The sequence below is a fragment of the Oncorhynchus clarkii genome, chromosome 2, assembly GCF_045791955.1.
Source record: "Oncorhynchus clarkii lewisi isolate Uvic-CL-2024 chromosome 2, UVic_Ocla_1.0, whole genome shotgun sequence".
NCBI classification, from domain to species: Eukaryota; Metazoa; Chordata; class Actinopteri; order Salmoniformes; family Salmonidae; genus Oncorhynchus; species Oncorhynchus clarkii.
In genome coordinates, this window is record NC_092148.1 from 6,216,395 (window position 1) to 6,288,483 (window position 72,089).

Here is a 72,089-nt window from a genome sequence, read left to right on the forward strand (position 1 = left end):
GGGTGAGACAGGGATGCAGTTTAAGCCCCACCCTCTTCAACAGATATATCAACGAATTGGCGCGGGCACTAGAAAAGTCTGCAGCACCCGGTCTCACCCAACTAGAATCTGAAGTCAAATGTCTACTGTTTGCTGATGATCTGGTGCTTCTGTCACCAACCAAGGAGGGCCTACAGCAGCACCTAGATATTCTGCACAGATTCTGCCAGTCCTGACAGTAAATCTCAGTAAGACCAAAATAATGGTGTTCCAAAAATGCTCCAGTCACCAGGACCACAAATAAAAATTCCATCTAGACACCGTTGCCCTAGAGCACACAAAAAAACTATACATACCTTGGCCTAAACATCAGCGCCACAGGTAACTTCCACAAAGCTGTGAACGATCTGAGAGACAAGGCAAGAAGGGCATTCTATGCCATCAAAAGGAACATAAAATTCAACATACCAATTATGAACTGGCTAAAAATACTTGAGGGTAGCAAGTTTTAAGTTCCTCGGCGTACACATCACAGACAAACTGAATTGGTCCACCCACACAGACAGCATCGTGAAGAAGGCGCAGCAGCGCCTCTTCAACCTCAGGAGGCTGAAGAAATTTGGCTTGTCACCAAAAGCACTCACAAACTTCTACAGATGCACAATCGAGAGCATCCTGTCGGGCTGTATCACCGCCTGGTACGGCAACTGCTCCGCCCACAACCGTAAGGCTCTCCAGAGGGTAGTGAAGTCTGCACAACGCATCACCGGGGGCAAACTACCTGCCCTCCAGGACACCTACACCACCCGATGTCACAGGAAGGCCATAAAGATCATCAAGGACAACAACCACCCGAGCCACTGCCTGTTCACCCCGCTATCATCCAGAAGGCGAGGTCAGTACAGGTGCATCAAAGCTGGGACCGAGAGACTGACAAACAGCTTATATCTCAAGGCCATCAGACTGTTAAACAGCCACCACTAACATTGAGTTGCCAACACACTGACTCAACTCCAGCCACTTTAATAATGGGAATTGATGGGAAATTATGTAAAATATATCACTAGCCACTTTAAACAATGCTACCTAATATAATGTTTACATACCCTACATTATTAATCTCATATGTATACGTATATACTGTACTCTATATCATCTACTGCATCTTTATGTAATACATGTATCACTAGCCACTTTAAACTATGCCACTTTGTTTACATACTCATCTCATATGTATATACTGTACTCAATACCATCTACTGTATCTTGCCTATGCCGCTCTGTACCATCACTCATTCATATATCTGTATGTACATATTCTTTATCCCCTTACACTTGTGTCTGTCTATAAGGTAGTAGTTTTGGAATTGTTAGCTAGATTACTTGTTGGTTATTACTGCATTGTCGGAACTAGAAGCACAAGCATTTCGCTACACTCGCATTAACATCTGCTAACCATGTGTATGTGACAAATACAATTTGATTTGATTTGATTTGAGGTCCGAGAAGCCGAAGATTCCACAGGAAGTAGTATTCCTGTTTACATCAGTTAGCTAAAGGGTTAGCTAGTTAGCAAAGTAGCTACCGGTAGATATATCTAGCTAACATAAAAGAGGGTGAGTAAACGTGTGCTGACACAACACATTTGGTTTTACACAGTACTAAATTCATTGTTTACTTTCAAATCACTATGTTTTTTCATGCGTGTGGAAAATGTCCGTTACCTAGCTAACGTTATTAAACCAATGTAACTAGCGAGAAAACACGGGGTTAGCTAGTGTTATCTATGTAGCTAACGTTAGCTAGCTAGAGTTCTTTATGCAGAATTTGACTAATAACAATAGGTTTTTGTTCTAGCCCAGTACTAACACATCTGGGCTTGATGATTTGATGAATTAGCTAGCTAACATCTGGGGCAGAAATAAAGCCTGCTGTGTACACATACTTCAGGTCCCTGGATCAGAATGGAATACACCACTAGCTAATATCACATTTTATTGGTCACATACACATGGTTAGCAGATGTTATTGCGAGTGTAGCGAAATGCTTAGCCCAGCTAGCTTTATATTCTAGTGCTACAATGGAAATTCTGAAATACATGTAATTTTTGCATGCCGTTGCACCATCACCCCCCACTTGTTCAGAAGATGAGCAGCTCGGAGGAGGTGTCATGGATCTCCTGGTTCTGTGGCCTGAGGGGGAATGAGTTTTTCTGTGAGGTGAGTAGATAGCTAGTTATGTCAGAGCATCAAAGAATGAGAAGGACAGACAGGGGAAATACTATTGCTCTGACTTAGCCAACTGTTTGTGAAGCTAGTTGATCCTTTGAAATACAGAATGAACTGTTACAACTACCAGCCAAATATACCCAAAACACCGATGGAGAATTCCATGTGAAAGAGGACCAAAATACAGTGTTTAAAGTCGTGGGGTGGTTTTGTATTGGTGCCATAGTGTGTAACCGTGACATAAGCTTGTTATGGCGTGGTGGTAGATTCAGATATTCCAACACAGTGCACCGTGTAGGCTACTTTGCTTAATTCTACCTTTAACTATTCTGCTTGTCTTAATTGCCAATACTGAAGTAATCCCTTTAACCTGTTATGCAATTGACCAACCGTGGCCAATTCATAAAAAGTGGTAGACATTGTTTGGCAGCTGAAAGCTACTAACCATGTTGATCCATTCCACTTTATCAGGTTGATGAGGACTACATTCAGGACAAGTTTAACCTGACAGGGCTCAATGAGCAGGTGCCTCACTACCGCCAGGCCCTTGACATGATCCTGGACCTGGAGCCAGGTGAGCTCATCACTACACCGTCTGGCATGACTTCACACTGACACTTCCTATAGGCTAATTTATCAGTTCTGTTTGTATTTACAAGTGCCTTTCAAAAAGACACAAGGACACAGTACTGTGACTACATACTTTGATTCAGTGCATCTATAGGTTGAAGTCTACCTTGTGTTGATCTGAAAGCCTCACATATGTGTGTATAAAGACAGGAAAGACATGCAGACGCTATAATGCTGCCTCCCAGTGCTTTATTCATGCACCATGTCACTATAGGCTTCTGTGTACCTTGTGTGTTGATCTGAAAGCCTCACGGTCATGTCTGTCTGTCAGATGAGGAGTTGGAAGACAACCCCAACCAGAGTGACCTGATAGAGCAGGCAGCAGAGATGCTGTACGGGCTGATCCACGCACGCTACATCCTCACCAACAGAGGCATCGCTCAGATGGTAATAAACCCTAGATCTGTATATATTGTTCTGGAGTCTGGATAATCTCTTTATCAGTGGTCTCCAACAGGTAGACTGTGAGCTACCAGTAGCTCGCAGCCCACCTAGGAGTAGCTCGCCAATCAATTCTGAAAGTACATTACACTCAAATTAAAATGTGTTCGTTTTTTTCTTAGACCTCAAAAATGGTCTTCTCATGCGATTTAAAGCTTTGACATGGACTCAGAACATCCATTTTCAGTCTTTCTCTATGAAGAATTGTAATATTGAACAAATGTTAAATTAAAATAAAAAAAATCCCAAACCAGGAGAAATAAAACAGTGAAAAGAGAATTCAGGAAAATGTGAAATATAATTTTATGGGGCCCACTTAGTTGTCTATTAACTTATTTTACCAGGTATATTGACAAAATAACTATTTGAAAGCTATAAAATAAAAATGTAGTTCGTGACATGCTTCATTTCTTTTGTTTTAAGTAGCTCGTGCTAGAAAAGGTTGGAGACCCCTGTTCTAAGTTCTACCTGTCCGTTTATGTAGTTAGTTTGGCCTTCTTGGACTAGCTGTGTGACCATGTTACACACTGAAATAGTTTTTGGTTTGCAGCTGGATAAGTACCAACAAGGGGACTTTGGCTATTGCCCAAGAGTGTACTGTGAGAATCAACCCATGCTTCCTATTGGTGAGTTTGACTTCAATGTATTCATACTCCTGTTCACTTACATAACATACCTCTTCTCTTTTCATGGAATTGAACCATTTCTCTCCAGTCACATTTTGAACTATATCACAGATTGTCAGCAGTATTTCACACAGGTCTGAGGGAATCGTCAAAAAGATTACTCTTGCTTGTACAGTAAATATATTTGATCAATATTTAATTGCCAGCTGACACCAGAATAGACGTCTGTGCCCTCAGCGGTGTTACATAGATGTTGATCTCTCCTCTCCCATAGGTCTGTCAGACATCCCAGGTGAGGCGATGGTGAAGCTGTATTGTCCAAAGTGCATGGATGTGTACACCCCCAAGTCCTCCCGGCACCACCACACGGACGGGGCCTACTTCGGGACAGGCTTCCCCCACATGCTATTTATGGTGCACCCAGAGTACCGGCCAAAACGACCTGCCAACCAGTTTGTGCCAAGGTTTATTTCTATAATTATCTTTGCAAATTCATCAAGATGATCTGTTTGCCCCATTTGATTTGTTTGTGTTATTACATAATTCATGTTCAGCTGGGAACTGTAACAAAAACCATTTGCTTGATTTGAAGATAACATTTTTTTCCCTCGGTAAGGAGATTGAGACATGTTAGCATAATGGCAGCCTTCTACAATCCACACTGTTATTGTGTTGTAATATTTAGTTGTTGTTTTTTCTCAGGCTATATGGCTTCAAGATCCACCCCATGGCTTATCAACTCCAACTCCAGGCTGCCTCCAGCTTCAAGAGTCCTGTGAAGGCTATTCGCTAGAACTTACACAACCGGCTGGGAAAGAGACATTTTGACTTGGTTGGATTGAAAGCAGTGGATTATGTAGCTCAATAAAGGCTTGTTAAAAACACATTATGACAGATACAATACATACATGTAGATCAGGGATGGGAAACTCCAGTCATCGTAGGTCGCAGTATTACCCCATTCATAGCAAACACAGCTGACACATTGTATTCTAAACTGAGGATCATGATTAGTTAATTATTGGAGTCAGGTGTGTTAGCTGCAGCAAAAATATGACACCAATCAGGCCCCAGAAGGACAGGAGTTGACCATCCCTGATGTAGTTAGATGTCGACGTCCGGACCAGGCCATCATCTGTTACACAGGATGCTCTTTGGTGATTGGCTCCCTCTGTGCTTTAGCCTATCATAACCCTACTGACTACAATCGTGCAACTCTTCCCCTCTCCTTGACAGGACCCAATCTTTCAAACCTTTTTTTCAGTTTGGCTCGCTAAGGCAGGGTTTTCCAAACTCAGTCCTGAGGCCCCCCCCAGGTGCACCTTTTGTTTTTTGCCCAGTTCTGATCTTTTGCCCACGTATTGTCAAAAGAGCTGATGTGATTGGTCAGAGTTGGGCAGCCTGTGTGAGCACATCCTAATACCTGTTGTCACACTATCATGCTGACCTGCAAAGTATTGGGCTGGCTCAGATACATTCTCTACATGGTTTCCTTTCCCGCATGGCTCCATTACCGAGGGTGGACACGTAACTTAGCAGTGTGAAAAGGCTGATATAAAACGATCTTCAATGATTGTTCATATCCAGATGATTGGCTGAGAATCATATTAACAACCAGTTTGATATGTATGATAGATTCCCTAGAGAATGGATGCTGCACAAATTGAATTTAAGACAGAGTTTATTAGATGTATAAGATGTGTTCTCAGGGTGAAGGGCAACATGGGTTTGCTTTGTGCTGACATAAAACACCAGTGCTGGAACACTCACTGTCCCAAAGTGAAAATGTTCGGGCCACTTAAGCCATCATTAGTTGTGAACATGTCCATGACAGAGCAGAGTTGTCTCTTGACTGGACACTGAGACGCATGGTTTCTCTTGACTGGACACTGAGACACATGGTTTCTCTTGACTGGACACTGAGACACATGGTTTCTCTTGACTGGACACTGACGCATGGTTTCTCTTGACTGGACACTGAGACGCATGGTTTCTCTTGACTGGACACTGAGACGCATGGTTTCTCTTGACTGGAGACTGAGACACATGGTTTCTCTTGACTGGACACTGAGACACATGGTTTCTCTTGACTGGACACTGACGCATGGTTTCTCTTGACTGGACACTGAGACGCATGGTTTCTCTTGACTGGACACTGAGACGCATGGTTTCTCTTGACTGGACACTGAGACGCATGGTTTCTCTTGACTGGACACTGAGACGCATGGTTTCTCTTGACTGGACACTGAGACACATGGTTTCTCTTGACTGGACACTGAGACGCATGGTTTCTCTTGACTGGACACTGAGACGCATGGTTTCTCTTGACTGGACACTGAGACGCATGGTTTCTCTTGACTGGACACTGAGACGCATGGTTTCTCTTGACTGGACACTGAGACGCATGGTTTCTCTTGACTGGACACTGAGACACATGGTTTCTCTTGACTGGACACTGAGACGCATGGTTTCTCTTGACTGGACACTGAGACACATGGTTTCTCTTGACTGGACACTGAGACGCATGGTTTCTCTTGACTGGACACTGAGACGCATGGTTTCTCTTGACTGGACACTGAGACGCATGGTTTCTCTTGACTGGACACTGAGACACATGGTTTCTCTTGACTGGACTCTGAGACGCATGGTTTCTCTTGACTGGACACTGAGACGCATGGTTTCTCTTGACTGGACACTGAGACGCATGGTTTCTCTTGACTGGACACTGAGACACATGGTTTCTCTTGACTGGACACTGAGACGCATGGTTTCTCTTGACTGGACACTGAGACACATGGTTTCTCTTGCATTGGTCTGTTACAATATGAAGTGGTATTGAACACACAGGTCATGTTTCATGTTGATAACCTACAGCTACAACCAGTTTACATTATGGTACTACATTTTACATTAAAGATGTTTTTCTTTCAGTCTACAATTCCAGTGGTAATGCTATTATTGATTTTCTGAAGTCTGTATGCAAGCATCTGGAATTAAGAATTTTTAATAAAATTGTATTTCTTACAATTCTATTGGTCACCTTTTATTAAAAAATGTTCTTATTGTGACTGAAATCCTGCTCAGACAGACACTACACACCACTTGATAATTCATCCTGATTTTATTTAATTTTAAAGACAGGGATATGTCACAAAAGCAATATGTTTACATATCTAAAAACGAAGGGTTCCGCTGAGATTCTAGTTTATGCCCTCAAGATCCTTCTAGCTAATAGTTTGTGCCACCTTCACAAACTTCTTCAGAGGGGAAGAAAGGTCTGCTACCAATTGTCATTCTCTAAAGGGGTTCTCATACAAGTATCTTTATCTGATCTACAAAAGGACAGGGTACACCAACTGGTAGAGGAATCTACTCTAAAACAGGTGGTAAGAAAGATTTACAAACTAGATGATTATGAATGTGACTTTGTGTCTAAAAGCCTGCGAACAGGCTCATGTTTTAAAAAACATCCCAGTACAAAGAATCACATGAAACAGTCTCTACTTTACAAAGAAATGATGGTAGAACATGTACAAAAGGACTAAATATGTTCCCCTGTATGAAAGAAAAGCCACATACACTGGGACAGCTGCCTTTTGATAGTGATAAATACACCTTGCACAGGTACTACTGTGTTTAAGAGCTGAGAATCATTTGGACCCATCTGCAGGGCTAGAATGTACATTAAGACTGAACATTCGTCATACAATCATATACAGAGAGGTTTTGTCCTGCAGTATTGATAAAGACATAAAACCTGAGAAACAGACTAAAGCATTGTTTCATCAAATCAACCACATTTCTATCTAAAATCATTTTAAGGGACAAAACACAGCGGGCCTGTCCATTGCTCTCACATCAGACTGCATGGGGCAGTCCTAGGGGGCAGTCCTAGGGGGCAGTCCTAGGGGGCAGTCCTAGAGGTCAATGGTGTGTTAAAAGAGGAAGAAAAACAATGGTGAATATGTACTGGGAAACATGGGGGCACTCCCAAATTCAAGCTGTAAAAAAAACAAAAGACAATATTGATATGAGAAGCTACCATTGAGTAGGATATGAACTTCAATAACTTAAACACCTCATTTTGTACAAATACTATAAAAGCAGTAATGCTATAAAATAGAGTAAACATTTCAAAACAGATAGTTGTCATCACGTCAAAGTTTATACCGAGGGTCATCGTGGCCTGACCTAGTAGTATTACACATGTTAACTTGGCTGGTTAAGAAAGAGAGAGTTTACCTGAGCAGAGAACAAATCCAAAACAGGCATGGTTGTTGGAGTATGCAATATCTTTGTTCAATACTTTTAAGTGAGGTATGTCATTTCAATTTGAATATTCAATCAAAAAAAAGAATATTCCTCAATTATAAACATAAACAAACTCAAAGAGTTATCCCTTTCCAAAAATATGTCTAGTTTCTGTCCGGCATCTTAATCTGATTGAAAAAGTCTGATAATGTTATTACTTAAAGCCCAGTTGAAAACAGTGCATTTCTGTCAAAATGAGCATGTTAAAGGGAGACTCAGTAAAATGCCGTTGCCTCGACCAGCACCGCAGATACTGAGATGAGCCAGATGTAAGACTTTGCTCTCACACAGTATCTGCGCATGTGCACGGGTTCACTTCACTCTGTTCACAGCGTTGGAACCATGGCACCAAAACAGCGGAGAAGTCGAGCCTCTCGCTTCAACGTTCTTAGTTGTTTGGCTGAAATTGACCCACTACACTGTTTACTTTCTGCATCTCCGTCATATCGCTGAGTCCACACTTAAACTCAATGACACAGTAGTGGCAATACAAACGACAGAAAAATATGTTGTAAATAAACATTTAAACGCAAATGACCTAAATGCTCTTAGAACTGAAAAGGTTAATCTTTCCTACTATCATAATACAAAAAAAAGAGTAATTTGGCGAAATATGAGGTTTGAGTGGAATAGACCAAAATGAAGCCAACATACAGTCAGAACAGCAGTATGGAAAGAGAGGACACAATAGGCTTTCTCCCTGGCCTGCTCATATCCCACTGGGCAGGGAGACACCAGGATGCATCCCAAATGGCACCGTATTCCCTTTATAATGCACTACTTTTAACCAGGGCTCTGGTCAAGAGATGTAACCACAGTGGTTCTGGAGGGGACCAGTCAGGACACAATGTCCGTATGGGTTGAGGAGGTGGGGGTGGCTCTGGGACAGGGAGGTTAGTCTGTACTACAAAGCTCTGGTGTCTTGAGCATCAGATCCATAGGGCTCCCTGACTGTGTGTTGAGCATCAGATCCATAGGGCTCCCTGACTGTGTGTTGAGCATCAGATCCATAGGGCTCCCTGACTGTGTCTTGAGCATCAGATCCATAGGGCTCCCTGACTGTGTCTTGAGCATCAGATCCATAGGGCTCCCTGACTGTGTGTTGAGCTGAATCACATTGCTGTTGCTCCGCCGTCGCTTCCCTGCAGGAGACAAAGCTTCAGTTAACCTCTACCTAGCTGGCTGTACACCTTATGACAAAAATGTGTCACAGAGAAGCATTGTGTTTGACCAGGCCTTGGTGTGTGTAGAAGGAGCCGTCATAGACACCGTACTGTACCTGGTCATCCTCTGAGTCGGCAGTGATGACGATCCTCTTCTCCACTCTGGTCTCTGACGCTCCTCCTTTCACCACCTGGGTCAAGAGAAATAGTCAGAGGCCATGACACAGCTGAGGTGTGTGTGCGGTCTATGGTGTGCCCTTACCTTGGAGATGTGAGTGGTGGTGGTAGTAATGGAGGTGCCACTGGTTTCCCTGCTGCTCTCTGAGGTAATGGACTGAATGCTGCTCAGTGCTGTGGCCTCTTTCCCCCCGTCTGTCCCACCAACTGACACCTGAGAGGAAACAAACAGAAATAATGGCTCCATGGTAACACCTCAGTCATCGGTGCACTGTACTGAACGTTTCAGAAAGAAATGCCATGTATAGATCCCTGAACACGGCCCTGATTGTACCCTGTGGAGGTGGAACCACAAGAGTTCCCCAGCTGTAGCATCATCTATATGATCATGGGGTGGCTACCTCTGCAGACTCGTAGCTGATAGTCTGGGTCTGAACGATAGGGACATCCTTAGTGGAGACGTCAGTAGGGAGGGAGTTGGACACGTCTGTGATGGTGACTGTCTGGGTCTGCACCAGAGGGGGCTGGGGTGGGAGGAGAACACACTCCAGTCAGTTTGACTGAACGTTGCACATCGACATGAGAAGAGCCGACATGGTTCCTTTCTTCTATACATGTCAAACAGAGATATAGGCTCTATATCACATCATTATATCTGAACCTTACATGATGTTGTGTCCAGTGTTTATATACATTATTGGTTGTGCCCATTTGAACATTGCACAGCTGTAACTTTCCAATGTTTCATCAACCACACCCCTCAAACCACACCTCTCTTTTCATTCACAACTGATTGGGTCCCTCGTTCCCACTCCCCTAGTTTTACCAAGATGTCCTTCCCACCACCACGAGGTCAGAGAGAGAAAGATGATTCATCTAGTGTGTCATAGAGAGAAAGACAATTCATCTAGTGTGTGTCAGAGAGAGAAAGACAATACATCTAGTGTGTCAGAGAGAGAAAGACAATACATCTAGTGTGTCAGAGAGAGAAAGACAATACATCTAGTGTGTCAGAGAGAGAAAGACAATACATCTAGTGTGTGTCAGAGAGAGAAAGACAATTCATCTAGTGTGTGTCAGAGAGAGAAAGACAATACATCTAGTGTGTCAGAGAGAGAAAGACAATACATCTAGTGTGTCAGAGAGAGAAAGACAATACATCTAGTGTGTCAGAGAGAGAAAGACAATTCATCTAGTGTGTGTCAGAGAGAGAAAGACAATACATCTAGTGTGTCAGAGAGAGAAAGACAATTCATCTTGTGTCAGAGAGAGAAAGACAATTCATCTTGTGTCAGAGAGAGAAAGACAATTCATCTAGTGTGTGTCAGAGAGAGAAAGACAATTCATCTAGTGTGTGTCAGAGAGAGAAAGACAATTCATCTAGTGTGTCAGAGAGAGAAAGACAATTCATCTAGTGTGTGTCAGAGAGAGAAAGACAATTCATCTAGTGTGTCAGAGAGAGAAAGACAATTCATCTAGTGTGTGTCAGAGAGAGAAAGACAATTCATCTTGTGTCAGAGAGAGAAAGACAATTAATCTTGTGTCAGAGAGAGCGCTTGAAAGAGAAGAATAGCGACACGGTCCTTCCCATCGCCCCCAACACCAGAGAAAACACCAGAGAAAACACCATCACTGTGCACCACCTCTGCAGCCAGCTCTAGCAGAACTCAACCATCCATCCAGTATGACTACAGTACAGATTCAGTGTTTACAGTTTGGATTCCTTGTAGCCATGCTGCAGAAGGGTGAGTGTACACTGTCCCCCATGGAATCACCCAGACAGAGCAGAGGACAGGCAGAGTACAGGTAGAGGACAGGCAGAGGAGTCAATCAACAGGAGCTGGTCAGGGCAGAGGGAGGGCTACCTGGAAACAGCGTATGACATGGGGAACACCGCTCACGAAATAGGAGGTGTGGGAGGCTCCAGTTATCCTCCCAGACTGCTCCCCCCTTGACCCTGGGTCTGCCGGCTCCTCCTCCTCCAGCACTGTACCCTGGAGCTGATAGGAGTGGGGCAGCTGTGCCCTCTCCACCTCAACGACAGGTACGTGGCTAGTGGTGGTCCCAGAGCTAACATGCTCATCATCCTGAACATATGGCCCTGCCACCCCAGGTGCATCATGGGATTTGGAGTCAACCCTATCAGGCCCAGTTTCTGTGCTAGCAGGGCTGGGGCTGGGCCCCCCCGATGGTCTTACAGTGCTGCTGGACTCGTCCTGTTGTAGCGCTGCCTTAGTGTCCAGCTCTTCCCTTATAGGAGTAATACACACACTCTAGAGGAAAGACACAGCACACATATATCCACTGTGTGAACAACAGCAGGGAATGAAACAATGTTTTCCACCATCAAACATGTTCAGCAAGAATTTATTGCATTTTGATTGTCAAAGGGGCATGCAGCAGGACAAAATATATTGCAGTTGACAAGTGTGTTTTACCAAATACCAGTGAACGAAACGTAGGTCATGTATACTATAACATTTGATCAAGCTGCCCCAAAGTCACCTCGTCAGTGTTAGATAAAATAACAGTGAATTGTGATGAGGTATACACTGTATACTCAAAAATACACTGTAGCTGTCCACTAGTGCTGGGTTAATGTGCTTCTATAGAAGACTTCATACATGAAATACCACAACACGCCACTAACTAATCCTACGATGACATATGACAACATTGATGTCTGTCTGGATGTGTACAAAAACACCTTCCATTAGTGGAACCTGCACATATCAAAACTGTTCCTACTGTAAAAAGCCACCTGTCAACTGTCATTGTCAGACGCACCTCGTCTAGTCCAGATAATCAGATATACAAAAACAGAAGTGGGGGCATCGTCAAGTCTAGAAAACTGTTTAGGAAGGAGCAACAGTCTGTAGGAACAGTCAGGAAGAGTTGGGGAGGGGGGGACTGAGCAAGATACACAGGAAGTAAGAGTCACATGACAGGAAGCAGCTTCTGAAGTAGAAGAAGATGATGATGAAGAGCTGTGATGAAGAAGAGAAGAAGGAGCTAGAGGTTGATGGCCTGCCTACACACATCCCTCTCTCTGGTCCTCTCCCTCTGGGCTGGCTCGAGGGGCCCCTAGGATGCCACCTCAGCTGCGTTTAGAGTAGAAGTCTTGCAGGGGGCCACGCGGAAGGCGGATGGCGAACTGAGGGGAGAAGGGTGAGGGTGGAGAGGGGAAGAGAGATGAGAGAGGTAGGGGATGTTGAAATGTCTGATGTAGGGTAATGGATAGGAAGGCTATGCAAAGCTGTGTCATGGTCTAAGAGAGGAAGAATGGAGAATGCATGTCTGAGTTGGACTAGGTGGTTATGGGTAACCTGTGGGCCTTCAGACTTCAGTTGTGGGCTTGGGGACAGGAGTATCAGTACACGGAATAACAGAGCAAAGTGAGAAAAAGGAAGTGTGGGAAAGCAGAGTTAGGGAAAGAGGGGCAGTATTTGGGAGAAGGAGGCAGGATGGAGGACATGAAGCAAAAAACAAGCACATCACTGAGGGAAAGAGGAGACAGGAGGACGAGCACACAGGTCAACTCTTCTACTCCAAGGTCATGATCTTCAAGTCACAGGGTCATGCAGTTTCTCTGTCCAATCAGGTCTGGTTGTCATGCACTGAGGGGAGGGACAGCCAATGAATGAGGAGGTAAAGACAGAGCTGGGCTTAGAAACCTGACCAATAGGCTCAGACACCACATGCCCAAACCATAAGTCCCTTCCCCACAACAAACAGCTGAACATTCAGACAGACTGGGCCACAAGGTGAACAGACTGATCTGTTCCAATCAGTCTGGACAAGGTGTTCTTCAGTTGGCCCATGCAAACAGAAATCGTTCCATTTTAGTAGGGTAGTAATGACAGAAAGCCTTTCATAGACTAGATGGGTCCGGTTGAAGACAAAAGGCCTTGTTCAAAGACATGCAATAAGTGTTTGCATCGCATCAACACAAACCAAGAGGAACAAAAAGTAAAACCACAGGATGGTGTTGTGGTTCTCCACCCCAACACATCAACTCAGAGAACACAACAGACAGCCATACAGAGGGAAACGTGTGGTGGGCTACTTCCATTCAGTCAATTCAGGAATATATTCACACATTTCAATTTCTCCTCATCTCCCAAATTGACTTGCATTGAAATGGAACTGACCCCGACATTGTGTGCTAACATCCATTCCTTCTCTGTGGAATGGGATAGCTGGGAAGCTGGCGTGAACTACAGAGAACTGAGGGGAGGGGTGTGTGGTGGGGTACAGAACAGTGTCTGGTCTGAGATGGTACTCACCCCGTCGGCATCAGGTAAAGGCTGTCCGTTGATGCCCAGGCTGCGGAAGGGGGAGTGAGTGGACAGGCGCTTGTCCCATTCGCTGGGCCCCCGGGACTCTGGGACAGATGCCATGAAGTTCCTCTTCAGCTCACTGATACTAGTATGATGCCTGATGAGATCCTCCTGGGGCTTCTCAAAGTCCTGGAGGGAGAGAAGTGGAGAGGGAGGGAGGAAGGAGAGGGGGAGTGGGAGAGAGGTAGGGAGAGAGGAGAGAGAGGGAGGAAAAGGGAGGGGGGAGAGAGAAGAGAGAGGGAGGGAGAAGGGGGGAGAGAGAGAAGAGAGAGGGAGGGAGAAGAGGGTAGAGAGAGAGTGAGAAAAGGAGAGAGGTAGAGTGAGAGAGAGAGAGGTAGAGTGAGAGAGAGAGAGGTAGAGTGAGAGAGAGAGAGAGAGAGAGAGAGAGAGAGAGAGAGAGAGAGGTAGAGTGAGAGGTATAGAGAGAGAGAGAGGTAGAGTGAGAGGTAGAGAGAGAGAGAGAGAGAGAGAGAGGTAGAGTGAGAGGTAGAGAGAGAGAGAGAGGTGGAGAGAGAGGTAAAGTGGAAAATGACAAACATTTGGTTTGGAAAATAGGTGTGGAGAAGAGGAGTGACAGAGTAGATGTGTAGAAGGTGGAGAGAGAAAGCAGGTGTGTCAGAAACAATGTCACTCATATGAACATGTTTAGATAATAAACAATGTCACTCATATGAACATGTTTAGATCATAAACAATGTCAACCAAGCAGCAGGTGACTTTTGCTGTTCTATTTAACTCAAAGCTACAGCGTTAAAGCAGGCAGGAACTCAGTTCATCAGATCCATTCAAAATCAAATGGATTCTCTGAGCTCTCATTGAACGGGTTGATTTATCAATTAGTGAGCAGCACTATATAGAATCTGATCAGGTTACAAATCACAGCGGATGAGAGTGAGGTGATGTTAGCACACATTACTTTAGGTCACAGACGCAGGTGGTCACTATGCAGCGACAGCAGCATCCTGTATCTGTGGCTGGATGAATCTTATGGTGATGAGAGCAGTGGAACTCTTAGATGTCATCAATATATGACATCAATATATGACTGGGAATACATCATAAACTAGTGGACGAGCTGGTGAGTGGAAAGATATGTGATGGCAGAGTGGTGGAGAGGGAAGGTTGGTGGGGGCCTGCCCTATATGGAGTATGGAGATGGCAGAGTGGTGGAGAGGGGAGGTTGGTGGGGGCCTGCCCTATATGGAGTATGGAGATAGTAGAGAGGGAAGGTTGGTGGTGGTCTGCCCTATATGGAGTATGGAGATGGCAGAGTGGTAGAGAGGGAAGGTTGGTGGGGGCCTGCCCTATATGGAGTATGGAGATGGCAGAGTGGTAGAGAGGGAAGGTTGGTGGGGGCCTGCCCTATATGGAGTATGGAGATGGCAGAGTTGTGGCCTGCCCTATATGGAGTATGGAGATGGCAGAGTGATGGCCTGCCCTATATGGAGTATGGAGATGGCAGAGTAGTGGCCTGCCCTATATGGAGTATGGAGATGGCAGAGTAGTGGCCTGCCCTATATGGAGTATGGAGATGTCAGAGTTGTGGCCTGCCCTATATGGAGTATGGAGATGGCAGAGTGGTGGCCTGCCCTATATGGAGTATGGAGATGGCAGAGTGGTAGAGAGGGAAGGTTGGTGGGGGCCTGCCCTATATGGAGTATGGAGATGGCAGAGTGGTAGAGAGGGAAGGTTGGTGGGGGCCTGCCCTATATGGAGTATGGAGATGGCAGAGTGGTGGAGAGGGAAGGTTGGTGGGGGCCTGCCCTATATGGAGTATGGAGATGGCAGAGTGGTGGCCTGCCCTATATGGAGTATGGAGATGGCAGAGTGGTGGAGAGGGAAGGTTGGTGGTGGCCTGCCCTATATGGAGTATGGAGATGGCAGAGTGGCAAGGTTGGTGGTGGCCTGCCCTATATGGAGTATGGAGATGGCAGAGTGGTGGCCTGCCCTATATGGAGTATGGAGATGGCAGAGTGGTGGAGAGGGAAGGTTGGTGGTGGCCTGCCCTATATGGAGTATGGAGATGAAGCACTTTTCTACTGTATACCGAGGAGAGACGAAGCTGAAACAAGATGTCAGGAATGTAATGGTAATGCTTCTACTAACACTCAAATGGCCGAGCTAGGAGACGGAACAACATCTCAGCTGCATAACGTGGCCGATCAGTAACGGTATCTACAAACACCACAAATGAAACACTCCTGGCTCCCTTTCATGGAACGTGAATGGTGTGATGTCTGGGGAGAAGAGACCACAATCCCAATCATATACTTTGCGAGAAGCAATCAGGAGATATCAAGTACTCAACAACATTCCCCTGAAACAAGTAGCTAGTTGTGTTGAGTTAATATCGCCACACACAAAGCAAATTAGAGGTTACACAGTCAAAATTATCTACTAGCAAAAGCAAAGACGCCTATGTAATACACAAGATGTGAATCAGTAATGTCACATGCAAAGCAGCCTGTTGTATTATAGCAGCCAGTAGCCAAAGAGCAAGAAAACTGTGTACAGAGACAGATCTCCAGAAGACAGGGAAACAAACCTCCAACATTAAAAGACTATGTCTGATATAAATTGAGTCACCCTCAGTTCTCTTAGATCTTTTCTGTGAAGGAACAAAAAAGGAGAAAGGTGTGGGTTACACAGGTTCCACGTGACATCATAGCAGACGTCACAACGTGGACATGCATTGTTGCATGGGGAGGGGTCTGCATGCAGAGTGGCCTGGAGCCTCTGGGGGCCACAAGGGCCCTGGAATCCCAGATGTGCAAAGCAGGGGACCCAAGACAGGGCTATTAGAGTGGGTGTCTTGAAGGGGTGGGGGGGTAAAGGTGAAGGGTCAGGCAGGGATACAGTACTCAATAGAAACACTAGTCATCATGAAAACCTAGTCCTGTGTCATGCATGTAAATGCAGCAGCCAATGAGGAATCTTCTTTCAACATTCATTCTTCAAAGGCCCTAACTTTTCTTCCTGTCTGGACTGATGTACAAACCAAAAGCATATGTAATGTATCTCATATACGTCATCTCAGTCTGTGCACATGACCAATACCAATGCTGTTGTCATAGACAATGTCTGACTTGAACATGAGGTCAACTCAAAGACCTTGTAGTTTGTGAGCAGTATTCAAATGAAACCAGGAGAATAAAACGAGGAGAGGGTGAAGTTAGTCTTATGGATGGGAGACTTGGCAGTGGTGTAAGTTAGAATGGGAGTGGTGTGACTACAATACTAATATAATGCACAAGCAGGAGTCGGGACAAGGTCAAAGGTCTGACCTTCCTCATTTGAACCGGCTCCTCAGTGTCCGTCTGCTCAGACTGGAGTTACCCCAGGCATGGAGGAGGAGAGAAGGCATAATGACGTTAGAATCCTCCACTAGGAGCCTCGTCCCCGTCCATAGCAGAGCCATCTGAGGAACTTGTGATCTGAGGTGTGTCTTTGTTACACTATCATTACTGTGACCAATGGAGGGCAGAAATGATGATGCACAGCTATTCTATTTATAACTATAGAAAAATCAGCATTTTATACTTCTCTTATAAATAATACTATGTGATGAATATAGCAATATCGCTGCTGAGACCAGTCTATCTGTAATTTCTATGACCAGTATATCTGTGTGTGAGGGGTGAATGATGATGATCCCTGTACGGCAGGGGATTGTGGGAGTTGTAGTTCCTAGGTGCAGTACCTTGACCTCGGCTGAGCCCTCGTCCACTGCCTCCACGGTGACCTGCAGCTTCCTGTCGTCCTGGCGGGCTGGCAGCCTGATGGGGGTGGAGGTCTGGGGCTGCTGGAGGTCCAGGGGGGCCATGGGGATCCCTGCCTCCATCAGTGCTGCCTGGGAGAAGACTGGGGCGCTGACCGGACGGGCGGCCTTGTGGGTGGCCACCACTGGCAAGAGAGAGACAGGACAGAGGGAGTGTTAGTATTTAGATGGTGGTTTTGTATATAGGGCAGGAGAGAGACGGTCTGCGTGCTTTGAGACCATCAAACCCGGTGTAGTGAGAGGTAAACACACTGACAGAACGCAGAAGAACATCTTGAACATCCACATATACAAAACAAACTTATAATCAACTCCACACACACACACACACACACACACACACACACACACACACACACACACACACACACACACAGAGGCCAGGGCACACACAGACTTCAGGTACACACTGTACCTTCACGAGCCAGCTCAGTCTAGCCTAGAATGAGACTAGCAAGGGGAAAAGCTTGGATGAGTTGTAGGAAGCAACTGTTCACAATATAGAACAGGCAGCAAAGCATGGCCATTACATCTCAACCGTAGCCAATGATGCAAATAGCAGAAGTTGTCCTGACTCATTGAGTTAATAGCCAATGATGCAAATAGCAGAAGTTGTCCTGACTCATTGAGTTAATAACCAACGATGCAAATAGCAGAAGTTGTCCTGACTCATTGAGTTAATAGCCAATGATGCAAATAGCAGAAGTTGTCCTGACTCATTGAGTTAATAACCAACGATGCAAATAGCAGAAGTTGTCCTGACTCATTGAGTTAATAACCAACGATGCAAATAGCAGAAGTTGTCCTGACTCATTGAGTTAATAACCAACGATGCAAATAGCAGAAGTTGTCCTGACTCATGGGGTTAATAACCAACGATGCAAATAGCAGAAGTTGTCCTGACTCATTGAGTTAATAACCAACGATGCAAATAGCAGAAGTTGTCCTGACTCATGGGGTTAATAACCAACGATGCAAATAGCAGAAGTTGTCCTGACTCATGGGGTTAATAACCAACGATGCAAATAGCAGAAGTTGTCCTGACTCATGGGGTTAATAACCAACGATGCAAATAGCAGAAGTTGTCCTGACTCATTGAGTTAATAACCAACGATGCAAATAGCAGAAGTTGTCCTGACTCATTGAGTTAATAACCAACGATGCAAATAGCAGAAGTTGTCCTGACTCATGGGGTTAATAACCAACGATGCAAATAGCAGAAGTTGTCCTGACTCATGGGGTTAATAACCAACGATGCAAATAGCAGAAGTTGTCCTGACTCATGGGGTTAATAACCAACGATGCAAATAGCAGAAGTTGTCCTGACTCATGGGGTTAATAACCAACGATGCAAATAGCAGAAGTTGTCCTGACTCATGGGGTTAATAACCAACGATGCAAATAGCAGAAGTTGTCCTGACTCATGGGGTTAATAACCAATGATGCAAATAGCAGAAGTTGTCCTGACTCATGGGGTTAATAACCAACGATGCAAATAGCAGAAGTTGTCCTGACTCATGGGGTTAATAACCAACGATGCAAATAGCAGAAGTTGTCCTGACTCATGGGGTTAATAACCAACGATGCAAATAGCAGAAGTTGTCCTGACTCATGGGGTTAATAACCAACGATGCAAATAGCAGAAGTTGTCCTGACTCATGGGGTTAATAACCAACGATGCAAATAGCAGAAGTTGTCCTGACTCATGGGGTTAATAACCAACGATGCAAATAGCAGAAGTTGTCCTGACTCATGGGGTTAATAACCAACGATGCAAATAGCAGAAGTTGTCCTGACTCATTGAGTTAATAACCAACGATGCAAATAGCAGAAGTTGTCCTGACTCATTGAGTTAATAACCAACGATGCAAATAGCAGAAGTTGTCCTGACTCATGGGGTTAATAACCAACGATGCAAATAGCAGAAGTTGTCCTGACTCATGGGGTTAATAACCAACGATGCAAATAGCAGAAGTTGTCCTGACTCATGGGGTTAATAACCAACGATGCAAATAGCAGAAGTTGTCCTGACTCATGGGGTTAATAACCAACGATGCAAATAGCAGAAGTTGTCCTGACTCATGGGGTTAATAACCAATGATGCAAATAGCAGAAGTTGTCCTGACTCATGGGGTTAATAACCAACGATGCAAATAGCAGAAGTTGTCCTGACTCATGGGGTTAATAACCAACGATGCAAATAGCAGAAGTTGTCCTGACTCATGGGGTTAATAACCAACGATGCAAATAGCAGAAGTTGTCCTGACTCATGGGGTTAATAACCAACGATGCAAATAGCAGAAGTTGTCCTGACTCATGGGGTTAATAACCAACGATGCAAATAGCAGAAGTTGTCCTGACTCATGGGGTTAATAACCAACGATGCAAATAGCAGAAGTTGTCCTGACTCATGGGGTTAATAACCAACGATGCAAATAGCAGAAGTTGTCCTGACTCATGGGGTTAATAACCAACGATGCAAATAGCAGAAGTTGTCCTGACTCATGGGGTTAATAACCAACGATACAAATAGCAGAAGTTGTCCTGACTCATGGGGTTAATAACCAACGATGCAAATAGAAGAAGTTGTCCTGACTCATGGGGTTAATAACCAACGATGCAAATAGCAGAAGTTGTCCTGACTCATGGGGTTAATAACCAACGATACAAATAGCAGAAGTTGTCCTGACTCATGGGGTTAATAACCAACGATGCAAATAGCAGAAGTTGTCCTGACTCATTGAGTTAATAACCAACGATACAAATAGCAGAAGTTGTCCTGACTCATTGAGTTAATAACCAACGATACAAATAGCAGAAGTTGTCCTGACTCATGGGGTTAATAACCAACGATACAAATAGCAGAAGTTGTCCTGACTCATGGGGTTAATAACCAACGATGCAAATAGCAGAAGTTGTCCTGACTCATGGGGTTAATAACCAACGATACAAATAGCAGAAGTTGTCCTGACTCATGGGGTTAATAACCAACGATGCAAATAGCAGAAGTTGTCCTGACTCATTGAGTTAATAACCAACGATACAAATAGCAGAAGTTGTCCTGACTCATTGAGTTAATAACCAACGATACAAATAGCAGAAGTTGTCCTGACTCATGGGGTTAATAACCAACGATGCAAATAGCAGAAGTTGTCCTGACTCATGGGGTTAATAACCAACGATGTAAATAGCAGAAGTTGTCCTGACTCATGGGGTTAATAACCAACGATGCAAATAGCAGAAGTTGTCCTGACTCATGGGGTTAATAACCAACGATGCAAATAGCAGAAGTTGTCCTGACTCATGGGGTTAATAACCAACGATGTAAATAGCAGAAGTTGTCCTGACTCATGGGGTTAATAACCAACGATGCAAATAGCAGAAGTTGTCCTGACTCATGGGGTTAATAACCAACGATACAAATAGCAGAAGTTGTCCTGACTCATGGGGTTAATAACCAACGATGCAAATAGCAGAAGTTGTCCTGACTCATGGGGTTAATAACCAACGATACAAATAGCAGAAGTTGTCCTGACTCATGGGGTTAATAACCAACGATGCAAATAGCAGAAGTTGTCCTGACTCATTGAGTTAATAACCAACGATACAAATAGCAGAAGTTGTCCTGACTCATTGAGTTAATAACCAACGATACAAATAGCAGAAGTTGTCCTGACTCATGGGGTTAATAACCAACGATGCAAATAGCAGAAGTTGTCCTGACTCATGGGGTTAATAACCAACGATGTAAATAGCAGAAGTTGTCCTGACTCATGGGGTTAATAACCAACGATGCAAATAGCAGAAGTTGTCCTGACTCATGGGGTTAATAACCAACGATGCAAATAGCAGAAGTTGTCCTGACTCATGGGGTTAATAGCCAACGATGTAAATAGCAGAAGTTGTCCTGACTCAAGGGGTTAATAACCAACGATGCAAATAGCAGAAGTTGTCCTGACTCATGGGGTTAATAACCAACGATACAAATAGCAGAAGTTGTCCTGACTCATGGGGTTAATAACCAACGATGCAAATAGCAGAAGTTGTCCTGACTCATGGGGTTAATAACCAACGATGCAAATAGCAGAAGTTGTCCTGACTCATGGGGTTAATAACCAACGATACAAATAGCAGAAGTTGTCCTGACTCATGGGGTTAATAACCAACGATGCAAATAGCAGAAGTTGTCCTGACTCATGGGGTTAATAACCAACGATACAAATAGCAGAAGTTGTCCTGACTCATGGGGTTAATAACCAACGATGCAAATAGCAGAAGTTGTCCTGACTCATGGGGTTAATAACCAACGATGCAAATAGCAGAAGTTGTCCTGACTCATTGAGTTAATAACCAACGATGCAAATAGCAGAAGTTGTCCTGACTCATTGAGTTAATAACCAACGATGCAAATAGCAGAAGTTGTCCTGACTCATGGGGTTAATAACCAACGATGCAAATAGCAGAAGTTGTCCTGACTCATGGGGTTAATAACCAACGATGCAAATAGCAGAAGTTGTCCTGACTCATTGAGTTAATAACCAACGATGCAAATAGCAGAAGTTGTCCTGACTCATTGAGTTAATAACCAACGATGCAAATAGCAGAAGTTGTCCTGACTCATGGGGTTAATAACCAACGATGCAAATAGCAGAAGTTGTCCTGACTCATGGGGTTAATAACCAACGATACAAATAGCAGAAGTTGTCCTGACTCATGGGGTTAATAACCAACGATGCAAATAGCAGAAGTTGTCCTGACTCATGGGGTTAATAACCAACGATGCAAATAGCAGAAGTTGTCCTGACTCATGGGGTTAATAACCAACGATGCAAATAGCAGAAGTTGTCCTGACTCATTGAGTTAATAACCAACGATGCAAATAGCAGAAGTTGTCCTGACTCATGGGGTTTATAACCAACGATACAAATAGCAGAAGTTGTCCTGACTCATGGGGTTAATAACCAACGATGCAAATAGCAGAAGTTGTCCTGACTCATGGGGTTAATAACCAACGATGCAAATAGCAGAAGTTGTCCTGACTCATGGGGTTAATAACCAACGATGCAAATAGCAGAAGTTGTCCTGACTCATGGGGTTAATAACCAACGATACAAATAGCAGAAGTTGTCCTGACTCATGGGGTTAATAACCAACGATGCAAATAGCAGAAGTTGTCCTGACTCATGGGGTTAATGAGCAACGATGCAAATAGCAGAAGTTGTCCTGACTCATGGGGTTAATAACCAACGATGCAAATAGCAGAAGTTGTCATGACTCATGGGGTTAATAACCAACGATGCAAATAGCAGAAGTTGTCCTGACTCATTGAGTTAATAACCAACGATGCAAATAGCAGAAGTTGTCCTGACTCATTGAGTTAATAACCAACGATGCAAATAGCAGAAGTTGTCCTGACTCATGGGGTTAATAACCAACGATACAAATAGCAGAAGTTGTCCTGACTCATGGGGTTAATAACCAACGATGCAAATAGCAGAAGTTGTCCTGACTCATGGGGTTAATAACCAATGATGCAAATAGCAGAAGTTGTCCTGACTCATGGGGTTAATAACCAACGATGCAAATAGCAGAAGTTGTCCTGACTCATGGGGTTAATAACCAACGATGCAAATAGCAGAAGTTGTCCTGACTCATGGGGTTAATAACCAACGATGCAAATAGCAGAAGTTGTCCTGACTCATGGGGTTAATAACCAACGATGCAAATAGCAGAAGTTGTCCTGACTCATGGGGTTAATAACCAACGATGCAAATAGCAGAAGCTGTCCTGACTCATGGGGTTAATAACCAACGATGCAAATAGCAGAAGTTGTCCTGACTCATGGGGTTAATAACCAACGATGCAAATAGCAGAAGTTGTCCTGACTCATGGGGTTAATAACCAACGATGCAAATAGCAGAAGTTGTCCTGACTCATGGGGTTAATAACCAACGATACAAATAGCAGAAGTTGTCCTGACTCATGGGGTTAATAACCAACGATGCAAATAGCAGAAGTTGTCCTGACTCATGGGGTTAATAACCAACGATGCAAATAGCAGAAGTTGTCCTGACTCATGGGGTTAATAACCAACGATACAAATAGCAGAAGTTGTCCTGACTCATGGGGTTAATAACCAACGATGCAAATAGCAGAAGTTGTCCTGACTCATGGGGTTAATAACCAACGATACAAATAGCAGAAGTTGTCCTGACTCATGGGGTTAATAACCAACGATGCAAATAGCAGAAGTTGTCCTGACTCATTGAGTTAATAACCAACGATACAAATAGCAGAAGTTGTCCTGACTCATTGAGTTAATAACCAACGATACAAATAGCAGAAGTTGTCCTGACTCATGGGGTTAATAACCAACGATGCAAATAGCAGAAGTTGTCCTGACTCATGGGGTTAATAACCAACGATGTAAATAGCAGAAGTTGTCCTGACTCATGGGGTTAATAACCAACGATGCAAATAGCAGAAGTTGTCCTGACTCATGGGGTTAATAACCAAAGATGCAAATAGCAGAAGTTGTCCTGACTCATGGGGTTAATAGCCAACGATGTAAATAGCAGAAGTTGTCCTGACTCATGGGGTTAATAACCAACGATGCAAATAGCAGAAGTTGTCCTGACTCATGGGGTTAATAACCAACGATACAAATAGCAGAAGTTGTCCTGACTCATGGGGTTAATAACCAACGATGCAAATAGCAGAAGTTGTCCTGACTTATGGGGTTAATAACCAACGATACAAATAGCAGAAGTTGTCCTGACTCATGGGGTTAATAACCAACGATGCAAATAGCAGAAGTTGTCCTGACTCATGGGGTTAATAACCAACGATGCAAATAGCAGAAGTTGTCCTGACTCATTGAGTTAATAGCCAATGATGCAAATAGCAGAAGTTGTCCTGACTCATGGGGTTAATAACCAACGATGCAAATAGCAGAAGTTGTCCTGACTCATGGGGTTAATAACCAACGATGCAAATAGCAGAAGTTGTCCTGACTCATGGGGTTAATAACCAACGATGCAAATAGCAGAAGTTGTCCTGACTCATGGGGTTAATAACCAACGATGTAAATAGCAGAAGTTGTCCTGACTCATGGGGTTAATAACCAACGATACAAATAGCAGAAGTTGTCCTGACTCATGGGGTTACTGAGCTCACGCCTCACTGTGGTATAGTATTCCTAAAGCCGTTAGAAGGAAAACTAAATATGCATTTCTTCTATAAAGCAAAGCATAACCAACCATTGGTTCGTCAAACAACGTATTTTTCAGGGGAAAATCCCATGACAAAGCACAACCACGTTGTAAAAGTGTTGGACGAATGTTAGTCAGCTTTTCTGGTAAGTTGAGGTTGGAGAGCGGGTGTGAGATCAACATATTGTTTTAGGGCAGCACGCAAAAACTCAAGACGCAAAGTACCTGCAACCGATTTTTTATCCCGCAACACAAACCAATGGTCATCCACATCTCTCTGGGGTTGTGCTGGTCTCTTCTCCTCCTCAACCACCACTCTGGGTTTGGGCTGAGTGGCTGGACCTTTGACCACAGTTATGTCAGTATAGACCTGGAGACGCTCACGGAGAGCAACTGATACAAACACACAAACAGAGCTCTTATCTAAGACACAGTTAACACGCATCGTAAAAGTATAAGTAGAAGACCATTTTGCAATTCTCAAAAAAATTCTAACTAGCAATAGTGATCTCAATCTGCGATTTAATTGAATTCCAAATAGATATGCCGGACAAAATGAACTGATGTTTTCGGTAGTTTCAATCTTTTGGTAGTCTCAGTCTGCAGCTAAAATGAGCAGGAAAAGCAGGGGGATAGGGAAATGAAGAGATGGGGGGGTACCTAATTCTTTAGGGGCAGCATCCAGCAGGACAAACCAGTCATCGTCCACCTCTCTCTGTCTCTGAGGCAGTCTCTGCTGCAGGGTCCTCTCCTCTCTCCACCTCTCCTCCACTATCGTCACCCTTTTCTGGGTTCTCTGCTCTGTGCTCGTCACCATCACGTCAACCACAGGGGCAGGTCTAGTTACCACAGCAACTGATACAGACAGACACAGAGTACCCAGGAGACTCGACTATGATACTCTTACCATTCACAAATTATAACCCCAGAATCTGATTGTGGCCAAAGCTGCACATATCTGATTAGAGACCCTTTACGACACATCATTATAAAAAATATATAGGGTAATGTGAAGCACAACCGAGCTCAGGATGATGCGGTCAGTGGGTACCTGTTGGCATTTTCACAGGCTCTTGGCGAGAGGCTTCAAAGAGCGTGAACCAATCATCACCCTCCCCTCTCTCTTGGGGAGGCAGTGTTTTCACCAGTTCAACCTCCGGTTGACGTCTGTCCTCCACCACTCTATGTGGTTTCCTAGTTTCCTCCACCACAATCACTGTTCTCCGGGGTACCAGCTCTATAACCTCTCTGTCTACATGGAACGCTGAAATAAAACAAGGATAACAGGCTTATCAATGCCAAGTAATACACAATCTGGGTTCAGCGTTTTACCAAACAAAAAGGGGCAGACGGTGGTCAAGCAGCAATACCCTTGGCTGTGGTCAGTATCTTGGAGGGAGCGCGGTCCCAGAGCACAAACCAATCATCATCCACTTCTTTAGGTGTTACCACAGGCCCCTCCTCCATCTTAACAGTCTCTTCCATGATCCTCACGGTCTTTGGTGGTTTCTGTTCCACTGCCTCCTTCACCACCGTAACAGCTGTGGTGCTCACACCAGAGTAAATCACCACCACTGGTGCAGCTGATAGAGACAGAAACACAGCCCAACAGTCCACAAGGGATCAAGTCTTTTACTAGAACATGTAAATATAATAGTGTAATCCTTGCCAAAAGCTTTTGTGGATAGTCAATAGGCTCACACAACAATTGAGAGCCTTTGGATGCAAGAGAAGGGTTGGTATTTGTATTTCGAGTGGCCAACAGCAAGCTTAGAATGGTCAAAGTACCTGCTACTTTAGGGGCAACATCCAGCTGCAAAAACCAATCATCATCCTGCTCTCTCTGCGGTTGTGTTGCCTTACCCTCCAGGGCAACGTCTTCAGGAAGTAATCGGACTGCTTCCACCACAAACACTCTTGGTTCAGGCTCAATGGTCAGATGTTTGGCGGGCACAACCTCTGGGTATACCCTATCGCTAACAGCCAGGGAAACTGGAGCAAAAAGACACACAGAGAGCTTAATATACCACAACTACTATTTGAGGGTCCTGTCGATGATTGACCAGTCATAACCCAAGAGATATCATGTTCCTAATTCACACAAGAAAAACACGTAGGTTTGGTTAGTTAGCTTGTTGGCAGTACTGTATGTCTGAGGTACCTGGTGGTTAGTTAGCTTGTTGGCAGTACTGTATGTCTGAGGTACCTGGTGGTTAGTTAGCTTGTTGGCAGTACTGTATGTCTGAGGTACCTGGTGGTTAGTTAGCTTGTTGGCAGTACTGTATGTCTGAGGTACCTGGTGGTTAGTTAGCTTGTTGGCAGTACTGTATGTCTGAGGTACCTGGTGGTTAGTTAGCTTGTTGGCAGTACTGTATGTCTGAGGTACCTGGTGGTTAGTTAGCTTGTTGGCAGTACTGCATGTCTGAGGTACCTGGTGGTTAGTTAGCTTGTTGGCAGTACTGTATGTCTGAGGTACCTGGTGGAACCCCAGCACGTTCTTCACGGACTGCATCCAACAGAACAAACCCCACTGGTGGTACAATGATCGGCTCCTCACGGACATCAGCAAACAGTGTAAACCAATCATCATCTCTCTCTGGTTGTCGCTGCCACTCCTCTACTTCCCGTTCCTGTTGTGGCCTCGTCTCCTCCACCAGAACCACCACTGGCTTCTGCTGTTCAGCCTTTACCTCAACCACAGGGCTGATCACATCTGGAGAAACCGGTGTTGGCTCTGCTGGAGCGACTGATACAAACACACATAGTACATACCCTTCAGATTCAGCTAGATGTGTGGGCTCACAAAAAGCCATGTCATCAAAGATCATATTCCCAGATAAACATTCCAAAGTTCATATGGGAAAAGCACTACGGTTAGTCTGCGAGTTTGGTGAGGTGAGTTGAGTTGGGTATATTTTTGATGGAATCAGGGGCTGAGGCGCAAAGCCTTGAATTGTATGGGGTACCTGGTGGTATATAGGATGTTTCTCTGGGCACGACATCCAGTTGCACAAACCAGTCATCGTCCATTTCTCTTGATGGCTGTGGTGGAAGTATAACTTCTTCTTGACGTCGTTCCTCTTGAATTACAGTCACCCTTCTCTCCTCTCTCTGCTCTACTGTCGTCAACTCAACCACAGAGGAGACGCTTTCCTCAGGGTATACCGGAATACGCTCTTCCACAGAAGCTGATACAAACACACATTCCTCAGATACTGGAAGATAATTGAAATTACTACACAAAGCAATGTATCTGAAGCCCTTCTCTTGGTGGATAGTCAAATGTCTTGTTAGTTATTCTTATTTGAAAGTTTTCTGCAGCATATGAAGCACAGGCTCAGGGGAGATGTTGTTAATATTGTGGTGGGACTGGGAAGCAGTGCATGAAAATCATGGAAGTACCTGACGGAATCACAGATGGTTCTCTGGGAACAATGTCCAGCAGAACAAACCAGTCATCTTCCATCTCTCTCTGTGACAGTTTCTGTTCCAGACGGCTCTGGTCTTCCTGTAACTCCATCTTCTCCACTACAGTCACCCTGGTCTCCTCCCTCTGCACCACTGTCATCACTTTAACCATGGAAGAGATGGTTTCATCTACGTACACCTGAACTTGCTCTTGCAAAGAAGCTGATAGATAAAGACACCATGAACCGTGAGAGACATGAAGTTCAAAGCCTAGCTCGATGATTAATCAGTCATTGTAGGCCAGTTGTTTCAATCCATAAAATACCAATAATTGAGGCATAGCACAAGCAGCAGGGCTTGATGAAAGCTCTTCATACCTGAAACTGGTGTGGTTGGTACACCTGAAGGAACACGATCAACCAGGTCCAAGAGCATAAACCAATCATCTTCCTGCATTTGCCACAATCTCCGTCCTTCCACCAATCCCCTTTCAGGCTGTTGCTGTGTGGCCTCCACTTCAATGCATTCCCTCTCTGGTGCTCTCTGCTCGACCGTGTCTACTAACACCACAGAGAATCTTGTGGAGACCACAGGCACCAGAGCGGAGTCGGCTGGCATGACTGACAAAGTAGAGACAGCAGTTCTCTCAGCCACACAAATCTATACTGCACCAAAGGTTTATCTTTCAATTGAAATGGCAATTGTTGTAAAACACACAAGAGCTGGTTAGCTTTGCGGAGGGAATGTTCGAGATGGAATTGTCGGTAATTGTGTGGGTGGTGGTAAAGCAAGCGTTTCCATAACGGTTTCAAAGGGGAGAAGCAAAGCTGATTGGTTGATGGGACGTACCTGGAGGCTTATAAAGAGTCTTGTGTGGGAGGCTGTCCAGCAGCACAACCCAATCGTCCTTGTCTTCTGGCTGGGATGGCTGCATATTCACTTCCACTACCTCTTCTTCTTCTTCTTCTTCTTCTTGGGGCTTCTCCATTTGTCTGACTCTATGTGGAACCCTCTCCACATCCTTTCTGAATTTCACCAAAACTTCCCCCTCTGTATAAAAACCATCTCCCAGCCTTTCCTCTGATAAAATGTCCTCTGATGACTTTTCCTCGAGTGTCTTCTGTGTTCTCCTCATTTCTTCCACTATTCTCACTGTTTTCTTGGTTTTCACCACAGTCTGCTCTCCCTCTCGCAACCTTTCCTCCGACATCTGCCGCATCCTATCCTCTAGACCTCCTTTCACCTCTATCAATCCCTCGCCTGAAATCTTCACCTGTTCCACTCTCTCCTCCTGTTTCTCCTCCCTGACCTTTTCCTGTTCTTGGAGCCACTCCTGCTGAATTGTAACTATCGGTAACCCTAACTTCTCTGCCGCAAATAGTTCATTGAATTTCACCATAAGTTGTCCCTCTTTATAAAAATGGCCTCCTATCTGGTCCTCTGACAACTTCTCAGATGCTTTCTTCTCTAGTTCATCTGGAAGACTCTCATCCTGTGTCACTATAGTCACCTTCTTCCTCCTCCTTTCCACTCTTATCTCTCCTCTCCTTTCCTCAAGCCCCTCTGGCAACCCTTCCACCAAAGCCTGATGCTTCCTCTCCTCTAACCATCCTTCATCCTCTTTCAATCCCTCGTCTGAAACCGCCACCTGTTCCAGCATCTCCTCCTCCATTCCTCCTTCTTGTTGCCTCATCTCTTTCACTGTTGTCACACTATTCTGGGTCCTCAAATCTACTCTCCGTACCACAGAGGAGGTGCTCGCCACATTTGACCACCCTTCTTCAGATTCCTCTGCCTCTTCCATACTCTCCTCTTTTAGTCCCTCATCTTCCCCTGACTCATCTGGCAGCAATCCTTTGAGAAACACCTCCTTTATCTGCTCCTCCAACTCATCTACTTCCTCCACATTCTCTTCCGCTGCCTCTACCACCTCCTCCTCTACCTCCCCCTCCTCTTGTTCTACCCCTCCCTCCTCCTCCTCCTGCTGCTGCCTGGCTTCCACCTCCTCCTGTATCCTCTCCTCCAGCTCATCCACCTCCTGCAGCCGTTCTTCCAAAACCTTCACCTCCCTCAGTCTCTCATCCAGCACCTCTACCTCCCTCAGCTTCTCCACCAGGAACACCCCTTCCTGGAGCCTCTTGATCACCTCCCTCCTCTCCTGCCTAGTCTCCTCCTTCTCCAGGGAGACTGGGGGAGAGACTGAGGAGGGGCAGATTGGGGTTATCAGTATAGGAAGAACAGGAGTGTAGCCTATTCAGTGTGGTGAAACGTTCAGAATGTTACAGACAGAAATGATGATTCCCTGTTCTACCAGACAGACAATCATGTCTGTTCTGCAAAACTCTATTTCTGTGCTAATGAACAACCGCTAGTGAATGTATATAGTATGACGACTCACATGGAGGTGTGTCTGCAAACTCAAAGCTGCGGTCCAACTGCATGACCCAGTCATCACTTTTTTCCTGCCTTGGCTGTAGCAGCCTCTCCAGAATGTTGGCCGTGGCCACCTTTGCCACCTGGGCAGAGCGGTATTTGACTGAGGACATCACAGAAACATTTAGAACAGAGCGGATCCCTTACATATGGAAAAATAACGTAGCACGTGAGCACACTGCAAACAGAGGATCATCAGCAAAGCATACTTACCACAGTATCACAGCTCTACATCAATGAGGGCCAAGCACCATTGATAAGATAGCAACATTAAATAAGCCAGTACATGACAGAGCAACATCTTTAAAGATGTCATCACGGTCGGTGGCGAGCTTAGCAGGTTCACCTTCCATCACTGTCAACTTCTAAAGCACACCTCAACGGAGGATTCATTGTCAAAGTGAGGATGCACACAGCGACAGCTACACCAGGTACAGAATGAGGTTAACAACAGATACCTGGCGGTTTCATCATGGGGTAGGGGACATAGGGAAGGGAGGGTCGTCTGCCCAGCAGGACAGACCAATCCTCCTCTTTCTCCTCCTCCAGTCTCCCCTGCTGCTGTTCATCAGACACTCGTCCCTGCCATGTCTGACTGACAGTCTGACTGACCGTCTGGCCTGTCTCAGTCTCCTGCCATGCCTGTCTGACTGTCTGGACAGACTTGCCATCATCCCAGCTCTGAGTAGAAGTCTCCACAGAGAAAGTCTCCCCCCCTCTGGCTGTTGATAGAACATGAGGTAATGGTGTTACTGCAGGAGTTAATGGTGAAGTTAGATGGAGGAGAGAGTAAGGCAAAGCTCCCCTCCACAGCTCTGCATTTCAGGGCCTTTCAGAGCAAAGCTCACTGATTTAGTAAGCAAATGGAATTCAATGTATCTGGCAGGCAGATAGCAAATTAATTTAGTACGAGACTACCACACAATTCTCTGATCTGCAGAGCTAGACGTTTAGTTCCAAGCACAGGAACGGCAGTCGCCTGGACACAATGATGTCCATCATCAAGCACGGACCAAAGAACTGAAGGCTCTCTTTAACAAGCAACACAACACAGACCAAAGCACTGAAGGCTCTCTTTAACAAGCAACACAACACAGACCAAAGAACTGAAGGCTCTCTTTAACAAGCAACACAACACAGACCAAAGAACTGAAGGCTCTCTTTAACAAGCAACACAACACAGACCAAAGAACTGAAGGCTCTCTTTAACAAGCAACACAACACAGACCAAAGAACTGAAGGCTCTCTTTAACAAGCAACACAACACAGACCAAAGAACTGAAGGCTCTCTTTAACAAGCAACACAACACAGACCAAAGAACTGAAGGCTCTCTTTAACAAGCAACACAACACAGACCAAAGAACTGAAGGCTCTCTTTAACAAGCAACACAACACAGACCAAAGAACTGAAGGCTCTCTTTAACAAGCAACACAACACAGACCAAAGAAATGAAGGCTCTCTTTAACAAGCAACACAACACAGACCAAACAAATGAAGGCTCTCTTTAACAAGCAACACAACACAGACCAAAGACTCAAGAGCTCTGAAGCTGCTGTTAGTCAGTCATAAGCTGTTAGAAGTGAATGGAGCATCAATGTAACTGTAGCTGTGATTGATTGGCAGGTCATTCTGAGCTGCCCTTGGTGAGTCACCAGCGTTGACCCAAGCTGGCCTGAGATTAGGCCTCAGCATAAGGGTTGGAGCTAATGAGATGATGAGAGGACTGACAGAGCGCAGGGTTAGATCAAGCTGACTCAAAGCTACAGTATGTAGTTCTCTAGCAAGGCTGAACTGAGGTTGCTCTTTGTAAGCTGAGCCAAAACTTCAATGATGGTCCACATGGTTCCTGATTGGCTACCTGGTGAAAAGAAAGTCTGGGGTTGGTCAGATCCCAGAATGAAGAACCAATCGTCATCCTCGGTCTTGTTTGGACTAGCAGAGAGCTGCGAGGCTTGGAGATCATCATCTCCAGCTACAAGAGTGGGACAAGTTGGTGAGAGACTGATCCTGAAGTCGTGCGCGCTGGCACGAACACACACATTCCCACACACAAAAAAGCACATACTGTGATACACGCATACACACACCCACACCTTCGTCGATGGTGCGGGACAGCCTCTTGCTGGCGGACCGGGTGAAGCGCGGGGCGGGCCGGGCGATCATGGAACTGGCCTGGCGGGTCTGGGCCTGGGTACGGCCACTGTACCTGAACTTTGACCCCAGCGCCAGGAACCGGGAGCGGGACGACGGGGGCTCCACTGATGACACCCTGGGGGAGGAGAATCACACAGTCACTCACAGTTTATAGACATGCTTATTATAATGATTTAGTTTCATAGTTCATAATAGCTTGCCCAGTGATGTGATGAATCAATAAATCACATCACTGGGCCAGCTGAACTCCAGCTTTAGTAAAAGCTTAGTCATGTTCCTCCAATGGCATACGGCCAGGTGATTTAGACCAACCTCATGTTACCTGAACCATCTTAATCCAGAGCTCCTCCTGTATGACGGACTTGTCACATACAGTCCTGTGAAAAGGTTTTGCCCCCTTCCTAATTCTCTACTTTGTATATTTTAATACTGAATGGTATCATATCTTCAAACAAAACATAATATTAGATAAAGGTAACCTGAGTGAACAAATAACACAACAATTACATACTTATTTCATGAACAAAGTTATGCAACACCCAATGTCTGTGTGTAAAAGTCATTGCCCCCTTACACTCAATAACTGGTTCTTCCACCTTTAGCTGCAATGACTCCAACCAGATGCTTCCTATAGTTGTTGATCAGTCTCACGTCTCTGTGCAGCAATCCCCCACCCCCCCAGATCTGGTTGAAGATCTGATAACATTCAGTATCAAAAATATGCACAAATAGAGAAAATCCGTAAGGGGGCAAATATTTTTCACAGCACTGTAGCAGAGTTAAACTACCACCGGTGCTAATAGAGTTACTCTCAGAAAGGTTATGCTGCAGGGGCCAATTAGAATGCACAAGGGATTGGTAACCTGAGAATAGCCCCCTGTTGTCGGGCAGTAATGGGGGCAGATGACAGAATTAAATAGAACACTTATTGTATCTCTATGGAGCAGATGATCCAGGAAGTGGAGTAGGTAGAAGTTGATATGGGATCAGATATTGTTAACGTCCTAATGGTTAAGGTCAGGATTGGGGAGTAGGATAATCTGATCCTAGATCTATGGTTAAGGGTAACTTGTTAGTAGGAAGCAGGGTGAGCAGTGGTGTAGCGGAGGTTAAATGCACGTTGGCTCGACTGAACATTTTAGAAGAAGAGAAACGTTTGCATCTATAAGCCAATTTCCTGAAATTATACAAATTTCTCCATGGAGCTAAGAGACATTTTTGCAATTGTAAGGCTAACTTCCTGCAATCCTATGCATTTTGCCATGGCTAATGCTGTGTTCTTTCGCTCAAACATAACAAAATCTCTACTGTTAAATGAATTGTTTAGGGATTTTTCAATTCTCCCTGACTATCTAGTTTTTGTTTTGCTGATTGTTAGTTCTCAAAGATAATATTATTAGACCATTACAGTCGAAGCCCTGTCTAACCCGGGGGAGGGGGTCTACTAAGCTATATGGAATTGTTTTAAGAAGATCATACCTAGGATCATTTAGCTATTTGATTTTAAGACCCTTGAAGTATACATCTTTTTATTATTATGAATGAATGATTTGGTGAAAATGTGTACTTGGCCTTACTGCTATTAGCACATACAACGCATAGAATAACAGATGCATGGAGCAACAGATAGTCCCCCCCAGAACATCTAAAGGAAGTTTGTTCTATATCTGAGAGATAGAAGATAGATCAGGAAACTTTATTTTACATGTATTTAACCCCTAAACAGTCTCAATATAGAGTTCCATTCATTTCTTCAACTTAAAGTATAGGGAAATGATTTGACTCACCGTGAACGGCGATCACAGTTTACCCACCAGCTATTTATTCACCACTGTATCACTGAGGGATAGTGAGTTTCTCACCTGAAGAAGGTATGGTGTTCCACTGAGGCCTTCCACAGCTTCTTGGAGGCCTTGTAGTTGGGCAGCTTGAAGCCGATTGTGCTCTCATACTGTTCTTGTTCAGAGGGACGGATCTTGATGAAGAAGCTGCTTCGCTTGTAGGAGATCTTGAGGACTTTGGGCCAGGGGAAACGATTGATCCTCAGCTTGTCCTTATATACCATGAGACCACCAGAACACACCCCTAGAGTGATGTCCACACCCTCAAGATCCTGTGAGCATGTAGAAAAAGTACATTCGGTAAAGATGATCAATATGTTCTATACACCCTCATCATATACACTATAGGCATCTTTCTGTCACTGTTATTCCTGCATTTACCTCAACATGCCACTAGGAGGCAGCCTCTGCTACACTTTCAGCAGCACAGATTAATCTCTTGTTTGATGATGACAGCGATTTTGAAATTCAAAATCTGTGGCTGCTAGAGTTGCCTAACCTTGTTATTCCCAAGTCATGCACTTCGATTTGATAGTTTTCTACTTTTTCTGACCGCTCTTAAAAATATATATATAAAAAATGTTCCTTCTGTAGATAGAAGTGTTCCAGTCCTAGATTCCAGAACATTCTAAAGTGTACCTTGGCTTGGTGCAGATCCACTCCATACATAGACAGCTTCTTGGCATTCTCCAGAAACAACATGTCTGCCTGGGCTGGACTCATGGATCTGGAGACAAACACAGAGATGGGTACAGCAGGTATCCTAGTGGTCAGAGCGTTGGGCCAGGAACTGAAAGGTTGCTGGATTGAATCCCCGAGCTGACAAGGTTGTCTGTTGTTCTGCCCCTGAACAAGGCAGTTAACCCACTGTTCCCCAGTAGGCCGTCATTGTAAATAAGAATTTGTTCTTAACTGACTTGCCTAGTTAAATAAAGGTTACAGAGAAGAAGAGGTAATGTAAACAGGTCCGGTGTAGAGCATGGCGCTTGCAACGCCAGGGTTGTGGGTTCGATTCCCACAGGGGACAATTACAATAATGTTTGCACTCACAACTACTGTAAGTCTCTCTGGATAAGAGCGTCTCCTAAATGACTCAAAAGTAAACATGTAAGGATGCAAGTTAGCAACTACATAAGTGCAAGTTATCACCTATATAATAACACGTTTATGGTGTGTGTCATCTGTGCATACAGTGCTCGTGTACAGCAAGGCTTGCCATGTGTAAAACTAGCATATATGCAAGGCTTGCCATGTGTAAAGCTAGCATATATGCAAAGTCTGCTGCTCTTTCCTCCTAAAACCACACATCTGACCTGTATGTGACATTCTGCCGCTCCATTCTTTATCATAGCTCAAGTATTTAGTCTGGTCTTTTCTACATTACTCCAGTATATAGTCTGGTCCTCCCTGGTCTTTTCTACATTACTCCAGTATATAGTCTGGTATTTTCTACATTACTCCAGTATATAGTCTGGTCCTCCCTGGTCTTTCCTACATTACTCCAGTATATAGTCTGGTATTTTCTACATTACTCCAGTATATAGTCTGGTATTTTCTACATTACTCCAGTATAGAGTCTGGTCATCCCTGGTCTTTTGTACATGATAGTTCCAGTATGGAGTCTGGTCCTCCCTGGTATTTCTACATTACTCCAGTATATAGTCTGGTCCTCCCTGGTCTTTTGTACATCATAGTTCCAGTATATAGTCTGGTCCTCCCTGGTCTTTTGTACATGATAGTTCCAGTATAGAGTCTGGTCCTCCCTGGTATTTCTACATTACTCCAGTATAGAGTCTGGTCCTCCCTGGTCTTTTCTACATGATAGTTCCAGTATAGAGTCTGGTCCTCCCTGGTATTTCTACATTACTCCAGTATATAGTCTGGTCCTCCCTGGTATTTCTACATGATAGTTCCAGTATATAGTCTGGTCCTCCCTGGTCTTTTCTACATGATAGTTCCAGTATAGAGTCTGGTCCTCCCTGGTATTTCTACATTACTCCAGTATAGAGTCTGGTCCTCCCTGGTATTTCTACATTACTCCAGTATAGAGTCTGGTCCTCCCTGGTCTTTTCTACATGATAGTTCCAGTAGAGTCTGGTCCTCCCTGGTATTTCTACATTACTCCAGTATATAGTCTGGTCCTCCCTGGTATTTCTACATTACTCCAGTATAGAGTCTGGTCCTCCCTGGTATTTCTACATTACTCCAGTATAGAGTCTGGTCCTCCCTGGTCTTTTCTACATGATAGTTCCAGTAGAGTCTGGTCCTCCCTGGTATTTCTACATTACTCCAGTATAGAGTCTGGTCCTCCCTGGTCTTTTCTACATGATAGTTCCAGTATAGAGTCTGGTCCTCCCTGGTATTTCTACATTACTCCAGTATAGAGTCTGGTCCTCCCTGGTCTTTTCTACATGATAGTTCCAGTATATAGTCTGGTCCTCCCTGGTATTTCTACATTACTCCAGTATAGAGTCTGGTCCTCCCTGGTATTTCTACATTACTCCAGTATAGAGTCTGGTCCTCTCTGGTCTTTTCTACATGATAGTTCCAGTAGAGTCTGGTCCTCCCTGGTATTTCTACATTACTCCAGTATAGAGTCTGGTCCTCCCTGGTCTTTTCTACATGATAGTTCCAGTATAGAGTCTGGTCCTCCCTGGTATTTCTACATTACTCCAGTATAGAGTCTGGTCCTCCCTGGTCTTTTCTACATGATAGTTCCAGTATATAGTCAGTCCTCCCTTGGTTCTTACCTGTATGTGCGGTGCAACTCCATGACCTTGTCCTCCAGCTCTTTGCCCTGTCCCGGGGCCAGCCTCAGCTCCTTGGTGTAGTGAGAGCCGTGGACCTCTGGATCATACTCCCCCAGCTCAGACTGGGCCGTGTAGGAGCCTAGCATGGCCAGAGTTACAAAGGAGCATGGCAGCAGGCCACTCAGTATGTCTTTACGCAGCTGTAGACACAGGTAGTACCTGCGAGAGGGAGAGAGAGAGAGCGAGGGGTTGGAGGAGGGAGGGAGAGAGCGAGCGAGGGGTTGGAGGAGGGAGGGAGAGAGCGAGCGAGGGGTTGGAGGAGGGAGGGAGAGAGAGAGAGCGAGGGGGTGGAGGAGGGAGGGAGAGAGAGAGAGCGAGGGGGTGGAGGAGGGAGGGAGAGAGAGAGAGCGAGGGGGTGGAGGAGGGAGGGAGAGAGAGAGAGAGAGCGAGGGGGTGGAGGAGGGAGGGAGAGAGAGAGAGAGAGCGAGGGGGTGGAGGAGGGAGGGAGAGAGAGAGAGCGAGGGGGTGGAGGAGGGAGGAAGAGAGAGAGAGAGCGGGGTGGAGGAGGGAGGGAGAGAGAGAGAGCGGGGGGGTGGAGGAGGGAGGGAGAGAGAGCGGGGGGGGTGGAGGAGGGAAGGAGAGAGTGCGAGGGGTAGAGGAGGGAGGGAGAGAGAGGGGGTGGAGGAGGGAGAGAGAGAGAGCGAGGGGGTGGAGGAGAGAGAGAGAGCGAGGGGGTGGAGGAGGGAGGGAGAGAGAGCGAGGAGGGAGGGAGAGAGAGAGCGAGGGGGTGGAGGAGGGAGGGAGGGAGAGCGAGGGGGTGGAGGAGGGAGGGAGGGAGAGCGAGGGGGTGGAGGAGGGAGGGAGGGAGAGCGAGGGGGTGGAGGAGGGAGGGAGGGAGAGCGAGGGGGTGGAGGAGGGAGGGAGGGAGAGCGAGGGGGTGGAGGAGGGAGGGAGGGAGAGCGAGGGGGTGGAGGAGGGAGGGAGGGAGAGCGAGGGGGTGGAGGATGGAGGGAGGGAGGGAGAGCGAGGGGGTGGAGGAGGGAGGGAGGGAGGGAGAGCGAGGGGGTGGGGGAGGGAGGGAGAGCGAGGGGGTGGAGGAGTGAGGGAGAGAGAAAGAGGAAGGGGGGGTTAAGGGAAAAGAGAGAGAGAGGGGGGCGAGGGTGGAGAGAGAGAGAGAGAGAGTGAAGAGAGAGAGGGAGGGGAATGAGAGTTAACCACTGACACCCTGAAATTGAGTTACCGGCAGATATTTAGATGTGTGTGTAGATTAACCTGGTGAGGTCTTCTGTGAGCTGAGCTGGATCAGGAGGGTAGAACTTCACGTTGAAAGTGAACTCGTATGTATAATCTGGAGATGAAAATACAGTGTGAGAACTGTTGGTCATTTGAGTTAGAAACATGTATTTACTGTAGGTCATCGTATTGACATCACCCACCTGCCACCTGTTTCCGGATCTCTTTGGAGGCGTCCAGCCATGTCTGTAAATGACAGCGGGAGAACAGACTCAATGAACGCCATCGTACTGTAAGAAAGTCATTTTGCCCTATGTGGTGAAACTGCACCTTCCATCCTATAGGTACTATTTCTCTAATGGGCAAGAACATGCAGTCAAACTACACTCAAAACAACCCACTCACTGAACATATATCTTTCTCTCCCAAAGGAAATCTCAACAGATGAGATGCAATCTACCCTCCTTTCACTTGGAAGGTTAAGATTACTGTTCCCCACTTCACCCTAGATGAGCAGCCCATTCTTAAAGCAGGCAAAGTGTACTCTACCCTGGAGGTGGGGGTATCCCAGACGGCCAGGCCACAGTAGTCTCTCTCCAGCAGGTTGAGGTGGTCACACACCTTCACAAACAGATCTGAGCCCGTCGCATGTTTCTACACAGGGAGGAGACCAATCACACAAACATTCAGTAAGAAAGAAATACTACTGGTGGTACTCACAAACGATCACAAATAAGCATTCAGTAAGGAAGAAATATTACTGGTTGTACTCACAAACGATCACAAATAAGCATTCAGTAAGGAAGAAATATTACTGGTTGTACTCACAAACGATCACAGCTATGCATTCAAAAAGATTAAGTCAGAAACAGCGTTGATGGGCAATTATTTGAAGTGTAGAAAAGACTAGAACAAGGCTGAAAAGACAACGGTGTATTTGAGAAGTGTCTTACACCGAGCTCACACTCAAACAGAGTGTCGTCCAGGAGGGTGACTTTACACTGCATGATCCGCAGACGCTTGGAGGGTTTGGCCTCCTCTGCTAAAGCCATCTTGTCTTCTCCATTAGTGTTCTCCCCTTCCCCTCCGTTCGCCTCTCCCTCCTCCATCTGCTCGGCTGGCTCTTCCTCTGTTTCTTCTTTCTTCTCTTTCTCCTCTACTCCCGCCTCCTTCTCTTCCCCCTCTACCACCTCCTTCTCTACCTCGGCGTTCACCTTCTGCTCCGCCTGTGCTGGCTTGGGGGTCACAGAAAGGTCATTTGACAGACATGTTGTCAGGATGTTTCATTTCTAATTAAAGACAGTTACATTTATGTAATAGACAGAGTGACTCAAAATATAATGCAGTCATTATCCTCAGGAAATAAGGACAAGTGACTTTCAGTGTAGCTGTTAGAGAGAAGAGCATGGCACGCACTGCAGTCCTTCTTCTGTGTTATAACAAACAACTTTCATACCGCCATGCTCTTCTCTCTTCCAACTACACTTCAACTCATGTCCTTGATTATAGTGCTGAGAATTGTTTTGTTTTTTAAGTCGGTCCGGTTTTGGTTCGATTATTAAAAAATAATCTCAGTTTTTGATTTCGGTTTCTATAAAACATTTTTTTACAATAAATGCAGCATGCATTATGTGGGTTAAAGGTTGTAACAACACAGAATCAAACCATTAATAAAAAGTCCCATGATGGTAATGACTGACCTTTGCTTATCACTTATTAACCATTTCTTCACAGTAATTTACTTTAATAAAATATTTGTTTTATTTGATGACTTTATTATTTCATTCCAAGTCATCATCTCATCTGTACAGAGCTGCTGCCTATGCTGTCTGACAAAATCACTATTTTAGTATTTCTTCAAAGTAAATAAGGCATACTTTTATGGTTAATACCAACTATCAATCACTTAGATGATGTATTTTCAGGTAGAGATACCTCGCGAAGCAACTGCTCTCTATCCCTCTCTCTTGTTCTCTCCTCTCTGCTCCACACAGACCGAGACCGGACAAGCAATGGATTACGTTCATTGTAGTTAATTACCACATTTCTGCTGTAAACTATGTTGAATTTTGGTCTGTTGGAAACTTCAACTCCCTACTACATCGTCACACAAACTGAGCATCAAGTTTTTTTTCCTCGCTCAGCACCTCTAGATTAGTAGTACTAGATTACTATGTAACAGCAATGTTACTTCAGTTATTAAATAATAACTTGAAGCGGTACTTTTCCTAACACAGACTAGATCTAGGCGGCTCTAGACCTGCACAGACCAGACTAGTCAGTTCTACTGAGTCAGCAGCCCACCCCAGTCAAGCACCAAACTAGTTGATGTTCTGTCCTGTACCTCTCTCTCCTGCTACGCTGAGTGTCTTCAGTGTAGCTATTCTCTGAATGCTATGTTGTTGATCAGACTCTGGGTAACATGTTCCTTCAGTTTCTGTGCTTGATGTTCACTTCACTTATTTTTACTCCAGTCTCTCACTTGAGACTCATTGGCCTACATCTTCAGTCTGCTGCAATGCAGCCCCTCAATGTGCAAAATAATAACAACATTGTAAAGAAATATATTAAAAAATGGGAAGGCAACTCATTGACACGTTTAATAATATACTGATCAAAAATATAAACGCAGCAATTTCAGTTACAGTTAATATAAGTAAAAAAGTCAATTAAAATAAAGTCAATTCAGCATGGCAACAGCACACTCCCTCAACACGTGAGACATCTGTGGCTTTGTGTTGTGTGACAAAACTGTACATTTTAGAGTGGCCTTTTATTGTCCCTAGCACAAGGTGCACCTGTGTAATGATCATGCTCTTTAATCAACTTCTTGATTATACCACACCTGTCAGGTGGATGAATTATCTTGACAAAGGAGAAATGCTCACTATCAGGGATGTAAAACCAATTTGTGCATACCATTTGAGAGGAAATAAGCATTCTGTGCATATGGAACATTTCTGGGAGCTTTTATTTCAGCTCATGAAACATGGGACCAACACTTCACATGTTGCGTTTATATTTTTGTTCAGTGTAGGTATGATAATTCTGCATTTTTGTTTTTTGCGCACTGCAAAAGCTGTCTCCCACAATCTAAATCAGAACAAAAAAAACCCAGCAGGATAGCATTCCCCAAGGAACAGAGTTGTGCACCCATGCCCTAGGTGAGAAGTTCACTGTGTCCGTCTCCCTCACTCACCTGTGTCTCTGCACTGCTGATGGAGTGATGGTCCTGGGCCTCTACCGGCTCCTCCTGCCTCTCCTGTTCAGCCTCCCCCTCCGCCTCTGCTCTGAGCTCTGGCTCCGGGGCAGCGATGGGGGCTTTCACCTGCACCTCTGTTGTGGACTGCTCCCCTGCTTTGTGCTCCTCCCCTGCTTTCTTTTTGCCCTTCCGTTTTTTCTTCTTTAACTCTTTATTCTCCTCGTTCTTCTTTACCTCTTTATTCGCCTCGTTCTTCTTCCCCTTCTCCTCCTCTTTGTTTTCTTTCTCTTTCTTCTTCCACTTTTGCGTTTTTTTTGTTGTCTTTTCCTCCCCTTTCTTCTTCTCCTCTTTCTTTGCTGACTCCTCTTCGTCTTTCTTCTTCTTCTCCTCTTTCTTCTTCTTCTCTGCTTTCTTTGCTGCCTCTTCCTCCTCTTTCTTTGCTTCCTCTTCCTCCTCTTCCTTCTTCTCTGCTTTCTTTGCTGCCTCTTCCTCCTCTTTCTTCTTCTTCTCTGCTTTCTTTGCTGCCTCTTCCTCTTCTTTCTTCTCCTCTGCTTTCTTTGCTTCCTCTCCCTCCTCTTTCTTCTTCTCCTCTTTCTTTGCTGCCTCTCCCTCCTCCTCTGCTTTTTTTGCTGCCTCTCCCTCTTTCTTCTTCTTCTCCTCCTCCTCCTTTTTCTTTGCTGCCTCTTCCTCTTGATTCTGCTGCTCTGCCTCTTTCTTCGTTACCCCTTCCTCTTCTTTTTTCTTCTTCTCTGCTTTCTTTGCTGCCTCTTCCTCCTCTTTCTTCTTCGCTTTCCTTGCTGCTTCTTCCTCCTCTTTCTTCTTCTTCTCTGCTTTCTTTGCTGCCTCTTCTTCCTCTTTCTTCTTCTTCTCTGCTTTCTTTGCTGCCTCTTTCTCTTCTTTCTTCTTCTTCACTGCCTCTTTCTTTGCTGCTTCTTCCTCTTCTTTCTTCTTCTTCTTCTCTGCTTTCTTTGCTGCTTCTTCCTCCTCTTTCTTCTTCTCTGCTTTCTTTGCTGCTTCTTCCTCTTTCTTCTTTGCTTTCTTTGCTGCTTCTTCCTCCTCTTTCTTCTTCTCTGCTTTCTTTGCTGCTTCTTCTTCCTCCTCTTTCTTCTTCTCTGCTTTCTTTGCTGCTTCTTCCTCTTTCTTCTCTGCTTTCTTTGCTGCTTCTTCCTCCTCTTTCTTCTTCTCTGCTTTCTTTGCTGCTTCTTCTTCCTCCTCTTTCTTCTTCTCTGCTTTCTTTGCTGCTTCTTCCTCCTCTTTCTTCTCCCCCCTTTCCTCTGCCTCTTTCTTCTCCTCCCCCTTGGCCTGCTCTAACTTTTCCTCCTTTGTTCCAGCCTCTGCCTTCTCTTTCCTGTCCTTCTCCGCCTTCTCGACCTCAGCCCACTCTACGTCTGAGCACTGCGAGCGCCGCTTGAGGAAGGAGGAGAAGAGGCGTGAGAGGCCGCGGCTGGCTGAGGTGCGCTGGCGGGGCTTCACTAGCTGCTCCTCCTCAGTGGTGGTGGTGAAGATGGGGCTCTCTGTGGAGCCAGGCTCTGAGTCCTGCTCCTGGGTCTTCTGGCTGGGCTTCTCCCTCTCTGGCTCCGGTGCTGCTGCCTCTGGGCTCGGCTTGTTCTCCGGTTCTCTCTCTGTTTCTGGCTCTGGGCTCGGCTTGTTCTCCGGTTCTCTCTCTGTTTCTGGCTCTGGGCTCTGCTTGTTCTCCAGTTGTATCTCTGCCTCCGAGCTCTGCTTGTTCTCCGGTCTTCTCTCTGCCTCTGCTACACTGGGCTTCGGCTTGCCCTCTGTGTCCGCCTCGCCCACCGCGCTAGCCTCTGTTGTCATGGTACACACTGCAGAACATGACATGGAGTAGTTAGCGATAGGAAAGAGAAAGCTTTGTGTGTTGTCATGTTGGATGATGCACAGCAACATACACACAAGCAAGACATGATTATGGACAGTCAACAGTGATGCACTGGTGCCATTCTATAGCATGAGCTACTACTACGTTTTCTCAGACTGGAGTACTCGATCAAATATGCCACAAACACTTTTTCATATGGAGTTATGAGTGTATCCCACTCCACAATGGCACCTCTTGTTGAATGAGTGTGTGTGTGTGTGTGTGTCTGGGAGGACCTCTTGGGAGACAGGCAGCTCACGACAGTGTGTGTCTATCAGAGGCTCATTAGAAACACACACAATGTAGTCTTTCTGCTCCGTAGCAGCCTGGAAGTCTATTAGTACAGCTCCAGTCAGTATCACCCTCAGCACTAACCCAACACGGCTCTTTCATCCGTCCGCTGTGGCCCCGCCGGCTTCATACGGTGGGCCAAGATGTCCCAATGTAACATTGCATGACAATGCATCACTAAATTGGGCTTCTGAGAAGTAAATGGCCAGTTACTGTGTTCACTTCACTGTGTGAACTTGTCTTGCAGTTGTGAGGCTGTCATTGAAAGAGTTGCAGCAGCATCAACGTACTTGTGTTAGATCATAGCAGTTCATCATCATATGTCTAGTAGCCCTCCATGCAGTGTTAACAGAGATTGCATCTACTTAGCCCACTGTTAGCATCTAGGCTAGTCTGATGCTGCTAGTTGTTGTCATTGCTCAACATCTAGGCTAGTAGTTCATTAAATGTCTAGGTCTGCCATACAGTGGGGGGCAGGGAGACACTTCGCTAGACAGGATGGCAGATCTTCCAGCTGCACACACACGGCTGTCCTTACCCCAGAGGGTGCCTGACACACACACAGTGCTCCATCGCTATAGGGACAGCAGGGGTATGGTGAGGAGAGGAGGGGAGGGGGGACCACAGAGACCAAATCCTTTTTAGTCCTCCTATTGTTTGTGTCTGGTGACCAATAACTGTGGTGCACTCTAACTAATCCAGCCCTTCCCTTCCCCCACCGCAACAACCCCCCATAGGCCTGTTCCCTAGGTCAACCCAAACACACACACACACACACACACACACACACTCACAAACCGAGCAGCGTGGTGTACGCCTCAGTGCTCAGGATCTCATCCGGGTCTTTTAATGTAGCGTAATCTCAATGGTAATAGTCAGGAAACAGACATGGTGTTAATGGACCAGATGAGACGTCTTGTGTCTGCTGCTGCCTCCTGCATGACTGCCTCCTCCATTGTCTTCACTAGGTAACATCTAGATTCTCTGCTAAAGGCCAGGTGAGCAGCTCTGATCCGGCTTCTAACCTGGGGAAGTAACAGGGACTCTCACAACCACACTGTGTCCCAAATTGTACCCTATCCACTATGTAGTGCACTACTTTTGACCAGGGCCCAACTACTTTTGACCCGGGCCCAACTACTTTTGACCAGTCAAAAATAGAGCAATATACAGGAAATAACGGTAGTTCTGCCAATCTTCATCAAACTAGTACCCTTTTGAAAACACTTTTCCATAGTGCATAGAGGCCCTATCATTTCTCACGTCTATAATGTTCTACCTCCAGTAGGCCAGCTGACATCCTGATCATCATTACTACTGTATAAATCAACCATCATTACTCCTGTATACATCAACCATCATTACTCCTGTATACATCAACCACCATTAGACTAACTAGCTGCCAGAGATAAAGATTGCCCTGCAGAAATGGGTGAACAGCGTGTTCAGCTGTTGGGTCAGGTGCACGTCAGATGCTCCGACCATCTGTGTGTCTCCCAAATGGCACCCTATTCCCTTCATAGTCCACTATGGCCCTGGTCAAAAGTAGCGCACCATGTAGGGAATAGGGTGCCATTTGGGGTGCACGTATGACTAAAGAAAGGGAAGGGGGGTTTGAATAAGATGCTATAGGAAAGGAGTTAAGATGACGTCGGAGAAGAAGGCTGACATTTTACGTGTTTCTATCCAATTGTGTTTTTGTTTGTTTCTTTGTATTGTTTGTAACTTATTTTTTTAAACTTATTTTGTATATACTGTTGCTACTACCGTCTCTTATGACCGAAAATAACTTCTGGACATCAGAACTGCGATTACTCACCACGAACCGGCAGACAGATTTTTTTTCTTTAACGAGTCCGACGAGCCCGACGTGAATGCCATACTGCTTTCCCGGGAACAGGCCCAGATCCCTGTCATTTGCGTGTAGAGAAGGCTGAGAAAAAGGGGCCGGAGGGTGGGCTGCCTTCTGAGAATTAGTAGGCGATCGAATAAACCCCCACTGCCTTCCATTCTGCTAGCAAAGTGCAATCTTTGGAAAATAAAATTGATGACCTACGCGGAAGATTAAACTACCAACGTCAATACAGGACTAAGATCGGATCGTACTACACCGGCTCTGACGCTCGTCGGATGTCGCAGGGCTTGCAAACCATTACAGACTACAAAGGGAAGCACAGCTGGGGGCTACCCAGTGACACAAGCCTACCAGATGAGCTAAAGTACTTCTATGCTCGCTTCGAGGCAAATAACCCTCAAACATGCATGAGAGCACCAGCTGTTCCGGAAGACTGTGTGATCACGCTCATGATGTGAGAAACGCCATTTAAAACAGGTCAACATACACAAGGGCGCAGGGCCAGATGGATTACCAGGACATGTACTGCGAGCATGCGCTGACCAACTAGCAAATGTCTTCACTGACATTTTCAACCTCTCCCTGTCCGAGTCTGTAATACCAACATGTTTTAAGCAGAAAACCATAGTGCCTGTGCCCAAGAACACTAAGGTAACCTGCCTAAATGACTACCGATAAGATGCTATAGGACAGGAAAGGGAAGGGGGGTTGGATAAGATGCTATAGGACAGGAAAGGGAAGGGGGGTTGGATAAGATGATATAGGACAGGAAAGGGAAGAAGGGGTTGGATAAGATGCTATAGGACAGGAAAGGGAAGAAGGGGTTGGATAAGATACTGTAGGACAGGAAAGGGAAGAAGGGGTTGGATAAAATACTGTAGGACAGGAAAGGGAAGGGGGGTTGGATAAGATACTGTAGGACAGGAAAGGGGATGGATAAGATACTGTAGGACAGGAAAGGGAAGGGGGGTTGGATAAGATGCTATAGGACAGGAAAGGGAAGGGGGGGTTGGATAAGATGCTGTAGGACAGGAAAGGGGGGTTTGATAAGATGCTATAGGACAGGAAAGGGAAGGGGGGTTTGATAAGATGCTATAGGACAGGAAAGGGAAGGGGGTTGGATAAGATGCTATAGGACAGGAAAGGGAAGGGGGGTTGGATAAGATGCTATAGGACAGGAAAGGGAAGGGGGGTTTGATAAGATGCTATAGGACAGGAAAGGGAAGGGGGGTTGGATAAGATGCTATAGGACAGGAAAGGGAAGGGGGTTGGATAAGATGCTATAGGACAGGAAAGGGGGGTTGGATAAGATGCTATAGGACAGGAAAGGGAAGGGGGGTTGGATAAGATGCTTAAGGACAGGAAAGGGGGGTTGGATAAGATACTGTAGGACAGGAAAGGGAAGGAGGGTTGGATAAGATACTGTAGGACAGGGAATTGAAGAGGGGTTGGATAAGATACTGTAGGACAGGAAAGGGGGGTTGGACAAGATACTGTAGGACAGGAAAGGGAAGGGGGGTTTGATAAGATACTGTAGGACAGGAAAGGGAAGGTGGATAAGATACTGTAGGACAGGGAAGCTATGATCCCTTATTGATGTCACTTGTTAAATCCACTTCAAAATCAGTGAGACTTGTGTATGTGTGCTATGCAGAGGATGAAATGGCAAGACAAAAAATGTAAGTGCCTTTGAACGGGGTATGGTAGTAGGTGCCAGGCACTCCGGTTTGAGTCAAGAACTGCAACGCTGCTGTTTTTATTTTATTTTACACTCAACAGTTTCCCGTGTGTATCAAGAATAGTCCACCATCCAAAGGACATCCAGCCTACTTGACAACTATGGGAAGCATTGGAGTCAACATGAGTGTGTGCAACTGTGTGTGTCGAGCAGAGCTTGTGGAGAACGGGTATAAGAGCTGCAGGTTCTCAGGATGTTGTCGACTCATTAGGATATCTCATGTCACTGACTGCAGTGCACACACACGCATTCCCTCACAATTTCGCTCTCACTCAGACGTAGACACACACAACACTAAGCAGTGTAATCTAAATCGGTGGTATCAGGCCGAGGACATTTCTTCATTCAAAGTTGGTGTGAATCTGAGTAGCAGCCATCCCATCTCAACCACATCCCCAGCACCAACACTAATACCGCCAGCCCTTAAGCACGTTGGATCATATTTGCCCTACAGGGCAACTGAGAAACAGAAACATGCGTGGTAGGTGCTGAGAGTGAATTTAGTGAGTGGGATTTAGCCTGGAGTTTAGTGTTAATCAGGCTCCAAGTGAGATTATCTCTCTTCCTACCCTCCCTCCCTCTCCTCTTTCTATTCTCTCTCCCCCATCTCCTCTTTCCCTCCCTCTTCGCTCTCTCCCTTCTCTCCTTCTGTTCTCGCTTTCTCTCTTTATCTCGCTCCCCTCTCTCTCTCAGAGAAAATCTGGCAGGTTCCGATCAGCTGTGCTGATTCATGGCTTATGCTAAGTCCCGTCCACCTATTAGCCCCTCCCACCTGGCCAAAAGTCCAAATTAAAGGAAATAAATGCCAAAGATATCTGTAAACACATGCGCTTGCACAGCGGTATACAGGCAGGCTCTCACATGCCCACGCACAAACACATTTACAAACAAACATGCATCCTATCACATGCCCACACAGATACTCACCGATTCACGGCTGCAGTCATTCACATAGACACACACACAAATGGAATATGCTAATTGTTTCAAAAGAACATTCACAATGCTCTCAGCAACGTTGATATAGAAACCTCTAACACTAACCCATTGATTTAAAACAAAAAAGCAGTGCCAAGGGCTTTACACTGGTTAGTTCTTAAACTCTCAGCTATAATGGGTACTGTGCCATGTAGGTCTGTTGGTCTTCTAGTGTGTAACTTTATCTCCTGCTCTCTGTTTCAACCTAATCAATACCCCCACAGATGGTTCTGATGTTGTAACGTGAACCGCTTGGGGACCAGGCTGAATTGAGTTATCCCATTGATCGACTGTGGTTGGGCTGAAGGAGCAGACCAAGCCTACACTTAAATTCAATCCAGTTTAAACCAGACTTCAGCCAAAGCCAATTGATTGAAGGTGAAATCTGTATATTAGTGGAACATTATTTCAGAAGTGTTCATGTCTGTGTGTCTTATGGTACCAGAGAGAATTCATATTTGTAAATGAACAGTTTCCATGACGTGCCTGTCAATAGGGCGACAGGTAGCAGGCGGTTAAAGTGTTGGGTAGTAAGCAAAAGGTTGCCGGTTTGAATACCCGAGCGGACAAGGTGAAAAATATGTCGATGTGCCCTTGAGCAAGGCACTTAACCCTAATTAGCTCCAGGGGTTAGACCCTGTAAAACAACACATTTCACTGCACCTTTCCAGATTTATGTGACAATACATTTTATTTTTTATATGCTGTAATTGTCAATGGATAATATCGATGTGTTTGTCAATAATACATCATTGTAAATGTAAAGTATTGATGACATGTCTGTCAATGATGGTGCCTATAACAGTATCTAGACATGCTGTGGATATACAACACAAGTTCACAGTCCACTCCAGTCACATGTGGAATAAAGACATAGTGGCAAGAAAAAGTATGTGAACCCTTTGGAAATACCTGGATCTCTGCATAAATTGGTTATAAAATGTGATCTGATCATCTACGTCACAACAATAGACAAACACAGGCTGCTTAAACTAATAAAACACAACGAATTACACGTTGTCATGTCTTTATTGAACACACATTCACAGTGCAGGGTGGGAAAAGTATGTGAACCCTCAACCAAACCTTTTCTGTAGTTGCGGATCAGAACTGCACAACGTTGAGGAGGACTTTTGGACCATTCGTCTTTATAAAACGGTTTCAGTTCCGCAATATTCTTGGGAAGTCTGGTGTGAACTGCTCCCAAAGTCATGCCACAGCATCTCAAAATCATGTTGATGTCAGGACTCTGACTGGGCCACTCCAAAAGGCGTATTTTCTTCTGTTGAAGCCATTCTGTTGTTGATTTACTTCTGTGTTTTTGTAACCCTTTCCAGCTTTATGCAAGTCAACAATTCTTAATCTTAGGTCTTCTGAGATCTCTTTTGTTCGAGGCTTGGTTCACATCAGGCAATGCTTCTTGTGAATAGCAAACTCACATTTTGTGAGTGTTTTTATAGAAGGCAGCTCTAACCAACATCTCCAATCTTGTCTCATTGATCAGACTCCAGGTTAGCGGACTCCTGACTCCAATTATCTTTTGGAGAAGTCATTAGCCTTGGAGTTCACATACTTTTCCCAACCTACAATGTGAATGTTTAAATTATATATTCAATATAGACAATAAAAATACAATAATTTGTGTGTTATTAATTTAAGCACACTATGTTTGTCTATTGTTGTGACTTCGATGAAGATCAGATCAAATTGAATGACCAATTTACGCAGAAATCCAGGTAATTCCAAAGGGTTCACATACTTTTTTCTTGCCACTGTACAATTGGAAACTCTAGATCTTATCAGAGAAAAAAACATCACTCTTAAAAAACAGAGCAAGTGACTTCGTATCTTGTTCTGTGTGCAGAGTATTGGCCCTTGGCACTAGGCTTGGGCGTTAGACTGTATACACCGTATACCAGGGTATTTGGAAATAGCCATGGGATGGCTTTTCAATACCTCTTTGAAGTTTTAATATTGGTGGCTACTTTAAGTAGATACCTGCAGTCAACTTGTGCAATGTGTTAGGAGATCAAGCAGCTCGCTTTCTTCATTTCACCTGTCACATTATGAAGCTCACCGTAGTTCCCCAGAACAGTTGAGCCTGTCACATTATTGTACATTATGAAGCTCACCGTAGTTCCCCAGAACAGATGAGCCTGTCACATTATTGTACATTATGAAGCTCACCGTAGTTCCCCAGAACAGTTGAGCCTGTCACATTATGAAGCTCACCGTAGTTCCCCAGAACAGTTGAGCCTGTCACATTATTGTACATTATGAAGCTCACCGTAGTTCCCCAGAACAGTTGAGCCAGTCACCTGTTTGTTCGTAAAACAACAGGAGAAAACGGGAGCAGGTGAGTCCAGCTGTGTGTTGACAGTGGTTGTGTTTTATATTGAAAGTCAAGTCTTTTTTTGCTTCAATAGAGTGATCAGGGACATTTAACTCTAATTTTCCTTCACAGAAAATACATTGGTGCAACACATTCAGCAGAAAATAGCTTCATTTTCCTCAGATGACAACAGAAGTGCAACGCTATCTGGCTGGCAGCCACACAAGTAAATGAGCTTACAATGAAAAAGTAAAATCCCTTTGAATGAGTTATTTACTTGCGTTTTTTCCTCCTCTCTGTTCTCAGCCCATCTCCTCCTGCCCCCTATTCTCTGAGCAGGCCCTAGCGACTCCAGACTCCACACAGAATGTAGCCTACACATGCTGCTCCAGAGCCAGTACTGTTCTTCCTTCAGACAAGCATGTGTCAAAACTTAGTTCATTTGCACAATGTCTCTCGTTCACAATCACTTGGAAATGTCAAAAAACCTTTGCTAGTTCCTACCTATATATGTGTAACTTTATGAGCTGGATTGCCTGTCTTTGCAATTTGTTTATTTTCATTTCTGCATTTTAGCATATTTAGCTAGCAGCCTCCATAGAAATAAGCTTTTACTAGTGCTAATTTTGTTAGCATTCTGGTAATAGACGCCCAATAGGTTTGTTTTGGCGTCCCCTTGTGTACTAAACCAGTAATACCATAAATCCCAGGACGACAGAAGGAAGGTATGACGACATGAAAATCTAGATAGTGCCCAACCCTACTTGGCACAAACAAACCACACAGTAGTAATTTACTAAACTAATGCAACGTCACTCTTTCTCCTTCCTAACTCTTCTTCACCAGTCCACTCTCACTAATACACTAAAACTTTCTCTCTCTCACTAATACACTAAAATGTTTTCTCTCTCACACACACACACTTGCTCTCTCTCAGATCTCCCTCTCGTTCAGGTGTCTCTCTCAGTGTTCTCTTGCCCCTCCCACATCATGTTTTCATCCCTTCATAACAGATTATCTTGCTATATATATATATATATATATATATATATATATATATATATATATATATATATCCCAGCAGTATCAATGGAGGATGGGCTTACTGGATGAGTTCCCCTTCAGTGTGTTACAGGCAGCAGCAGCAGATACACATTACTGTACTCAGGCTAGCCTCCTGGCTACTGCAGAGATGGATTTATACTTAACACGCTGAAGAATGAATCATGTCAATCACATTTAAACCAAAAGCTCAAATAACTGACAGCATGAACGATACCAGAGCAGAGGTCTTCTCAGACATAGTTGTGTTCTGAAAGACGATTGCAGGCAGAGCACACAGAGAACAACATGGTGAATGGTGGTGTATTGGCTACGGTGTTAAAACAAAAGACACTAAGGTTGTGGGACACTTTCCTAGACACAGAATAAACCAATTAGTCTGTTCTTGTCATTTTAGCAACAAGGCCAGGCTCAATATTTTACAAACACAGGGAAAATGGAGTACTGTTTAAAAGTCTTTAGTCTGATTTTTCCCCCCACAAAGTTATGTCAAGTGCAATGGTAAGGTGTGATGATTGTTGGCATGGCCCGGACTGCTTCTGAGCTCTACATAGGACCTTTTCCTGCCCATGTTTTTGTGTTGAAAATCTGCACACACAAAAGCCATTTAACTTCTCATCAAGAGATTGATAGTAGGCTAGTGATGGCCAATGGGATGAATGACTATTGAGTTAACATACAGTAGTAGATCACTCCATCTTGCTAAAGAAAAGTCAAAAGAAGAAAAGGAACCAGAAGTGTTTGAAACATTGTAATATTTGAATAAATGCATGTCCTCATTGTCCTGATTTTAATCCAAAAACACTGCACTACAAATAGCCGTCTAAAAATGTTAGGAAATTGTATTCAATTATTGTAAGAAAAATGTTGAATTAGGTCGAGTTATTTATTTCACATTCATTGGGCCACAAACAAATGCCACACGATATGGATAAAAGACCCTGGAGCAGTGAGCGGCCAGGCAAATGAAATACCCTGGCGTGCCCATTCTAATCATCATGACCATTCATTCACTTGTTTTTAACTGAAGATATTGGTATTTGGAGGTAGTCCAAACGCAGATTTCTTTCAACTTTTACAAAACATTGATTTATTTAAGGTGTGATTTTTTTAAACACTATCTCCCGTGTGCGCGTCAGCTACACTGTGATGCCTATAGCGCAGGCATTTAAATCATCTTAGTATGAAAATGGCGCCGAATGTAGAAAACAAATAAACACCAACTCTAAATCCCATCAGCCGCCAGAAATACATTCAAAAGTGCGCTTACCTAAAATAGAAATACCATCAATGAAGAACTATAATTAGTTAAATCCAACGCAACCGAATATTCCGTACATCCAGTGAAGTTACAATAATGAAGTTACAACGTTGCAGAAACCGGACACATGCTTTGTTGTGCTGAAGATGCTTATCCGCGCTAGTAAAGGGGAGGAGTCACCATACTGAAGTATCGAACTTTGTTAACCGTATGCACCAATTGAACACTGCTAAATTCTAGATTAACCTATGGGAAGTGGGGGAGATGTTGAATCATATGGTCCATTTCGATAACGATGTTTGAATTGAGTGCTTCATAATTAATCACCAAATTCTCAGAAATTATCCTGAGAGTTTGGTCCAACACCTATGACAGGATGAAGCGCCGAAACAATAACCTATTCTATTTCTCGGGTTTTTCTTATCTATATTATTTTATTACTGCATTGTTGGGAAAGAGCTCGTAAATAAGCGTTTACTGTTTTACACCTGCTGTATCCTGTGCACGTGACAAATAAACTTTGAAACGTGAAACTACAGACGATTGAAAAAGACTTAGAGCCTAAGCATAAAGAAATGATTTATCATGGTCCTACAAAAAATATGAATGCAAAGTTATGCTAACTCGAGAGCTAGTCTCCATCACTCACTCAATTATTTCCCATTGATGAACAACAATTCATTATAACACCATATAATGAATAGCCTATAGTGCTCCAGAGTGGCGCAGCGGTCTGAGGCGTCACTACAGACCCTGGTTCTTTCCCAGGCTGAATCACAACCGGCCGTAATCGGGAGTCCCATAGGGCGGTGCACAATTGGCCCAACGTCGTCCGGGTTAAGGGAGGGTTTGACCGGGGAGGTAGGCCTTCATTGTAAATAAGAATTTGTTCTTAACTGACTTGCCTAGTTAAATAAATAAAAGGCCTATAGCGATAATTCATCAGCATTATCCTCCCAGCCTCTCACTTCTCAATTAATCACCTAATTTTAATATGCAGTAAATCAATTACACTATCAAATGAATCCACAGCAGCACATGTATCCACCATCCTCCCACTAGGCAGGGCTGGCCAATGAATGAGCCGGCCTAGGTTAGTGCTGTGTAATTAGGCACAGCACGCAGCCCAAGAACAGGAGGGAGGCAGATAGAGAAGCATAGGGAGAACTGGTCTACACTACACAACCCTCCATCCAAGTCCTTTTCAGGCAGAGCCCCAGCACTTTTCTTTCTGCTGTAGGCTTCCATGCTGTGTGAGAGTCACCACCTAGAACTCCCTCTGCTATTGGCTACCATGCTGAGTGAGGGAGTCGCCCCCTAGAACTCCCTCTGCTGTAGGCAACCATGCTGTGTGACGGAGTCGCCCCCTAGAACTCCCACTGCTATTGGCTACCATGCTGTGTGAGGGAGTCACCCCCTAGAACTCCCTCTGCTATTGGCTACCATGCTGTGTGAGGGAGTCGCCCCCTAGAACTCCCTCTGCTATTGGCTACCATGCTGTGTGAGGGAGTCACCCCCTAGAACTCCCTCTGCTATTGGCTACCATGCTGTGTGAGACAGAGACACATAGGATCTGCCTCCAACCAATCCTCAGAAGTGTCTCCCCATTTTCAAGTGTAATGGGCCAGCACGGCTCATTTTATGTAGTGCCCCCCTGCTACACACACACAGACTCTCTTTATTGGGGATGACATGGTCCCCACCCATCTGTCTGACCCCATTAGTGCCATTCGGCTCATGGAGAGGCTGGGGTTGGGGAGGCAGGGGGAGTGGGAGGGGGTAGTCATATTCTCTAAACAACCCATAGAGGGAAAGAGTACAAGGTACAGGTTTTGTTTTTTATATATATATATTATTTAACCTTTATTTAACTAGGCAAGTCAGTTAAGAACAAATTATTATTTACAATGACGGCCTACCCCGACCAAACCCGGACGACGCTGTGCGCCGCCCTATGGGATTCCCAATCACGGCCGGATGTGATGCAGCCTGGATTCGAGTTAGGGTACAGGATACAGGGTTAGGGTACATGGTTATGGTACATGGTCAGGGTACAGGACAACAATATTCCGTTTCTGTATCTATCATTATAACGTTGTTACTGACCTCAAGTGCAGAGCTGGAAACAAGGGGGAATGTTGAAATGGCATTAACAAGCCTCTGGTGTATATACGGATACAGTATACAAGAATATTGTTCTTTTTTACTCTGATGTCGTACTGTAACATAATCCAAAAGAATTACTGGACATGGTCACAACATGACAAGGGCAGAAGGAATGTAGACAGACAGATAGGTGTGTTTTACTACACACACCCCTCCCTCCACCCCCCAGTTGCCTAGAAACCCCTCCCTTCCCCTCTCCCTAATGCAGGGAGCAGGTGCTGGGCTGGACCCCAGAGAGATGAGGAGAGGGGAGGGCACTACTCACAGATGCACCCTCCCCAGAGACTCTGACAGACACAGACAACCAAGACACAAATCCACTCACTCTAAGAAAGTCATCACCACACACACACACACCTTTAGTTGGGCACATGGAGTGTGTTTATATCTCTCGTCTTCATCCCTCTCTTTGGCTCCATCACGGATTACATAACGGCCCCTATACCCCTCCCCCCCCCTCCCGTTGCCTTCCTTCCTCTGTTCTGTTGCCTACTGCATCATGGTTAGAGACATCTAACACCTTGTTTTGCATCACACAATATATCTATAATACGTAAAACAATATTTGCGGCTGTGAACATCTGGTATTAATAAAACAATGCCAGTCGGCACATATAGTACTGTCTGTAGCATGCTTTAGGAGACTTAGTTTGTGGTTGGAGATCTAAGCTCTAGAAAGCACTAAGGGCATGGATGGATGGTAGGCTAACCGCACATTAATATTAATAGTGCACCATTATGGTATCAAGTATTTATGAAGCAGGAATGTTCCATGTTTCTGCAGTATTCTCCCAGTAGATAGCATACTATAGGAGCAGTAGCTGTGTTGCCCCTCCCCGCTCATGCCCAGTTTGGATGCTTCAGGGAGACGTGCTAGTCTAGTTGCACAACATTAAGGTCATCATGTTCAGTAGGAACCAATGAGAGAAAAACATTTGAAAGGGGGAAAAATAAAATAAATTGTTATTGAACAAGCTCAGGTAGTATCTGCTCTGTTTCAGTAAGTTTTCTCCCGGTTCACACCCACTGAACGCACCCGAGGTTTTCTTACAGAGCTAAACATTTAATACAGACAAGTGAGATGACTGAAAATAGCCACGCCAATGAGAACGTCTGCCCTGTCTGCATCACTGAGATCAGAGGGTTTCTAAAACCTTGGTGATGATGCACACTCTCAGATTCAACAACAGTCAAAGACACGGGCCTGTGTCAAGGCATTGCTCCATCTATTATGAAACAGCTTGATCCACTTTATAGGCATTATGAAGCTATGTGCACCACAGCCTTTGTGTTTATATCTCTTCATGTTCTTGCTGTATTCAGTGTTCATCCTCCTGTATCTGTGCCAGTAGAATCATCCCTGAGTTTGTGCTTCCACCTGGTGGCTAAAGAGACAACGACAGTTCTTGGCTCAACCACATACAGAAAGCTTCCCCCAAGAGTATTCCTGACAGGGTTGTCTTTGAAAGTGGTGTTGGCCTTCTCCAGCAAAAATGCTCCATTGCAGGTTATGTTCTGGTCAGTTATATGTGATAGTTATTACTACTCTAGAACACCGTTATTTAGATGAAATCCACATTAGATAAAGACCAAAATTCTGGCACGTTGTGTGCTAACAGCACCAGTTGAGAGTCATAGGGGAAACCCATAGAAGGGAACACTTTTTCCATTACGCCACGATGCCGCAATGCATGTTGGGACGGCAAGTGTTTGGGAGAGATAAAGACGCCAGAAGGTCTCAGCCAGATGTGATGCCACCACTCCCTAATTCAGCCTGGGTGAGCAGCACCAAAGCACAGGCATGCCAGAAGACATACTCACACATCAGATCAGTTGTAGCAAACTGGCTCAAATTAAGATCCTACATATGTAGCTCAAGTAAAACCTTTAGCACATGATGTTAAATAAACACATGAAACAGCCTACTCCAATGATTCTAAAGAGCAGCTTTTAGCAGCACTGAAAATAGAATTGGATACTCACCAAACATCAGCATGGAAACACGGGAGACATCCCAGACAGGACGAGGTACAGGGATCCAGTCCAGACGAGTGAGAGAAAGGAATAGCATCAGTAAAATAAATCAGGAAGGGTTGAAATATATATTATAGCTCCCTATTCCCTGTGCACTACCAGAGCTATGGGCCCTGGTCAAAAGTAGGAACTATTTAGGGAATAAGGTGCAATTTGGGACATATTCGGCATTTCTTTCCCGATGAATTCTATTTCACAAATGTTCACAATTTTATGTATGAAATACATTTAATATTACAAAACTGGCCATCTTGCATTGCATAGTTGTATTGGTCAGCTTTTCTCTGTGAAACGTCAGTGCCTTCAGAAAGTATTCACACCCCTGTACTTTTCACATTTTGTTGTGTTACAAAGTGGGATTCTTCTTTTTAACCTCTATTTAACTAGGCAAGTCAGTTAAGAACAAAATCTTATTTTGCAATGACGACCTTAAAATGTATTTAATTGTCATTTTTTTTGTCGACGATCTAAACAAAATACTCTGTAATGTCAAAGTGGAAGACAAATTCTGACATTTGTAACAAATTAATGAAAAATAAAACACTAATATATCTTGATTTGATAAGTATTCGCCCCCTGAGTCAATACATGTTCGAATCACCTTTGGTAATGATTACAACAATCATTACAACAAACGATTACAGTCTTTCTGGATAAGTCTCTAAGAGCTTTCCACACCTGGATTGTGCAACATTTGCCCATTATTCTTTTCAAAATTCTTCAAGCTCTGTCAAATTGGTTGTTGATCATTGCTAGACAACCATTTCCAGGTCTTGCCATAGGTTTTCAAGCAGATTTAAGTCAATACTGTAACTCAGCCACTCAGGAACATTCACTGTCTTCTTAAGCCACTTCAGTGTAAATTTGGCCTTGTGTTTTAGGTTATTGTCCTGCTGAAAGGTGTATTAATCTCTCCTCTAGGAATTTCCTCCATTTAGTTCATTTTTTTATCCTGAAAAACTACACAGTCTTTAACGATTACAAGCATACCCATAACATGATGAAGCCACCACTATGCTTGAAAATATGGAGTGACACTCAGTTATGTGTTGTATTGGATTTGCCCCAAACATAACACTTTGTATTCAGGAGAGAAAAGTGAATTGCTTTGCCACATTTCTTTGCAGTACTACTTTAGTGCCTTGTTGCAAACGGGATGCATGTTTTGGAATATTCTTATTCTGTACATGCTTCTTTCTTTACACTCTGTCAATTAGGTTAGAACGGTGGAGTAACTACAATGTTGTAGATCCATCCTCAGTTTCCTCCTATCATAGCCATTAAACTGTTTTAACGTCACCATTGGCCTCACGGTGAAATCCCTGAGCAGTTTCCTTCCTCTCTGGCAACTGAGTTAGGAAGGACGCCTGTATCTTTGTAGTGACTCTGTGTTTTGATACAACATCCAAAGTGAAATTAATAAATTGACCATGTTCAAACAGACATTCATGTCAGTTTTATTTTTTACCCATCCACCAATAGGTGCCCTTCTTTGCAAAGCATTGGAAAACCTCCCGGGTCTTTGTGGTTGAATTTGTGTTTGAAATTCACTGCTCGACTGAGGGACCTTACAGATAATTGTATGTGTGGGGTACAGAGATGAGTCATTCGAAATCATGTTAAACACTATTAGTGTAAGCTAAAATCCACGCTAAGCTAATTTTTACTCCTGAACGCATTTCGGCTTACCATAACAAAGGGGTTGAATAGTTATTGACTTAAGACATTTCAGCTTTAAATGTTTAATTAAATTGTAAAACTGTCAAGAAATAAAGTCTATGGCTCCTCTGCTCGGTGGGTACTGGACTCTGGGTAGGGTAAAAAAAATACACACACACCAAAGAGGCCTATATTATATATATTTTTAAAAATCAAATAGCCTAATACAAATCAGCAAAATATTAAATAACAATAATAACAGGTATTATTGTATTAAACGGAGGTATTCCAGATATAAGCAAGTGGACTGTCTTGACAAGGCCAAGCGCAAAGGCTTTCTGTGGTAGGCTCAGAAACACCTGTTCAACATCAATGTAGAAATAGGCTAGTAAAGCAAAATTCGGATCTCAAAGGGAGGCAAGTCTGATAAATGTAATAGTTATTATTGAAATAACACAACGTCTAGGGCTAAATTTGGATCAATTGCAACGCTGTTTGTGAAGAAAAGCGAAATATTTTGACTAAACGGCTGAGTAGTCAGACACCATCCCAATTGTAGTCCACCAATGACACGTTTGGACACCGATAATTACACCAATTGTTAACATTCTTGTTGTCTCTGTACGGGTCTATGGGCCAGATATCAAACAAGATCAGTCCAAACAAAAAATAAAAATCCCAGAACAGCAGTCCACCATTCTTTGGATGGGAATAGCATTCGATCATTTATACGTTTAATGTCCATATATTTTTCATTTCCTTACTTACATTTAGAAAATAAACTGCAATATCCCTCTGGTGTTTGACATAGTCTCACCCCCCCATTCCCACAAACACGGCGCAATTTGAACTTCAAGCGAACTGAATTGACGGCTGCGCAAAAAAAATAAACCGATTTTTGCCTTCCATATTAGATTATATTAGACTTTCGATGTTTCCCTAACATGGCACTCTCGTTTTTATTTACCTGAGAGGTGAGACGTTTCTTCCTGTTTTCTTCCTGGTATTATTCCGCCATCATAATTCAAGTGTTTCCCGACGACTTCAGAAGTTACAGCATATTGATCCGAGTATTCCAGTGACGCGTCTTGCAATGACGAAGCACGTCTCTGCTGGTCGCAGGCAGCTGAGGGTGGGTGGGGATACCCCTGTGGACTAGGTCAGGTGCTCACTCCAATAGAAACCAAACCTTGAGCGATACTAGATGATATGCGCTCTACTTGCGGGGTAAATAAAATAGATGGTAACCTAATGTTGCTGGATGGGAGCATTGGAGCAGGTAGCTTTTCTTGTCAATGCTGGGATACTATTTACCTGACCACCGTGCCATCAGGTTTATGCAGTGGAGTGCGTAACAGGTTTTGAATGTGTGGTCAAATAACCCTTTGTTCAACTGGGCCTTGTGCCAGCGTGATTTCTCTCTCTCTCTGTTGTGGGATCTTCAGTTTTAATCCCGCTGTGTATACGGGGTATAACACACTTGCACGAATCTACATGTCAAGGAGACAATACTTTTTGACTTCAAACTATCCTGGATTCCGCTACCCTCGTATATTTTAATAACCTTCGTAATAAGGCTAGTGTATTCATCTAAAATAAAATTGTACACTTTTTTCATTCACAATTAATATGATGAAAAATGTATGACAGTCAGATGCACTCCTCCTCAAAGATGTATGCATTTGAAAGCCCTCAAAGAGGTATGCATTTGAAAGCCCTCAAAGATGTATGCATTTGAAAGCCCTCAAAGATGTATGCATTTGAAAGCCCTCAAAGAGGTATGCATTTGAAAGCCCTGTCTCTGGGTAAAGCAGTGAGCACTAAGCACAGTTCAAGCAGCTTTAGGGACATTTCATTTAAACAGCTGTGCTGTCTGAGCATCTGTCCCAATATTACTACTAAGTCCCAGTGGCCATTCCTGGCACATTCTCTTGGTACAAAAATAACACAATGACATAACCTATCTGCCTGGCTCAGCACCATAGTATATGGTATTTAATCTGACCTGAGTGACCACATTAATGCTCTCTTTTCCCCACCTGACCACAGAAATGCTCTCTTTTCCCCACCTGACCACATTAATGCTCTCTTTTCCCCACCTGACCACATTAATGCTCTATTTTACCCACCTGACCACAGAAATGCTCTATTTTCCCCACCTGACCACATTAATGCTCTATTTTCCCCACCTGACCACATTAATGCTCTCTTTTCCCCACCTGACCACATTAATGCTCTCTTTTCTCTACCTGACCATATTAATGCTCTCTTTTCCCTACCTGACCACAGAAATGCTCTCTTTTCCCCACCTGACCACAGAAAGGCTCTCTTTTCCCCACCTGACCACATTAATGCTCTATTTTCCCCACCTGACCACATTAATGCTCTCTTTTCCCCACCTGACCATATTAATGCTCTCTTTTCCCCACCTGACCACATGAATGCTCTCCTTTTCCCACCTGACCACAGAAAGGCTCTCTTTTCCCCACCTGACCACATTAATGCTCTCTTTTCCCCACCTGACCATATTAATGCTCTCTTTTCCCCACCTGACCACAGAAAGGCTCTCTTTTCCCCACCTGACCACATGAATGCTCTCTTTTCCCCACCTGACCACATGAATGCTCTATTTTCCCCACCTGACCACATTAATGCTCTATTTTCCCCACCTGACCACATTAAGGCTCTCTTTTCCCCACCTGACCACATTAATGCTCTATTTTCCCCACCTGACCACATTAATGCTCTCTTTTCCCCACCTGACCATATTAATGCTCTCTTTTCCCCACCTGACCACATGAATGCTCTCTTTTCCCCACCTGACCACAGAAAGGCTCTCTTTTCCCCACCTGACCACATTAATGCTCTCTTTTCCCCACCTGACCATATTAATGCTCTCTTTTCCCCACCTGACCACATGAATGCTCTCTTTTCCCCACCTGACCACAGAAAGGCTCTCTTTTCCCCACCTGACCACATGAATGCTCTATTTTCCCCACCTGACCACATGAATGCTCTCTTTTCCCCACCTGACCACATTAATGCTCTCTTTTCCCCACCTGACCACAGAAATGCTCTCTTTTCCCCACCTGACCACATGAATGCTCTCTTTTCCCCACCTGACCACAGACATTCTCTCTTTTCCCTACCTGACCATATTAATGCTCTCTTTTCCCCACCTGACCACATTAATGCTCTCTTTTCCCCACCTGACCATATTAATGCTCTCTTTTCCCCACCTGACCACATTAATGCTCTCTTTTCCCCACCTGACCACATTAATGCTCTCTTTTCCCTACCTGACCATATTAATGCTCTCTTTTCCCCACCTGACCATATTAATGCTCTCTTTTCCCCACCTGACCACATTAATGCTCTCTTTTCCCCACCTGACCATATTAATGCTCTCTTTTCCCCACCTGACCACATTAATGCTCTCTTTTCCCCACATGACCATATTAATGCTCTCTTTTCCCTACCTGACCACATTAATGCTCTCTTTTCCACACCTGACCATATGAATGCTCTCTTTTCCCCACCTGACCATATTAATGCTCTCTTTTCCCCACCTGACCACATTAATGCTCTCTTTTCCCCACCTGACCATATTAATGCTCTCTTTTCCCCACCTGACCACATTAATGCTCTCTTTTCCCCACATGACCATATTAATGCTCTCTTTTCCCCACCTGACCATATTAATGCTCTCTTTTCCCCACCTGACCACATTAATGCTCTCTTTTCCCCACATGACCATATTAATGCTCTCTTTTCCCCACCTGACCATATTAATGCTCTCTTTTCCCCACCTGACCACATGAATGCTCTCTTTTCCCCACCTGACCATATTAATGCTCTATTTTCCCTACCTGACCACATTAATGCTCTCTTTTCCCCACCTGACCATATTAATGCTCTCTTTTCCCCACCTGACCACATGAATGCTCTCTTTTCCCCACATGACCATATTAATGCTCTCTTTTCCCCACCTGACCATATTAATGCTCTCTTTTCCCCACCTGACCATATTAATGCTCTATTTTCCCCACCTGGCCATATTAATGCTCTCTTTTCCCTACCTGACCACATTAATGCTCTCTTTTCCACACCTGACCATATGAATGCTCTATTTTCCCCACCTGGCCATAATAATGCATTATTTCCCCCTCATCTGCTTTTGTCCTAAACCTTCTTGTTTTCTCTATGAATTATCTGAGTAAGATTAAGGCCTCATTCTTATTTTCCACAACTCTTTGAGAATGCTATCGTTTAGAAATATACTACTAGTAATATGCATAAATATATATGCGCATATATTATCAACTGTTGATAACTGTTATAGTTTCATAAAATAAGATATACATTTTCTAATATGAGTTTTCAGAGGTTTCCGGTATAGGCTACATTATTATTTTTTTTGACTAACAGGAAAGATGTCATACAGTGAGTGACCTTTTCAAAAGCCCTCATTAGAGAAGATACACCTCTCTCACTTGTTTTTCAGTACAGTGAGAAAATGTGTGTGTGTCATGACGGTTGCTCTTATCTCTGTGTGTGTGATTGTGTGTGTGTGAGCTCCAAAAGGGCTGGTCAGTTTAGAAGCTAATCTACCCAACACAAGGGCGATTCTCCCCTGCTCAACACGATAATGGTGAATGGGGCGGTCCCTCCCATTGACTCCAGAGTGAGTAAAATTGTAATGTTGAGAATGTTGAGCCCCACAGTGGAGGTGTCATAATACCCACAAAAACCTAGCGGTCAAACAGGGAAAGGGGGATACCTAGTCAGTTGTTCAACTGAATGCATTCAACTGAAAAGTGTCTTCTGCATTTAACCCAACCCCTCTGAATCAGAGAGGTGCGGGGGGCTGCCATAATCGACATCCACGTTTCGGGTGCCCAGGAAATGGTTCCAATAATTTTTCAACCATTCATTTTTACTATAGGGGATTTTAGAAACACTAAAAATAAGGCCTGTGTTACGTGTAGGCTTTTAAACATCTTATTTAACCGTTATTTAACTAGGCAAGTCAGGCTTACCCTGGCGTGATGTTTTGATAACCATGTAAATCTTTTTCAGACAAGGTGACTTTTATCAATATATTCGGCTTTATTTACACTCAGATTCCAAAGTGCTAATTAGCATAAAATTAGTCATCATGCAAGACTACAAATCCCTGCAAGCTCCTGCACATCATCCAACTGTAGCTGACATCTTTGCTAACAGGTATTGTGTCAATTTCAAACTTGCAAAAGACAGTTCACAGAGTTGTCAATTTAAAGAGATTTAGCCAATTTATGAATTACTACATTTAGCTAACATTAGATAGTTAATCCAGAGATTTTTTTTTGAACCTTTGCCTCGATTCGGCATGCTCGTCCAGATCATCATGGGATTTGGAGTTCTTTATGATAGCCACATTAGCAGCTAATTAACATTTCTTTTTTTTGGGGGGGGGGGGGGGGGGGGTAAATACAGGCAAATATATTGATAAAAGTAACTCTTTGTCATAGAGATATTTACACTGTTATCAAAACATCACACCAGGGTAAGCCTACACAAAACACATGCCTTATTTGAAGTGTTTCTAAAATCCCTTATGGGGAAAATGACTGGTAGAAAAACAATTGGAACCATTTCCCTGTTTGTTATGGGTATTATGACTCATACTGTGGTACTCTATAGAGAGCAATAGTACATGGTGTCTTTTTGTAGGCACTAACTCCACAATGTCTCGTTGGCCCAAACCTATGTGGAAATTCATGTTTGGGGGGGTTGGATAAACGCCAAAAATAATGTCTGTGGTAAACACAAGTTTAGGAGATCTTATACTTTTTGTTCTATGAGATAATCTCAGCTAACATCATCTTTTGTGAATTTTGAAGCATTTATGTAATCAAAACAAGCACATAAAGGCTTCATAATTCATAGTCACGTTAACTGACTGATATCTCATAAAACAAAATGTATAAGATCTTCTGAGTCTGTGTTAGCCTCAAACCTTATTTTTGGCGTTTTTCCCAAAACCCCATTCTTTCCCGATTCCTTTCCCTTCATAGCTGAACGAACCAGAGGTAACTAATTTCTGTTTTTTGGGACTACAAGCTGGCCAACTCTATTAGTGCTTCTATTGTGCACTTGTGTGTAGGCAATGCCTGCAAGTAAATGTGTGTGTGTATCTGTATTTTATGAAAGGCAATAATGTAGGCTATTATGTTATTATAGCCCACATATAATGTTATTATATGTCAATAATGTAGCCTACATATAGGTTAATAACATTATACATGCCCAGTATGCAAAATGACGCTGTAAATACGTATTTTCCTGACGTTGAAGTTAAGTTCATTTTAGGTTCTAAATGAAAGCTCAAAATACATATTTTCCGGATGTTGAAATCAGGTCCATTTTCAGTTCTGAATGAAAGGTGAAAAGACATCATTGACCAAATTTAAACTGTACATACATTCTCAATGAAGTAAACGTAATATCACAATAATACATTTGAAATCCATTTAATATAGGAAAGAGGAGCCAAGCGAAGATTGCAACATAGAATATATATTATTGCTCCCATCTGTAAACATGCACTTATGTTAGCTTTCCAAACTGGCAGCAATGATGTTCAAAGTAGTCCAACCCACAGAATAAACCATCAGACCACATCAACTACAATAACATTCTCAGTAATATTCTCAGTCATATTTTTTGTCTTGCTATGACTGTGATTTGTTATTTATCTACCGTAGTTGAATGCACTGACTGTATGTCGCTCTGAATAAGAGCATCTGCTGAATGACCAAAATGGAAATGTAAAAAACAAATACTTGCAAACTGGAGATTATACTAATGAGCTTCGGCCCCCAAACAAGTACAAATGTGGTTGCTCCGGGCCGGACCAAATTTGAACGAATCATAGACGTCTAGGCTATGCTTCACAAATTTGTACAGCACAGTATGGCACAGTTCAGTACAGTAGAGCACAGGATAATACAGTACAGTACAGTAGAGTTTGATTCAGTAGAGTACAGTAATTTAATTAGTAGAGTACATTAGAGTAAAGTAGGATACAATTCAGTACATTATAATGTACTGAACTATACTGTATTGTACTGTACTCTACTTTTTTTATGTAATGTACAGTCGGTTACTGTATAGTTCTCTACTGTACTGTGCTGTCCAAACAAAACATAGACATCTGTGTTGGGGGCAAATGGACCAGACCAAATCTGAACCAATTATACCCTTACAAAAAAGAGTTCAGTTTTGAAACAGCCGTAAAAGTGCAGTAACTGCAGTCAACTGTGGTATTTTGGACGCAGTAATTGCAGAATAACCAGTGTACTGACGTTGAACTGCAAATACACTGCAAAATTACTGCAGTAAAAAAACGGTGTTATTTTGGACGCGGTATTTGCAGCATACACCAGTTATACTGCAATCTTTTTTCGTAAAGGTAGACGTCTATGTGGCTGTTTTCCATAAACACATCCCCAGCCACAGACTTTCAATCAGTCAAAACTCAATAAAGATATTTAATTTGAGACCTTTAACCCACACAGCATTACATCTGAGATCAGTTTACAGTGAACAGTGCCACTGGTCGCGTTTCTTATTGATTTTGCTTTGATTATGAAGCTTGAGAAGTACATAATCTGCTGTTATATCGCACTGCAATGATGTCCGAGGGGGAAAAAACAGTGTTCGTTGTTTGAAGCAGCTAGGCTAACGTGGCAGTTTCACAGCTACGGATTCCAGCTTTAAACCCATATAGCTAGGTTGTGGAAATCAGAAAGGCACATAAACGTTTTTCTGTCTCTTTGAAAATGATACTATAGGCTAAACAATGGCGCACACCTGAAACGATGTCTTGTATGTGGACTGGGTTGAATTTGTCCTCCTCCGTTGTATTATCACAATCCAAGTCTCCCACGTTTGTAATTACCCAGCACAGGAACCAGGAAGAGAAGTTTGAATGCAACACGCGTCCTATTTTTTGTTTTGGGCAACAATTCTGATGCGAGTTTTATAATGAGGATTATCTTTAAGTGATCGGCAATGTCTGATAAGGGTCCTGTATTAACGTCAGGTATCATTTTTTACCTATCGATCGGGGCAGCAATATTTCAAATACTTGAAGAACCCAATTGGAAACTGGCCAAATCCGAATATTCCCGTCAAAAGGAAAACATTCTTAAAACATATCCGTGCTTGACTAAAGAAGATCTGAACTATATTTTGGGGGTATGTAGGGATTCAATTTAGAATACATGTATTATGTTCACAATCGGTGTTTTAATGATTATCATTAATGTGTTGTCAGCTTGGTCAGCATTGGAACTTTATTATGTCTCTAAAACTGTATTTTACACTATGGGCGATTCCAAGGTGTAACAGCTATTGCTGAAAGTCGGATTTTTCACTTCCAAATGTATGTCAAACAAAAAACAATAATTGCAAAGTTAAACAAACCGTACAACTCTATGCACCTTTGTTCTTCAAGCAAATGTATTGTAAACATTTCAGTGGAAGTTGTTAAAAGTAGTCCTTGTGAATGGAGTTGTGTGGTTTGTTTAACTTCTTTGCAATCGTTGTTTTTTGTTTATTTTAAAGTGAAAAAATCCGAGTCTCAGAATCCCTCTGTTACCGTAGAATTGCCACTATGTTTTAGGCCTACTGTTCGACAACTATTTAGTCCCATGGACGTTGTCCCTGGATAATAAACCTACCCAGGGCATTTCAGATGCTGAATGAAAGCTTAGACCTCTGGGACCTCGAAAATAAGTGTTATATGGATGTCAAAAATACTTATTTTCTGGACGTTGAAATCAGGTCCGTTTTAGAGGCTGAATGAATGGAAAAAATATGTATTTTTCAGACATTGAAAATATGTATTTTTCAGACATTGATTCTATGGCAAAAAATTAAATGCTATACATGTTCTATTAAGTAAGAAACCAAATATGTATTATTGCTCCCATCTATCACATGCAGTAATGTTAGCTTTTTCAAATCCTTTAAAACTGGCAGCAATGATGATCAAAGTAGGCCAGCATACAGAATGAACAAACTGACCACTACAATGACATTCTGAGTAACGTTTACAGAATATTTTTTTCTTGCTATGACTGTGATATGTTGTTGTTTATCTACCTCAAATCAAATCAAATCAAATTTTATTTGTCACATACACATGGTTAGCAGATGTTAATGCGAGTGTAGCGAAATGCTTCAACCTTAGTTGAATACACTGACTGTAAGTCACTCTGGATAAGAGCATCTGCTGAATGTCCAAAATATACATGGAAAAACAAACACTAGCTGGGTATTGTTCTAATGATAAAATACACATCTGGTCTGTGTGGACCAGATCCATGTCTGTGTTTGGGCCAAATATAGGCCGGTCTGGACAACTATGATTGGTTCAGATTTGATCCGGACGGGACCAAAAATCCACGTTCGTGGACATTGAAATCGGGGCTCCAAAAAAATACCCCAAAAATATGGAGGATCAGAAAAAGACGTCCAAAAGGCATCGCCTGATGTCAAATGCTTTGTGGGTAATTTTACATGAAAAAATAACATTGTAGATCATCTGAAATGATTTAATCTAAACAAAGCTTGTCAAGTTAGGACATTTCAGTCCTTGGCAGTACTGATATGGCTGTGTTATTGATAATATTTAAGCATATTTGTATTTTTATATGGTATTATGAATATATTATTTTCACTGTTGCAGTAAAAGCTTGGAGTACATCTACGCTTATAAATCAAGTTTCAATTATAGAACACATTATAGAACAGAACACATCACTGATGAGCCTACATGCGTTTTCATCATCTCTGTGCTCTTTAACGAAGGAGCCAAGTCAGCATGCTGGGACAGTTCAGAAGAACTGGTTTGCCATTTTCTTTGCTCCGATAACAGTGCAGATGCAACGTTGGTAACAGAATGACGTCAGAAGATTGCACAGTCATTATGTTGCCAAACTTTGCGTCTGCACTGTTCTTCAAGCCAATATGTTTTCAGTGGAAATTGTTAAAAGTAGTCCTTGTGCAGAGTTGTATGTTTTGTTTAACTTTGCAATCATTGGTTTTCATTTGACATACATTTTATAGTGTCAAATCAGAGTCTCAGTGCCACTCTGCTACCGTGGAATAGCCAAGGGGCAGCATATTTTCAGAGGGCGTTGTCTCTCTAGATATCCGGGTTGCCTCCAATGTTTCAATGCCACTGCTGTCTAGGGTCGTGTTTACGAGACTACAGAGGGCGTTGTCAGTCCCTTCATTACGGTTGTGTCCTTCTATTTGAAGGTTCTGGAAATATATAACAGGGGTCTATTGTTTGTGTGTAATGACTAAAATATATTTTTCAAACAAATCAAAGTGGGAACATATTATATTTTTATTTGCTCAATCTCAGTGGATTTAGATTCCCAAAGTAACTCTGTGTTTACCTAGAGTGTGAAGACTCCTGAAATGAATCCCAATGAAACCCGTTAACGTTTAAGATAACCCCAATCAGCTCTGTTTGTACAGTGTGATAACCCACTCTGTTCCCTAGGTGGTGTCAGACGCTGCTGGACAAGGTGTGACCATCACTGGAGAGAATACCTACAACAACTGGGACTGGACCAATTCAGTTGTCTTTGCTGCCACTATTGTCACTACCATAGGTGGGCAATATCTTGAATACAACACTGGAAACATTGAAACATGTTTATCTCTCTCCGATAACAGCTGCTAACTCAGTTACCCAATGTCTAACCGTAGCAGAAATGAAGCTGCCACCCCCGTCTGAAAGCCTATACGTTTGTGATTTGCAGGTTATGGTAATGTTGCCCCAAAGACGGCTGGCGGCCGTATATTCTGCATCCTGTATGGCCTGTGTGGGATCCCTCTCTGCCTCACCTGGATTAGTGAGCTGGGCTCGTTCTTCGGAGACAGAGCCAAGCGCCTGGGACAGGTCCTGGTACTCAAAGGCCTTAGTGTGGTAAGACTCACTGGGAGTCTCTCAGCACGTCTAATGTACTGATATGGATTTCTATCAACGACTTTTGGGGAGGTGCAATACATGACTTAAGCATTTATTAACAGCGGATTAGCCAATGGTCAGCCACGTTTAGCCACTGTAGCTGCGTACTAATGACTGAATCCCGTATGGTCCAACTAATGGAAAAGTGTTAGCCTACAAGACATGTTAGCCTTGTCACCAGATCTGGTGGAACACTCAAAAATGACAATTGACATGGTCAAATCAAAGGGATTGGTCTAACATTGTCACTTGTGTCACATGCCGTTGCTTGTTCTTCTCACTGTGCTTTAGCTGCTGCTTTGGTTGCTCTCTGGGGTCTAGGCCGGCTCACTGTAAAGCCCTTTTTACATCAGCAGTTGTCACAAAGTTCTTTAAATACATTTGAATGATTGATTGATTCTCCCCGTGTGCCGTCTGCAGAAAAAGGTCCAGTTGATCTGCACGGCCATCTTCCTCCTGTGGGGTCTGCTGGTACACCTGGTGATCCCCCCGTTTGTGTTCATGTCCCTGGAGGGATGGTCGTACCTGGAGGGCTTCTACTTCTCCTTCATCACCCTCACCACTGTCGGCTTCGGGGACTACGTCGCAGGTAGTTACATAGGCTTTTCATGAAGTAGATGGCATTCCTCAGAAAATATTAGTTTATATTTAAGAGATCATTATATCACCTAATTCACATTAGAGGATCATAAAGTTATTTGGAGTTGGATTCATTGCCTGGTGCAATCCTGCTTTGTCCAAGCTGAAGAAAGGGTGACATATACTTAATTAAACTATGTTGTCTTTTTGACTCCACAGGTATCAATCCAAACATAGACTACCCAAGGCTGTACCGGGTGTTTGCAGAGGTGTGGATATACATGGGTCTGGCCTGGCTGTCTCTTTTCTTCAGCTGGAACGTCCACATGGTGGTGTCGGCTCACAAGGTCCTGAAGAAGAGAAGGCAGAGACACAGGATGGACCACCTGGACCATCGATGGCAGCTCGAGAAGGACGACATCCACAGCCCTCGCCGCCTCCCCACCGCCGTCGACATCTTCAACTTCCTGTCTGAGAAGCATGAGGACTACAGCACCGCCATCAGGCAGATTGGCGCTGCCGCGAAGCCGAAGCCGAAGATGGAATTCAAGGAGTTGAGTCGTTCAAAGAGCTGTAGTGACATCCTGGGGACGAATATCCAAACCCTGGAGCATTCCCCACGCCGCCTGAGGCGCCACCTCAGCATCAGTCACAATATGTTACTAAGCAGCTTTGGGATGGGAGAGGAGGGGCAGAGGCTTATCGAGGATGACCCTGTCTTTATGAAAGACCCTGTGTTTGAGGAGAACTGTCTGGATAGGGACACTAGAGCGAAGGCTGTTTATGTGTCCAACTCAAAAGAGAACCTAAACCCCGCCGATCTAGGTCCTAACATCAACAAAGAGGAGAATGTTCAGAATCAAGATGGTGGAGAGAATAGGTTTACTGTATCAAAGGTAGTGGAGGGGGATTCGGGAGAGGAGAATGATGAGAAAGGCTGAAGCCTTGGATCCATCCTCTTCATGGAGAACTGAATGATGTAATCAAAAGGGGACTATCGCTCTCTCCTAGAAGTTTGGTTGGTGCATAAAACTTGTGAATTCAGATAAATAAAAGGTATGATGGGTCTGTGATGGGTCCGCGGATCATCACAACTTTTTATTTATTGTACCCATCACACCTTTTTATTTATCACCCCATCACACCTTTTTATTTATCACCCCATCACACCTTTTAATATCACCACATCACACCTTTTAATATCACCCCATCACACCTTTTAATATCACCCCATCACACCTTTTTATTTATCACCCCATCACACCTTTTAATATCACCCCATCACACCTTTTTATTTATCACCCCATCACACCTT

The 72,089-nt window shown here is 43.9% G+C and overlaps 3 protein-coding genes across 3 annotated transcripts; 2 read left to right on the top strand and 1 right to left on the bottom strand.

Annotated features, from left to right (window-relative positions):
- Window positions 1–1,493: 1,493 nt before the first annotated feature.
- Window positions 1,494–6,932, top strand: LOC139419923 (casein kinase II subunit beta-like). Its single transcript, XM_071169818.1, has 7 exons — window positions 1,494–1,595; window positions 2,125–2,199; window positions 2,680–2,782; window positions 3,110–3,225; window positions 3,830–3,905; window positions 4,180–4,369; window positions 4,608–6,932. The coding sequence occupies exons 2-7, from the start codon at window positions 2,128–2,130 to the stop codon at window positions 4,696–4,698; spliced, it is 648 nt and encodes a 215-aa protein (XP_071025919.1). The 5' UTR covers window positions 1,494–1,595; window positions 2,125–2,127; the 3' UTR covers window positions 4,699–6,932.
- A 75-nt stretch (window positions 6,933–7,007) lies between these two features.
- On the bottom strand, window positions 7,008–52,105 carry LOC139419782 (uncharacterized). Its single transcript, XM_071169772.1, has 33 exons — window positions 52,085–52,105; window positions 41,906–43,731; window positions 39,660–39,941; window positions 39,256–39,360; window positions 38,910–38,952; window positions 38,746–38,821; window positions 37,474–37,692; window positions 35,363–35,450; window positions 34,745–34,995; window positions 32,822–32,997; window positions 32,587–32,700; window positions 31,185–31,448; window positions 30,692–30,829; window positions 29,143–30,492; window positions 28,671–28,913; window positions 28,288–28,515; window positions 27,852–28,073; window positions 27,362–27,631; window positions 26,674–26,877; window positions 26,256–26,468; window positions 25,937–26,149; window positions 25,546–25,740; window positions 25,111–25,278; window positions 17,597–17,799; window positions 17,181–17,222; window positions 16,442–16,504; window positions 13,843–14,025; window positions 11,422–11,829; window positions 9,958–10,080; window positions 9,642–9,770; window positions 9,496–9,570; window positions 9,283–9,358; window positions 7,008–9,174 (listed from the first exon to the last, which is right to left on the bottom strand). Coding segments are annotated over exons 1-32 (8,145 nt in total). The 5' UTR covers window positions 52,086–52,105; the 3' UTR covers window positions 7,008–9,174; window positions 9,283–9,328.
- A 15,078-nt stretch (window positions 52,106–67,183) lies between these two features.
- LOC139419683 (potassium channel subfamily K member 5-like) lies at window positions 67,184–71,974 on the top strand. Its single transcript, XM_071169668.1, has 5 exons — window positions 67,184–67,404; window positions 69,725–69,836; window positions 69,987–70,153; window positions 70,616–70,784; window positions 70,994–71,974. The coding sequence occupies exons 1-5, from the start codon at window positions 67,219–67,221 to the stop codon at window positions 71,713–71,715; spliced, it is 1,356 nt and encodes a 451-aa protein (XP_071025769.1). The 5' UTR covers window positions 67,184–67,218; the 3' UTR covers window positions 71,716–71,974.
- The last annotated feature ends 115 nt before the right edge of the window (window positions 71,975–72,089 follow it).

Excerpts from the sequence above, each read along its gene's own strand:
- LOC139419782 (XM_071169772.1), bottom strand. Across the intron at positions 30,830-31,184 it reads CCCCATGATGAAACCGCCAG|TCAAATACCGCTCTGCCCAG; the intron begins GTATCTGTTGTT and ends TGATGTCCTCAG. Across the intron at positions 9,359-9,495 it reads CCGACTCAGAGGATGACCAG|GGAAGCGACGGCGGAGCAAC; the intron begins GTACAGTACGGT and ends TGTCTCCTGCAG.
- LOC139419923 (XM_071169818.1), top strand. The coding sequence starts at position 2,128 with ATGAGCAGCTCGGAGGAGGTGTCATGGATCTCCTGGTTCTGTGGCCTG. Across the intron at positions 2,783-3,109 it reads GATCCTGGACCTGGAGCCAG|ATGAGGAGTTGGAAGACAAC; the intron begins GTGAGCTCATCA and ends TCTGTCTGTCAG. Across the intron at positions 3,906-4,179 it reads TCAACCCATGCTTCCTATTG|GTCTGTCAGACATCCCAGGT; the intron begins GTGAGTTTGACT and ends CCTCTCCCATAG.
- LOC139419683 (XM_071169668.1), top strand. The coding sequence starts at position 67,219 with ATGTCTGATAAGGGTCCTGTATTAACGTCAGGTATCATTTTTTACCTA. Across the intron at positions 69,837-69,986 it reads CACTATTGTCACTACCATAG|GTTATGGTAATGTTGCCCCA; the intron begins GTGGGCAATATC and ends TGTGATTTGCAG. Across the intron at positions 70,785-70,993 it reads CTTCGGGGACTACGTCGCAG|GTATCAATCCAAACATAGAC; the intron begins GTAGTTACATAG and ends TTGACTCCACAG.